The sequence below is a fragment of the Aphis gossypii genome, unplaced genomic scaffold (assembly GCF_020184175.1).
Source record: "Aphis gossypii isolate Hap1 unplaced genomic scaffold, ASM2018417v2 Contig00708, whole genome shotgun sequence".
Taxonomy (NCBI): Eukaryota; Metazoa; Arthropoda; class Insecta; order Hemiptera; family Aphididae; genus Aphis; species Aphis gossypii.
In genome coordinates this window covers 1-55,793 of record NW_026083240.1, presented here as the reverse complement: position 1 = coordinate 55,793, position 55,793 = coordinate 1, and the positions used below count along the sequence as shown (strand labels likewise).

General features: G+C 30.9%; 6 protein-coding genes and 2 long non-coding RNA genes across 9 annotated transcripts; 4 read left to right on the top strand and 4 right to left on the bottom strand.

Moving 5' to 3' along the window:
• Positions 1 to 2,697: 2,697 nt before the first annotated feature.
• Positions 2,698 to 3,263, bottom strand: LOC114133074 (uncharacterized). The gene is made up of 2 exons (XM_027998697.2): positions 3,119 to 3,263; positions 2,698 to 3,058 (listed from the first exon to the last, which is right to left on the bottom strand). Exons 1-2 carry the CDS (start codon positions 3,233 to 3,235, stop codon positions 2,711 to 2,713), a joined length of 465 nt encoding a protein of 154 aa, XP_027854498.2. The 5' UTR covers positions 3,236 to 3,263; the 3' UTR covers positions 2,698 to 2,710.
• A 336-nt stretch (positions 3,264 to 3,599) lies between these two features.
• On the bottom strand, positions 3,600 to 4,302 carry LOC114133075 (zinc finger protein 862-like). The gene is made up of 4 exons (XM_027998698.2): positions 4,168 to 4,302; positions 3,816 to 4,068; positions 3,666 to 3,720; positions 3,600 to 3,612 (listed from the first exon to the last, which is right to left on the bottom strand). Exons 1-4 carry the CDS (start codon positions 4,288 to 4,290, stop codon positions 3,600 to 3,602), a joined length of 444 nt encoding a protein of 147 aa, XP_027854499.2. The 5' UTR covers positions 4,291 to 4,302.
• A 59-nt stretch (positions 4,303 to 4,361) lies between these two features.
• On the bottom strand, positions 4,362 to 5,123 carry LOC126555097 (uncharacterized). The gene is made up of 3 exons (XR_007606766.1): positions 4,860 to 5,123; positions 4,576 to 4,773; positions 4,362 to 4,489 (listed from the first exon to the last, which is right to left on the bottom strand). It is a non-coding gene; the product is annotated as an uncharacterized LOC126555097 (long non-coding RNA).
• Positions 5,124 to 29,192: 24,069 nt separating this feature from the next.
• Positions 29,193 to 32,269, top strand: LOC126555092 (uncharacterized). Its single transcript, XR_007606765.1, has 4 exons — positions 29,193 to 29,288; positions 30,797 to 31,054; positions 31,231 to 31,929; positions 32,034 to 32,269. It is a non-coding gene; the product is annotated as an uncharacterized LOC126555092 (long non-coding RNA).
• Positions 32,270 to 38,343: 6,074 nt separating this feature from the next.
• On the top strand, positions 38,344 to 41,805 carry LOC126555096 (death-associated inhibitor of apoptosis 1-like). 2 transcript variants are annotated; one of them, XM_050210060.1, is made up of 3 exons: positions 38,344 to 38,861; positions 39,035 to 39,051; positions 41,424 to 41,805. In XM_050210060.1, exons 1-3 carry the CDS (start codon positions 38,474 to 38,476, stop codon positions 41,508 to 41,510), a joined length of 492 nt encoding a protein of 163 aa, XP_050066017.1. In that variant the 5' UTR covers positions 38,344 to 38,473; the 3' UTR covers positions 41,511 to 41,805. The 2 variants fall into 2 exon arrangements, with proteins under 2 accessions (XP_050066017.1, XP_050066018.1); XM_050210061.1 differs by lacking the exon at positions 41,424 to 41,805 and adding an exon at positions 40,184 to 40,362.
• Positions 39,297 to 53,996, bottom strand: LOC126555095 (uncharacterized). The gene is made up of 5 exons (XM_050210059.1): positions 53,898 to 53,996; positions 41,248 to 41,433; positions 40,919 to 41,041; positions 40,660 to 40,853; positions 39,297 to 40,323 (listed from the first exon to the last, which is right to left on the bottom strand). The coding sequence occupies exons 2-5, from the start codon at positions 41,302 to 41,304 to the stop codon at positions 40,164 to 40,166; spliced, it is 534 nt and encodes a 177-aa protein (XP_050066016.1). The 5' UTR covers positions 41,305 to 41,433; positions 53,898 to 53,996; the 3' UTR covers positions 39,297 to 40,163.
• LOC126555093 (uncharacterized) lies at positions 41,897 to 49,003 on the top strand. Its single transcript, XM_050210057.1, is given in 3 exon segments — positions 41,897 to 42,023; positions 43,999 to 44,922; positions 44,925 to 49,003. Coding segments are annotated over 2 exon segments (1,902 nt in total). The 5' UTR covers positions 41,897 to 42,023; positions 43,999 to 44,441; the 3' UTR covers positions 46,346 to 49,003.
• LOC126555094 (uncharacterized) lies at positions 51,970 to 52,935 on the top strand. The gene has a single exon (XM_050210058.1). It carries the CDS (start codon positions 52,074 to 52,076, stop codon positions 52,812 to 52,814), a length of 741 nt encoding a protein of 246 aa, XP_050066015.1. The 5' UTR covers positions 51,970 to 52,073; the 3' UTR covers positions 52,815 to 52,935.
• Positions 53,997 to 55,793: the final 1,797 nt, after the last annotated feature.

Sequence of the window (55,793 nt, the reverse complement as noted above, 5' to 3'; positions counted from 1 at the left end):
ATTTTGTGTATGGCCTCTAAATAAGTAGAATGCAAGTTTATTAGTTAAACTATATTTGAATTATTTCATGCATTAAATTCCTTGCCAAAAGTAAAACTTAAGTTCTTTTTTTTTTTTTTTTATCAATGGTTTAATGTTATATTACGTGAAATATATATTAAAATATGTACAGCTGTTATGGGTTCATTATTATATTAATTATATTGGCTTCAAACATTCTAAAGAACCTAACTCCAATGATATTATTATAATAATAATAATTATTATTTTATATAATTATATTTATATAATATGTGAGAAAAATGAGTTTATCATCTTTTTTATATAAACTAGCTGTTAGAAATAAAGTGTACAATAATACTTATTTCGTATGATAACTGTTGAATATAATATATACATTAATATGTGTGAACGGTAATATAGTACGTGTACGGTAACCTGGCGTATGTACAATAATATGATAACATGATAACCACGGCGGCTGGCGATGGATGTGGGGGTAGCGGGGTTACACGGTTACGTATCCGACGGCAGTGGCGGGGACGGGTGCGATGGTGGGATGTGGCTGTGGTGGCGGGTACGGCGGCGGCGGCGGGTCAGCGGGATAGGTTCCAGAAGCCCCATTTTAGACCTACTAATTTTATATCTTAATATCTTTAATTGTGGTAATAAGTAATAACTTTAGTATATGTATTGCCGAAGTGTGCTAATAACTAAAAATAACGCCTTAGTTTTTTTTTTTTATACCGTCTGTATAAAATAATTTTATACCGTGTGTATAATACCTTGTATAATACAGTTTTATACCACTCACATCTCTACGTATAAATGAAATACATGTAACAAATAAAATAAGTGACTGAGTGTCATGAAAGTGCTCAGGTGTTGATAGCTTTGGTACATCTGCCGTTGCTAGTCTTTGGACTTCTTTATATATTGTTTGCGTCGAATCGTAGTCTTCTGGATGGAAACAGGTGTCCTTGTAGTTGTTGTTGCAAATTTGGACAAGGATTTTATAATATGCAATAACATTTTAAATGCATCATTCGTGCACTATAATTATTGATGCGCTTACTATCCCGACACGTTTCATGGTCATAGTTTTTGTTGAACCAATATTTGATGCTTAGATTTTTTAAAGTGACATTTTGATTTTCTTGGAGTTAATTGATCCGGAGTTTTGATATCTCCATCAAAACACTTTATTTATCGCTAATGTTTAGGCGTTTCTAATACAAAATTGAAAATTCATGTGAATATGTTTTTAATCAATAATTGTGAGATAATTATTAAGACATACCATAAATCAATGGTTCAGTTTAAATTATTGTTTGAATATATGCTGAAGTAGATGGCATACACATAATTTGATTTTGATACAAATTCATGTTACTTGTAACTTAGAGAAGATAAATTAATGTAAAATCATTAATCAATCATGATGAAAGTTACTTGGTTGCATTTTACCTATTACAGACTGATTTTCGCATGAATCAGTTAAAATGCTCCAGCCATTAATTTTTTGAATACTGCCTACTGACATTAATGACCTAAATATGCCATAGAACAAAAACTATAAGAAATAGATTCATAACATTTAAGCAGTATACATAAGGTATTATTATATTATTATATTATCAAATTACTATTAAGTCCTTTTTAAAATAAAAAAAGGGTAATTAACTAAAAACATTTACTAACTTGTCAATGCATTTACCCAGATATGGGACAATAATAGCCCGTGCACCCGGTCGCCGTTACGTCGCGCGCAGTAATCACACACCGACCAACCTATATATTATTGCGTGTATAATATGTGTATAGCAACTCAAGAATAGTGGACGGGATCGCCGAGCAAATAGTCTGAGTGTTAGGTAGTGTGTGGTGAGTAGGTGTGTATGTGTATGTGGGTGTACTTATATTAAACTAATAATAAAAAAAATAATAACACGGTTCTTAATAACTGATAAGTAGTATTGCTATATTACTGGCAAAGGGCGATAAATTGATGATAATATTAAATGCACAGCAAAACCACACTATAAATATGATAATAATAATAAATACACAGACAGCTTTTAGTCAGACAAATAATATAATAATACGTACAAAAACTCACGGAGTTGTGGAGCGCAGACTGGCCAGCTGGTCCTATATAGCTATAATAATGAACAATACAATAATAAACAATAATACAATTTTTAAATACACTTCACAGTTCACAATTCAAATAATATTGTAAGGTATGTAAAATAACAGTTAGCACGTCCGGACACAATGTAGTACGACGGTGTACACAGCCGAGTACGATAGTACAATATCTACGCAATAATAATGATATTATATGAGTGGCGATTCACGCCCAATGAAACAGTAAAAATATTATAAAAAAGGACGATTCGCGTCCACGACACAGCAAAAAAATTATAGAGAGGACGATTCGCGCCCAATGACAATAATTTTGGAAAAACAACTTAATAATTAAAAATTGGCAATTCGCGCACGCAGTGGCGCAAATAGGAAAAATATTTAGGGGGGGCTCAAGCCCACATTTTTTTTAAAATTATAATTTATAACTACATACTTTTAAGAATGGTATCTGTATTTATTCATTTCTAAAAGTAGTTTAGTATCATACATAGTACATTTATATATATATATTATATAATATTATATAACATGAAATATTTACTCAAATAAATAGATATATTTAATGTAATTGTATACGCCTCTCGGTTTTTTCAAAAATATTTAGTAGGTCTTCATTATTGATAGGAATGTCTTTTTCTATATTCATAATACTTAAATTGCTGAACCTATCTTGATTCATACAAGTACGCAACCATGTTTTTATACGTCGCATAGTGGAAAATGATCTCTCACAGGTCGCTGTACTTACAGGAAAAGTAACAGCTACTTGAAAAATCTTACAAAAATTTATGCCATCATATAATGTTAAATGCTGTTTTATTTCCTCTAAACTAGAGTTTTCACCCAAAATGTTTCTTAAAACAGACATTTCAGACATCAGTGATTGATTACAAATTCCAAATAAATCCTGAACAAATATTAAACATTAGTTGAATGCTTGAAAAATAATAATGTATTTTACATGTACCGTGTAATGATCAATTAAAAATGAAGAACCTTCAAAATTCAATTTTAGTAAATTATCTACTGATGAGGCTACTTGAAAGCTTTCTTCAGAAAATCTTGTTTTTAAAACATTTATCATTGTATCTAATATACAATAATAAGCTTTCTTTTGCCAATAGTTTTTTTTTCGTTTCTACAATATCTACAGTATGATCATCACTAGCACTAGTTGTTGACAAACAAACAAAATCTTTGAGTTGAGATGGCTCTTTTCGTAATCTTTTCTTCGGTATAGCTATAACAAAATAAACAAATAATATAAAGTATAAAGTAAAATTAATTCAGTATTTTTATATTTTTTTTTACATTGCAAAGGAATTTCAAGAGAAATTTCATGTTTTGTGCTAAATTCAAGCATTTCATTCCAAAGTTTATCATAATGTTGTTCAAAATTACGATGTTGTTGTAAAGTTGTAATTACTCCATCTATTAAACATTTGGAATTACCGAGGGTTGCTGATTTTGATTGTAAATGGTTTGATAGTATATGAATAATTTTTAAGACTACCTCTAATATGAATAAATGTACTACAAAATAATCAGACTTAATTGTTGAAATAATACCTAAAATAATAAAAAAATAAGTTCAATATTTTTCACTAAATAATAAAATAAATTATGGTTACCATTAAATTATATAAATCTACATAAATCAATACCAATTGCTTCTGCGACATCTTTATTTTTTTGAGCATCAATTTCCTCTTTTAAAGACTGAATTAATACACCATAATTTTGTATGACTGAGCTGCAACTTTTAAAACGACAGGCCCATCTTGTTTCACTTAACTGAACTAATGATGTTTTTTTCAAACCAAGTTGGTTTTGAATTTCATTGAATTTTTTATTTTTTGAAGGGTATGAGAAATGTACGTATATGGCTTCTAGTCCATTAAATAATTTTCTAAGATCCTAAATAAACAAAATAAGGTTTTAATTATTATAAATTATTAATTGGTACTAAGTACCTAATAAAACATTTTTCAAACAAATAATAAATAATAGAATTACTTTCAAATATTTGCATGTGTCCACAATCACTAAATTTAATTTGTGAGCCATGCAATGGGTGTATTTAGCGTATGGATAAATTTGCTTAAGTTTAGTTTGGACACCTCCTTTCTGACCAGACATTACATTTGCTCCGTCAAAAGACTGGCCAACAATTGGAATATCAGATAAATTACAAAAATGTAAAAAGTCGATAATGGATGAATATAATGCATCAGCATTTTGACTATATGATACATCAACAAATCCTAAAAAACGTTCTTTCACCTCCAAATTGTTTGTATAACGGATACAGTTGGACATTTTCTCTTCCTTATGAGATCTGTATTCAAACACATTGGTATTTATTATTTTAAACTGTTACAAAATAACTAAGCATCATTCTTAAAAATATTTATTTTTATTTACCTGGCTTCATCACATGAAATGGAAAACATGCCACACTTTTTAACTTCAGAAACAATATTATCTCTCACATATGAAGCACAAATATTTATCAAATCATTTTGAATGGCCCAACTAGTATGATTAGTTGAGTTGAAATATATTTTTTTTCAAACTCAATATGATGTTTTGAAAACAACATGCACAGCTCTTTAAAATTACCTTAAATAAGAATTGAAATATTATACTTAATTTTTAAGGTAAACAAATCATAATAATCACAAAGAATATTATTTATTTATCCTTACCTTTATTTAAAGCATCATCATTTTCACGATGTCCCCTAAATGGAAGTCCCTGTCGTCCAAGAAATATAACAATATCAATTAAACATTTAATATACTGCCGATTTTTGTCAATGTGCTCCTTGTTGGCTGTTGATAATTTGGAGATGATACTACCTTGTTTTAAAGAATTTTTATATTCTAACCATCTGGACATACAATTAATGTGATTAATTGTTGAAGCGTGCAAATTTAGTTTTGATTTTTTGGTCTTTGAATCTCTTGACCCACAAATCTATAGACAATTAGATAAAATATTGTGTAAAATATATTGTAATTATTATAATTATGCCTATCATTTTACCTAATAGGTACATAATTTAGTCTTCATTTTATTTTAAGTTTAAAAAACATAGGTACCTACTTCAACTTTAAATTAATTATTAGAATTTTAATAAGAATAGTTGTGCAACTTACTTTTTTCCAGTTATTAAATCCTATAATAGTAAATGTATCTTCCATTTGACGAGCAGTTCCAAAAATACGACATGGAAAACAAAACAAGCTATCTTTTTTAATACTATATTCGAGCCAATTAAACTCACTAAAGTGAGAAGGTGTAAATCCTCGATTTTGACTTCCAAATTTTGTCTTAGGATACTCCTTTTTAAACATTTTTGAAAATCTTATTTATAATATTAATATACATAGAAGTTGTAATTGTTTGTCAAAAGGTGAACCCTGCAACCCTGAAAACAGTTTCTGAGTTACAATCTATTTCTGTCCCAACTTCAGTAATGAAACAAATTGGAGTAGATATAGCTTCATTACCAGAAGTTAATGGTAAAAAATATATAATTGTCGCTATAGATTACTTTAGCAAATGGTCTGAGATGGAAGCTATAGAAAATAAAACTGCAGATACAGTTGCTCGATTTTTATTTAAGCTTATCTGCAGACACTCTTGTATGTCTATTCAAATTAACGACCAGGGAAGGGAATTTGTTAATAGGGTTTCTAGTCATCTTCATGAGCTCACCGGCACAAAACAGCATGTAACATCTGCATATCATCCCCAGAAAAATGGACTAGTAGAAAGACAAAACAGAACAATTAAAAACATGCTTCTTAAAACATTATATAATGAGAATAATATTGACAAGTGGCCAGATGTCATTGATGGTGTTTTATTTGCACATCGATCTGTTCGTCATGAAACAACTAAGTATTCTCCTTTTTTTTTACTATATAACCGTGAACCTAAATTACCTGTGGATGTTGACGTTGAAGATTTTACTGATGAAATAGATGAAGAAGCACCAATCCACAAAGAGTATACTGAAATGCAATTGAAGATGTTTTGAATGTAACCACTTTTGAAAAAGATATCAACAAATTTTACATGTTCAAAGTTCTATCTTTAGCCAAGCTGCACAGAACATACTAAAAGGTCAGGAAAAACAAAGAAAATCGTTTAAAAAAAGACATTCAACAAAATCAACCCTTAAAGTAGGTATAATTAGTTCTTTTGAGAAATTGTGTGAGAGACGATCGGAAAGGAGGGTGGTCCAAAGCACCATATACTGGTCCATATACCATCTATAAAATACAAAAGAACAATAACTGTATTTTACAAAATATGCAGGGCAAATTATTTAAAAAAAACACATTCAATTTCTAACTTAAAATATATGTTGCCAAAAGTACAAAAAAAAATGTTAATAAGAAACACTACATAAAAAAAAAAATGAAATACAAATTGAAGATAATCAGTTGGATAATCCTAGCATTATATAGACACAAATAAAAAAGTATCTCCGACATAAACATAGAGTCACAACTGGAAGACAACTCCGATATAAATATTAAACACAATCAGAATCAACTCAAAAGGAATTTTCAACTGGGTAAGATATCCAAGTTCTTTAACCCAAAAGAAGAGCCAAATTATAATAAAATGGCATTATACCTCTATCATAAAAATTCAAACCATTTTGAAGTAGTAATAAAAGTAAAGAAACAGGGTCATTAAAATGAAGAATTGAATAATATTCAAAATAAAGTTAAAATTATAAACATTGTTAACTATTTAAGGTTTTTATTATTTATAAGTAGAATGAAAATTTTTATTAGACAGCTACATCTAAAAAGTTGATATTTTAGTTATTTTTTTGAAATTTTTTTTTATTGTATTAATTTATGAAAGTTGTTTTTTATTTTTTTTACTTGTATAAGGTATATTTATTTTATTTGTTAACTATCATGATTTATTAATTTAAAACAAAATAGAACCAAAGGGAGGTAACTTTAATAATAATTTGTAAAATATTCTAATATTTCATAACACATTAATTAAAAATTTAATGCATGAACTTATAAATCGTGAGTTTACATTTAATTTTAAAATATAATTTAATTTAATACTACCAAAAATAATAATATTATTTTTTTTTTTTTTACTTTTAATAAAAATATTTAGTATTACTTAATTTTTTAAAATTTGAATGATTATATCCTTTTCAATGTACAATATCAACAAACTGTTTCATCTCTCTTGATCTATCAATACAATAAGCTAAGTTTTCTTTTTCAAATAGTTGCAAATTGTCATTTGTATGAAATTTAACTCATTGAAAGTTTAGAAGTATTAAGCAATCTGAAATTGATTAAATTCAATTATTACATTTTTCACATTATTACAAAATTGGAAAAAGAGAGTATTTTTAATAACCAATCCTATATACCTACCACTTATGAAGTGGTAACAAGTAACTTTTTTATAATTAATCATTAATAGCTTAAATAGTTATGTGACATTTTTACTTGAGTGTTCTTCAATCCTATTCATGTAACATTTGTTTGTAGCTTATTTTTATATAATTCTGATAGCTTTAAGAGTACACTAATATTTGATTTATTTGACAATTGACAAATTAGCTGTTCCTGTTCTGTTTAATTTATTGCATCTACCTACAAAATGAAGTAATGTTAAATTATTGTTTACAGTCTACAGAATATTGATTAGGATGTTAAAATATAAAAATTATCATATTTAAGTACAAAGAAAAAAAAAGCAATGTCTATGTAGCACATTGACGATAACTGATAAGAATAATTACAGAATATCACCACTATATAGAATAAACATATCTGTGTAGAATATAGTTTAATTTAAATTTAATAAATGTAATACATGTATAGGTAAGTACTATCATATTAATCATTACTGCCTACTTTAGGAGTATTGGGATTTTCAGATTCAGAAGAAATGCAAGTATTACCTACAATAGGTCATTGAATTAATATGAAAATTATGTTTAAAGAGTAATAGGTACTGGTAATGCAAATTAAAAATGTTACAATGCAAACTTTAATTTAAATTTAAAGATTTAATAGATTTTTACTTACTGGTAGTGATAGGTTGATTTTTTGATTCTGCTTTACAGCTCACAATTCAACATTTATATTTATAAAATATTGAAAACATTTTGTAGACTAAAATTTATTTATTTAAGAAAAAAACTTCAATAGTTCATTCAAACAAAATTTCAAACTTGACGGAAATCAGCACTAAAAAATTTACGTATCAGACTTAATACCGCTTAATACCTATTATAATTGTTATATTTTACCCGTTGTCTCAAGGTTCACGAACTCATGTTCACATATTCTATTCGTGTAAGTTATACATTTATCTTATTTCTTCAATGAAAATTAGATTAGGACCTAACCTGTCCTGTCCGTAGTCACCCACACGTTTTAAAATAATTTAAGCAATGTGAGAATAAATAAATAACACTTAATAAACACTTATACACACGTAAATTATTACTGACAAGTTAACGAGTCGACTGACGAACACTGCATTCAAAATTCAAATATGTCTATTTGTTGTTGTGTTTCAGTGGTTATCAGTTTGATAATTTTAAAATCCAAAAATAGATCATATTGTATTTACCTCCATAACATAATAATAATATGGTATGATAATATTATGTAATCAATGAATAGTATTTTCTATGGATTATATCAAGATATCATATTATATAAGTTAATCTATACTTATTAAATAGCCATAATATTTAGAATGTGTTCATAGTGCAGAATGTTTTAGTGCAAGGGAATGAAATTTGGTCAGGTTAAAGTGGGGAAAAAAAGGTAAATAATAAGTATAAATACTAGTACCTACTGTTCAATATATAAAGCTGTATTAATATATGGTTTAAAAAGTATATAAATATTTTGAAAATTTCAATGACGTACCTATTAAGTTAATAGTAATACACATAATGGTGAAAAGCTTCAAGTCTATGAATAATATGTTTTGAATTAGGTACAACAATGAACAAAATTATTAAAATCGTAAATCTAAGTTTAAATATCAAATCACATCAAACTTCAAATGTCTATAAAAATATTTGTAAGTTATAATATTTACCAATAGAATCTAGAAAATATTATCTATATTTGGTAAAAATTCAATATTCAAGTATCTATAACACAATTTTTCAAAAAAACTAATACAAAAAATACTAAAATCGGTTTTGTCAAAAACTTTTTGTTTTTTAAAAATGCATTGAAATTGAAACCGAAGCTGCATTTTTTCTGATAGTTACAAAAAAGGCTTTGTAAACCAAATAATGAACCTATTGTAAACTCAAGACATTCATCTCTCCACTCGGAATCTAAAATGAAGACACCGACTAGATCCACTTATATTCTAAGTTAGACATAAAGGTTTATAAGTTGTCTTTTAAAAGTAATTTATAAATTATTACAATTTTAATTTATTGAGTTAAGTTAAAGTAAAAGATTTATGTATTGTCTACCTACATAAATTGTTAGTATAGTGTCAATCTTTATGAATGTAAGAATTCAAACACATTATAAATACCTAAACATATTGTTTCTAAATCGAATACCTAATTTTTTAAATCTAGTGGATTTTTACCCCGGGGTAAATATTCCCTTGTGAAAATATCACCTGTGAAATTTTACTGGGGTAAAATATGCCTAGCGAGATTTTACTTGGGGTAAATAATCGCTAGTGATATTTTAACTCAGTGGGGTAAAATATCACTGAGGTACATTTTCGCGGTTACACCGGTATACGTGTTAAGACATTCTGACCGTATTTAAGGAGTTTAGTATATGCAACCACATGTTCATGGTTATTAGGTCAACATAATAGGACACTCGATCTCCGATGGTACATCACAGATAGACAATAAATTGTTATAGCGATTTCGGTGTTCAAGTTTAAAATATAATAGTATTGATCCATTTTAGGTATTAATAAGCAGCAGTACCTGCAGCACCTTTAGTACCAACAATACCTGAAGCAATAAGTAAGAACTTTATATATATATATATATATATATGTTTATAATTGAGTATTATAATATTTAATGTTTTTTCAGATGGTAATATGTTTGAAGACAGTGACGATGAATTGTGTGTTCAATTGTTGGAAAAGGTCGGAAATAGTGAATTATGTAAAAGTATGATACACTTTATAAGCTATACATACCTACATAATATAACACTAATAAATGTTTTTTAGCTAATGCCAAACAACAGGACATGCTTGAAATAGACCCAACATTTTCGTGGAAAATAATCCAGTTGAAACGTCTAACAAAAGTATTTAATTAACATTTTTATGAAACACTTATATTATATATTATAAGTACATTTTTTAGGTAAGCGTATACACGTTGGCACCACGGTCGGAACAGAAGAAAAAAGAAAAAAAGCGAAACTAATAGAACCAGCAACTAAAACTTCACTTTTAGAATCAAATTTGTTCAGCATTTATAATAAGAAAAATAGATTTATAAAAAAATATAATGCTTTTATGATTGACTATAGTATAACATTAAAACCTGTGCCGGGGAATTTAGATATAGTTAGTTTAAACGCACTATTTGAGGATGGATTAGAAAATATGATAACAAATATTAAAACAATTACAAATTTTACTGATGGGGACATTGTTAATATGCACGCAGACAATCTGAAGTTTTTTTTCGCTAATATCCACAGGTAACATGACATCCAATATCTCAGGCAGAAAATTTTAAATAAAATTTGTAGTATATTAACATCGGATCAGTCTGTGAATATTAACGAAACGGTATTCAGTTTTCAAGTTAAAATAATGCCTAAAGGTCGTAAACCTTTTTTTTTTTTTTCCTGTTTTAACCGACGACGCCGCCATCGTTTATTGACGGTATCAAAAATTAATATATACATGGGAGGCAGACGGGACAGCTCCCCGACTTACCCCGTTCAAGCATTTTAAGTTTTGCATTATCAATTAGGACTTCTTTCTGACCTTCTCGGGCCGACCGGAGTCCGCCGCCCTTGAATTCGCGTGCCTGTCATACGATTGGCGAGCCGACCGGAGTCCACCGCTCTGGATGTTTCGTTCTCCATCAGGGCGGTCGCACGTTCCCCTGTGCCCTTCGCTGGGCCTGTTCCTCGCGTTCATCCTTTTCCTTGGTCGACAGAATCGTCTCGACCATGCGGATGAACTCCACGCGATTAGTTCCGAACTGTCTGATAATTCTCCTTCGGGCTTGGACGTCTTCCGGCAAGTCATGTGGCAGGGGACCACACAGGATTTCCTCAACGTCGCCCGCGTTCGGAGGTCGCCTCATAATCTCAGTCATTCGAACGCGGTCGTCAAGCCATCTCGGGCAGGTAAAAACCGTATGCTCAACAGTGTCGTCGAGGTCAACGCAGTATACGTAATAGCGGTCGTCCGCCCGATTTAACCTCTTCAGGTAGCTCCGGAAGCACCCGTGCCCCGAAAGCACCTGCGTCAGACGGAAAGTCAGGGTTAGCGGTGGCTTTATTAACCAGCGCCCAACGTCAGGGAGGAGCCGGTATGTCCATCTGCCTTTATTAGACCGGTCCCACCGAGCTTGCCAAGCTGCAATGCTGATTATTCTCTCTTGGTTTTTAACGGCGCTCGAGGCGACATCAGCCTGTTCGTCCAGGCGAATCCGAAATCTAGCCCTTTCTGTTGCTAGCAGGTCTACAGGTAGCATTGAGGCCAATACTGACGAAGCTTCGGCCGAGACTGTCCTATAGGCACGTGTTATGCGGAGTGCGACGGTCCTCTGCGCTCTTGCCAGTTCTGCGCGATTGTTAGCCGTTTTTGTCCCGCGGACGGCCCAGGTTGGCGAGGCGTACAGCATCTTACTGTTTGCCACAGTGCCAAGAGGCGCTCTTTTGCTTTGCGACGGTCCGCCGATGTTGGGCATCAGTCTGCCTATGGCTGTCGCTGAGTCGGTAGCCTTGCGGGAGGCCTGTGCTTGGTGAAAGAGAACCGAGTGTCGATCTCAACACCGAGGTATCGCATTGATTGTTTGATAGGAATTACGTGTCCTTCAACCAGAAGCTCCGGGTTGTTGTATTTGTTTTTCCTTGTCAGAACTACAGCCTCAGTTTTGGTGGGGGCTAGCTTCAGTCCGGTTTGTTCCATCCAAGCCGATACCTTACCTAACACAGGATTGAGCAGGGTAGCGGCTGCTTCGCCTGTGCGGGCGATGCCTATGACGCACACATCATCGGCAAATGCCACGATTTGGACACCCGAAGGGGTTTCCATGTCTAATAAATCGTCGTAAAAGACATTCCACAAGGCCGGTAGAAGACCGAGCCCTGGGGCACGCCGCACGTCGTACTTCGACGGTGGAATGTTTCGCCAACCAATATGGATCGATCCTGTAGGTAAGATCTTATCATTTTCACGAGGTACGAGGGTACATTCTTAACCCGGAGGGCATTATCCACCTTCTTCCAGGGAGCCGTGTTGAATGCATTCTTCACATCTAGAGACACAGCCACGCAAATATCCCTGTGCTATGCCGCGCCTAACGCTGCGCCGTGTGCGGCGTTCAGCAGTCGTTCCATTGCGTCAGAAGTCGAGCTGCCTTGGCGAAACCCGTATTGGTTTGGTGATCTATGACTGGTGCTATCGAGGTGCGTGTCGAGTCTTGCCAGAATTAGCCGCTCTAAGAGTTTCCCCGAGGAATCAAGCATATACAGAGGCCTCTAGCTGGACGGTTCGGTTGTCGGCTTGCCGGGGCCTTTGTGCAATATTACCAGTCTGGATTCCTTCCATCGGGAAGGGAAGGTGGTGTTGGCCAAGCAGTTGTTGTAGACGCTGAGTAGGATGTTAGGCTTCCGGAGGAACACCTTGGCTAGAACCTCGTTGGGGATACCATCGGGGCCGGTTGCCTTACCGGGAGGAATTCTTTTGCAGACTTGGGCCAGTTCGGTAAGGGGAAGTCTTCAACGGTTTCATCTTCTGCGGTTTCTAGTGGGTGGGGCTCGAGTGCCCGGTCCGTCGCTGGGGGGTTCGGTAAGAGGTGATCGGCGATCTCTGACTCCATTCCTGGACGTTGACGACCGATGCGTTTGGTGACGACTTTTTAAGGAAGACCCCGGAGTCAACGGATCTGCATAGGTCGGACCAGCATTTAGCCTGGGAGGATCTTATTGCCTGCCGCAATATCTTTCTCTTGACCTTATATGCGGTTCGGTGAACATCCAGTTGTTCGTGTGACTCTCGCCTTCTAGCTGTCCTGTGGTAGCTCCTACGCAGTCGACCGTATTCGTCGCATAGCGTGGCAATTTCTTGGTTCCACCAGTGGGCTTGCCTTCTGCCGTGAGACGGTGGTGCCCTGGGCGGCATGCATGCGTCGCAAGCAGATGTCAAGTATGAAATGAGCAGCTTGATCAGTGGGCGTGTTTTCATCAGTAGCGGGCAGAGGTGCTGTTGCCAGATGAGAAGTTAGTGCGTCTAAATTGATCTATCTGTAGGCCCATCCCCTGAGGCGTTCCGGGAGATCGTCCTGATCAGGAATCCGTTAAAATCGTTCTAACCGGAACTGGATGTATCTGTGGTCACTCGCCGATTCGACTTCGTCCATCACTCTCCAATGGGTGAGGGTGAGGCAAGGTTGGCAGCGGTGGAACGTGACGTCGATCACCCACTCAGCGTTTATTCTGTGGTACGTAGGCTTGGTACCAACGTTGCCGACCAACAGGTCCAAACTAGCAGCTAGGTCAGCTAATTGGTCGCCTCTAGCATCATTCCGCGCTGAGCCCCACTACTGCGACCAGGCATTAAAATCGCCTCCGATGATAACCGAGCAGTGCAAATCTACCGAGCGAACAGACTGCTCGACGTCTCCCAGGAAGTTGGCGAAGTTGGCATCCGTGTCGTTCCGGGAGATGTAGCAGCTGTATATCCTAATGCCCCGTGACTGAATCCAGGCGAAGCCGCGACCCGCCCGGATCGAGTCAGGTACAAAGTCAGCGGTGGCCATGAGAGCAACTGCACAAGTTCCGTCGGTGCTGGCTACCCATCGGTCGTCATGAGTCGAGTTCCAGTTCTGTTCAGATACTATGAGAATTTGAGCTCCAGTTGCAGCGGAAGTCTGTTGGAGCAAGCTATGTGGTATGGAACTCCGTTGAAGATTGACCTGTAGGCAGCGAATCATTGCAGCGTGCTTACTCCATCTCCGCTGCCTACCTGCCAAGACTGGGTTTGTGGATTGCGCCTTGTTGGCTTCTTGATTGCCTCCTTCTTAGCTTTGCACATACCTGAGCCTGGCTTATGCTCGTAACGGTCGAAGCCAGCTCTCTCACACTCTACGCATAAGTCTTTGTCTGCCGGGCATTGTTTTAGCTCGTGCCCTGGTTCTCCACAACGTTTGCAATTGAACGATAGGTCAGGCCCGGAGCAATTACCACTTTGGTGTCCAAATTCGTGGCATCGGAAGCACTTTTCTGGTTCAGGCCGCCTAGGGCGAACGCGGCACATTGTCCATCCAATTGGTACTCGGCTTATACTAGAGGCGGCGGCTCTAGTCATTCTGGCAGTAGCAATCTGCTGGCCGGACCTAGTGGGCCAGAGACCAGTGATCTGCATAGCCTGCCGTTCACGGATGGCTGCTTGGTCGTCATCAGATCCTGGTATTGCCGCCCGCAATGCTGACAGGACCTCATCCTCGGTTGCCACTGCATCGACGTCAACAATCTCGACTATAGCATACTGGCTAAGCTGCGATACTCTTCTGACAGCGTCAAACAGCCTGGTAGTAATGGCCGACGACAACTTCTGTGCTGCTACTGCAGATCCAGCACCTTTGTCTAGCTCGACTAGCAGATGACCATCCCTGGTTTTACGCATGCCGGTTACCTGAGCTCCCAGCTCCGTCAATTTTATCTCTTTGTTCTGCCTAATTGCGCAAACGGTGTCTGCGTATGACGAGCCAGCCGCCAGCTTGACTAAGACAGCCGGGGGCTTAGCTCTGTGCTAGGCCCCTGTTCTCAGAGGTATGTGTTGGCCCACCGTTCTACCATTGGGAGGTGCTGAGGTTGTTTTCCTACCACCGACTTCCTTCCACCCTTCGCCATCCGTCTCCATCGCCGATTCAGCTCCATCGTCGGTGTGAGTAGTTATCTCTGCCGGCCCACGAGCACCTGCCTTACTCGGTCGACGTCTTGTTGACTCCTTCTTCCGTCGCTCCTGTTCACTCTCCCACCAGTTAGGGGTCAATATGGTGTCCGTCCCAGCGTCAACCATAACCGGCCCGTCAATGCCCCTGACCACTGGGTCGGTCACCAAGTCGTCCCTCAGTTTCTTAGCTGGGGGAAGAAGTGGTGACCTCAGTTTCCCCTTTCTTGTTAACATCGGAGCCACGACGTCGAAAATATCTTCCAGTATCCTAATGAGACGGTTGGTTCCCGAGTTATCTCCCCTTGTCTCGCTTCGATCATTGCTGTTTTCAGCAAGGATTTGATGCACGCCAGTCCCGCCTCTACCTGATTCCCACTGTCCTCCGCCATGAAGGTAGGTATTGTTATGGCGACCTTTCGTTTAACACCCGTAAGTGGTGTAGTGTAGGTGTACGGTGCACAATCTGTTACCCATCGGACTGGAGTTGGGGTCACCAGATTCGGTTTCCATGGTGCCATCATCGTCACCATGGTTGCCACGATTCATGCTTCTGCGACGTAGTGGTTTATTAGCTATGCGTCACCCTGTATTTCATACAGTGTGTAGGTATGTTGTTGTTTGGATTCCGCCTCGACCGTACGCCGCCCGATCCGCGATACGGGTTCAGCGATAACGGCGGCGACGACAGCTCGCCGACTGACCTTTGGCCTGCCGCTCACCGATACGAAAGAGTAATAATGTGATAAACTGCCCTTATGGGGGAGATTTTTATAGGGCCGACTCGAAACCGACACTGGTCTCTTCGCGCACTTTTTTGGCACTTTTCAGTACAAATATCATAAAAAACTGTTAACAATTGCCAGCTGGAAGCGCCTTGATATCAGGACGGTGCTAATACGCATGCTACTGCTACGACAGCCACCGCTGAACTTAAAGGTGGTAAACCTAAACCATCTTGGGAATACTTGAATATTTTTACCAAAAACAAAAGATGTGTAACAGAAATTAATAATCAAGATGAATTATGTCGCCCCCGTGCTATTTTAGTTGGATTATCGTACAAGACTGCTGATATATTGGGACATAAATTAACCAATAGCCAAATAAAAGACCTACGGAATGGCAGAAATAATATACAAACACGTTTCACAAAGCAACTATGTCAAAAATTAAAAATATTTGATAACCGATCGTTTACCTACCACGATATAGAAAATGTCGAAAAATTGTTTAACATTCAATTGAAAGTAGTGAATGTGGATAATTTTTGTGAAATCGACTACTCGGGAAATGAAAATAGAATTAAGATTTATCTATTGAAAAAAAATTATCATTTTCATACTATTTATTCCATGCCTTCGTTTAAGGAACGTGTATACTACTGCGAATTATGTGATACGGGGTATAATAATAATAAAAATAAACACGTGTGTAAAAAAGGACCCGGGCTAAAGTGTAAGCTGTGTAACGAAAAATATATCCATGACTTCAGAAAAGAAAAACATTTTTGTTAAGAGTGCAACCGTTACTGTGTCGATGTCGAATGTTTAAGAAAGCATAGAAATGTTTGCGATAAGGAGTATAAATGCAGTGGATGTAAATTAATCGTACAAAGAAATGACCGCACACACAATAGCGTTTGCGGATATGGAAAATGCCATAATTGTAAACAAGAAAACATCAAATTGTGTCTACATGAATGTTTTATGCAACGAAAAATAGGAAAAGGAGGATATTGTGTGGAAGCCTGCGTTTGTAACAACAAATTATCAGAAAAACGGAAAGACTGTACGTTCACAACGAATTATATATTTTTCGATTACGAAGCCCAACAAAACACAGGAACACACATACCAAATATGGTAATTGTGCACAATTTTGAAGGTACAAATTATGTGTTTTCGACAAATGACGTGGCCACGGCTAATGATAAATTTTGCAAATGGGCACTAAGTAAAGATATGAAAGGAACAACATACATAGCACACAATTAAAAATCATATGATACATATTTTATAATACAATACATTTTAAAACACATGCCAACAGTTAAATACGATATAATTCGTAACGGGACAAAAGTTATGATGCTCGAAATAAAAGAAGGGGGCTTGAACATAAAATTCATCGATAGCCTTAATTTTATACAGTCTAAACTATCTGACTTCCCAAAAACGTTTGGACTTACAGAAGCGAAAAAAGGATACTTTCCACATTTTTTCAATACTCCAGAAAATCAACGTTATATAGGACCTTTACCAAACAAATCGTATTACGGTTATAATTCTATGACAACGAAACAAAGAACAGCTTTTATAAATTGCCATGATGAAATGACAAATAACAATATTATACATTTAATTTCAAAAAAGAGTTGGAAGAATATTGTAATTCGGACGTTGACATTTTACGAAGAGGATGTTTAGAACTCAGAAAACAATTTTTGGATGTGTGCAACATTGACACCTTTAAATACATAACCATTGCGAGTGTATGTATTGGCAATTTATCGGAAGAGTGTCTTGTCAAATTCCACTATAGCAGTCGTTCAAAATGTGAAAAAAGAGAAATTTTCAGACGAATCAATCAAGTGGTTGAAAAGCAAAATATTAAATGGAAATTAAAATTAAAAGCATGCATTAAACGGCGGAGAAGCTGTCATATGCGGTGCTAAGTCGACGGTTATGATGTGTCGGAAAAAAAAGTATATCAGTATCATGGATGTTTCTGGCATGGCTGTCCGGATTGATTCAACCCTAATGATACAAACCCCGTTAATAAACACTCCATGACCGATTTATACAACAACACAATTAGACGGACAACTCAATTGAAAGAAAATGGGTACCAGATTGAAGAAATATGGAGTTGTAAATGGAAAAAGCACGCCGATTATAAGCAAATGATGCAATATCCAGATGATGTGATTGAGCCACTAAACCCACGAGATGCATTTTTCGGAGGAAGAACTAACGCTACAAAATTAATGGTTAAAAATAAAAAAATTAAATACATCGATGTATGCAGTTTATACCCGACAGTAATGTATTATGATAATTACCCGTAGGCCATCCTAAAAAGATTTTTAATCCATCAATTAAAAAATATTCGGAATCAAATTGGTATGGTTTTATCAAATGCAAATTATTACCACCGACCAATTTATATCATCCCGTACTCCGATAAAATCTAAAAAATTAGTATTTACACTTTGTAATCAATGTCATCTTGATAAAAAAAGACAGTGTACACACAACGCTGATCAGAAGTCACTTACCGGAACTTGGACACAGACGAAGTGCAAAAAGCTATAGAGAAAGTTATAAAATACTAAAAATTTATGAAGTGCGACATTTTGAAAAAAAATCTAATACATTGTTTAAAGAATATATAAAACGATTTTTAAAAATTAAGCTAGAAACTAGCTCTTGGAAAAATGACTATCGAACAGTTAATGATTATATTTTAGCAGTAAAAAATGCAGTGGGAATCGATTTGATATAGAAAATATAAAAGAAAATCCTGGATTAAGAGCACTTGCTAAAATATACCTGAATTCGTTTTGGGGTAAGTTTGGACAATGACCTAATCAAACAAAAACCGAGATCATATCAAAACCGGACAGATGGTATCAAGTATTGTTGGACAGTAAACTAGAAATTGAAAACATAGTGTTTTTGACGGATGATTTAGTCGAAGTTTCTTATAAACAAATTAACGAATACGTCGGAAACGAACTTAATACCAACATTTACATAGCGGCTTTCACAACATCAAATGACAGATTAAGATCAGGACCTCCCGAAGGGGGGTTTTAGGGGGTGTCCCACCCCCCCCCCAAGTGTACAATATGTACATTTGAGTTGGCATATTGATACATTAAGTATTTGAGTTGGAATTCGACAAATTAAAATTTTTTGTATACAATTTATAAATAATTTTGTAAATACTACATAGTACAAAATAAATATGATGTCATAATAATTTATTAATATATCATAATTTATAATAATTATGAAGGTATATAAGTTAATTTTCCGATTACCAACTGGAACTGTCCAAGGTCCAACACAAATAATATAACACAATTTAAGTATCTCTTAATGTGACAATGTTAAATGTATTATACATAATATAAGATATAAGTATATAATTTTATAACATTATACAAATTTGTCTATGCATTTGTAGAATAATAATGAAGTGTTTTTAATAATACCATATTAAAAACTGATAAGGAACTGTTGTGCGCTGTCGACGAATGTAATTTCTATTTATAGAAGTAGGTATAAGTAATTTGAACAGAATATGATGTTGACTTATCTAAAATATAAAAATATAGACATCGAATGATCGATAAAATTCTAAAATTGTTTCATTTATATTATATAGTTAGTATTGACAATATTTAATTAATAATGTTATTGAGTATTTGGTTATTTTGTAATTTGTGATTTGTATCGTTAATCGTCATTCATTCCCGTTGGCCGTTTAGCCATCTGCGGTCGCTATTTTAGTTGTACGCGTCTCAAATTGAAAAGTTGTGTTGACAACACGTTAATATTTAAATTGAGTATTTTTAACGGCTATACATTAACAATAATTAAAATTGTATTAAACAATTTAAAAAATGAGCGATAACGGAAGTGTAAAACGTAAAATAAATCGATTTAAGGTCGTGTGTTCAAAATGTGGCAGTATATTTAATAACGATTTTAAAAAACAACATGAAGAAAAAGTACATAATGGAAAATCAGTTAATATTAGGCTCGTTGGTGCTCCCGATAATCCTTTTCAAAGTGCAGCTAAGACTTCAAAAATCATAGAAAAGCGAAATTTGGTAAGTACCTATAATAAATTATAATTTTTATTAAGTTCAACAATAGTTGTTATTAAAATATGATTAAATGTTAGAAGCTATACATATTACTAAATTATTATGTATTTATGTCTATAAATTTTAATCATATTATTATGTTACTATTTCTTTATTAAATAAACATTATTTCTATTAAGGACAAAAAAAAGTATTTGCTTGAATGTAAAAAGTTAAAGCGTGTTCATTAGTAGTTGTTTATTATGTTACCTATACACTTTTATGGCACAGTTTTAGTAATACAATTATACATTCTTATTTTAGAAAAATAATATTTCAAATTTAATTGTAAATAATGAGAAAAATAATATTGTTTGTGAAAAACTATTGGAAGATGAGTTTGCTCAAAATGATCAAAATATTCATGTTGCTCCTAATTCTGAGGTATCGTTGTGTATAATTTTCTTTATAAATTATTTTAAATAACTAATTTGCTACAATATGATTTTAGATCCATTTAACTTCTGTATCTCAATCAGTTCCAAAGGAGGTTTGTTTTAAGAAAGATGCTATTGATGCTGTAGAAAATCCTTTTCAAAGTGTTGCTAAAACTAAATTCATAGAAAAGATAGAATCGGTATGTAAGAATGTATGATATACCATGGTATATAATATTAAAATTCATTACTTCAAAAATTGTGTTTGTTGTTAAAATATAAAAGATAAAATGTAGGAATGCATTGAAAAATATTGTTTGTAAAATAATTTAAAATATTTGAATTTTGATTTTTCAAATAGAAAAATTAAATTTTTTAAGTAAGCTCAATTATTATTTTAATTAAATTTAACTTATGTTCAATTAGTTAAGTTTTAATTAAAACCAGTTACCTATTCTTCAAATTATTATTTTATATTTGTTAAAATATTGCTCCTAATTCTGAGGTTTTGTTGTGTATAATTTTCTTTATAAATTATTTTAAATAACTAATTTGCTGCAATATGATTTTAGATCCATGTAACTTCTGTATCTCAATCATTTCCAGCGGAGACCGATGATTTTAAAAATGATGAAGTAAATTGGTTATCGTGTGCTGGTAAATTAGAAAATATTGTTGCAGACTTAAGTGAGTGTGGTACCATTTTATCTAAATTAAAATCAGAATCATTACCCAATCCAGTTATATTCTTATTGGAAAGCATTCAAATTATCAGAAGAATAAAATCAAATTCTAAAGAATTCTTAAGAAATGCTTATATTTTGTCTGAACAATTTTCAAAAGCATCTGAAACTGAAAGTTCAAAGCAAGTAAATGTTATTGATAATATTATAAGTCATGATCCAGGTAGTCGTGGTTCTGTTGCTTCAACATCTCAACGTCAATATCTTATTGCTTTAGGACCTCATCAGCCAAAATTAACTAAGTACCCAATTAATACTGAAATAAACAACATTAAACAGCATAGTTTTAATCCCAAGTGGTATAATGAATATCCATTATTAGAATACAGTATTGTGACTGATTCTGTATATTGCTTTGTATGCTCTTTATTTTCAAATGGTCCAGGAAGAACTTATGAAGATTCAGCATGGGTGAAACATGGTGTTCGTCAGTGGCACAAGATGAAAAGCTGTGGGGTTACAAAGTTGGGTAAACTTCAACAACATTTTAATTGTATTTCTCATAAAGCAGCGTTAGATGATTATTATCAGTTTATGACTACTGAAAATCGCATTGATATAATATTAAACAAATCAAATAGAAGAAAAGCAATTAAGTTGGAACAAGAAAAAGATTTTAACAAACAAATTATAATTATATTATTTGATATTGCTCGAACATTATCACGACAAGGATTAGCATTTCGTGGTGATGGTGATGAAAGTGGAGGAAATTTAATGCAATTGGTTAAACTTCTGTCTAGGCATAATCCATTAATGAAACGCTGGATTGAAGAGTCTTCATCACGGTCATATAAAGTTACTTATTTAGGTCCAACATCTCAAAACGAATTTATTGAATTACTAGCTACAGAAACACGTAACATAATTGCAAAAGAGATAAAAAAAGCAAACATTTATTCAGTGTCTGCTGATACAACACCTGATTTATCACATCAAGACCGTTTATCAGTATGCGTGCGTTATGTAAATAGTCAAGGTAAAGCTGTTGAGCGACTTTTGGAGATGGAAAAAGGAACAGATAAAACTGGTTTGGGTACGGCATCACAAATAATCAACATTTTAGAAAATAATTTATTAAATCCTGGATTAATATCCTTTCAATCCTACGATTTTGCAAGTAATATGTCTGGAAAATACAATGAGGCCCATGTTAAACTTTCGGAACTAGTTGGCCACAAAATTACATTTATACCATGCCAAGCTCATAGGTTGAACACGTTTCTAGAACATAGTTGTGATGCTAGTAGTATAATTGGAAATACTATTGATACTTTGGAAAGTCTTTATGTCTTTTTTTCTTCAAGTAATAAAAGATATGGCTTACTTCATGAGAAAATTTCTAAAATTGAAAATTCATTACAATTAAGAAACTTGTCAAAAACTCGATGGACTGCTCGTGCTGAAAGCGTTAAGGCTGTATGGAATTCATTAGAAGCTGTGATTGAAAGCCTTGATGAAATTCATTCATTAAACAAAAGTTTTGATAAAGCAACAAGATCTAAAGCACTTGGTATTCGAAAACAAATACTCTCTTTTGATTTTATTGTTTCTTTATCATTTATGAAAAATATTATGTACAAATTGAAGTTTCTTACCGAAACTCTCGAAGCAAAAAAATTATGTATAATTGATGCAATAACTGTGATTGATAGCACAATGAAAATGTTGACAGAAATCAACTCTAATGATCACACAATGAACAATTTCATTGATAGTGCTAAAGAGTTTGCCAACTTACTTGGAACGAACCCAGAAGCTGATTTTAAAAACCACCATCGTAAAAGATTAGCTCCTAAACGATATGATTCTAATGCCACAACTCAAGTTGAATTCACAATGCATTTATTTTATAGAAAAGAATTTAAAATGGTTCTCGATACTCTGTTGAAACTAACAAATGACAATTTAAAATCATGTATTTCTTCTATTCAACCATTATTTACTTTATTTTCTCAGCCATTTAATAAAAGCAATATTTCCTTAGATAATGTAAAGAAATCTATTTCTTTATTCCCACCAAGCAGTGTAGGTGCAAGTCTTTTAGATTATGATTTAGTACAAACAGAACTAGAAATATTATTTAGTATGTTACAAGAAGATAAAACATCATTTAATTCTTTAATGGAAAAAGAAGAAGAAGTAAAGCATATTTTACCATGTGCCAACCAAATTTGTCGTTTGGCATTGGCTTCTCCTGTAACAGTTGCATCAAACGAAAGATCTTTTAGTAAACTAAAATTGATTAAAACACATCTTAGGTCAACAATTGCTGATGAGAGATTAAATTCTTTGGTTGTATTGGGAGTAGAAAAAGACATTGTTGATCAATTAGACATAAATAAAATAGCTCATCAGTGGTCAATTTTAAAAAACCGACGTATACAAATTTAGTGTTAAGTCTATTATAAATATAATAAATAAATATGTATTGTAAGATTTTTTTGTTTGTATAAAAATATTATTTGAATATTATATTATGTTAACAAGTTATGATAGTTTTGTAAATATACAAAAGTATTAATCATTTTGTTATTGAAAATATTTCATTATAGTATACTTGTGAAATTGTGAAGATATGATCAATATATATATATATATAAGAGATAATAAATAAAATATAAAAGAATATGTAATATTGTGTAAAATATGTTTACTGACTACTAATTACAGGTAGGTATGTAACCTGTAGGTAGCAGATAGTTGTCGAGCGAAGCGAGAAAATTTTTATTGAGTTGGCACATTAATGCATCTCACCCCCCCCCCCTTATTATTTTGTTCGGGACGGCCCTGATTAAGATTGTATAACATGTTGGACAATCTCGGTGAGAAAGTCGTGTATTACGACACAGATAGCGTATTTTATATTTTCGATGATGTCGAAGTAAAGACAGGGCGCATGCTAGGTGAATGGACGGATGAATTAGGTCCAGGTGTACTTATAACAGATTGGGTGTCGACTGGTCCTAAAAATATAGCACACACAGATTAATGAAAACCGGACAACAACAAAAATAAAAGGATTTACACTTAGTTATGAAAATGTTCAAAAATTAAATATGGACAGTATGAAAAAAATAATGAACGACGAAATAAGGGAGGTACAACTACAATTTCAACAAATAACCCGAAATTCTAAAACTAAGCAATTAGCAACAACATTTAGATCAAAAACTTTCAAAATGGAATACGGCAAACGGATGGCTATGTATTCGAAAGGTGACATAATAGAAACGTTACCATGGGGGTACTTGAACAACTAAATGTTAAAAATTATTATACTGTGTATATAATATATATATATATATGTCGCATCCATTTAGTGAAAACGACTTTTTACTACACTATATGGACATTTTTTTAACCTTTTCATGAATTGGATGAAATTCATTTTATCCACATTGTGAAAATTACTATTAATACATATAATAATATGGTATAATATAATATAGACTTTAAATATAATGAAATATGAAAATTAAATTATTCTTAAATTTTATTCTATATTTTATTATTTATTTTTACAGGGTTGAGAGTTATGACAACGATTATTGCACAACATTTTTTTTTTTTAAAACAGGCACATCTTGATAATTGACATGGGCTAGGTAATATTTTAGGTTTATTAGTATCATCAATATGTACATGTGTATAATATATTATGAAAACAAATAAAGACTTAAAATTAAAATTAAACAAAATATATTTTAGATTTATAAAAATATAAAATAAGCATATTATAAAAAATAACGAACCATTAATTTATACTTTTCTTTTTCTTGCTTGTTGATGGGCAAATGTGTTAATAGTAGGTATCATTAAAATCTAATTTTTCAACCAATTCTGCTTCAATGCTAAATATTGCTAATGCATTAAGCCTTTCCTCTTTCATGGTTGACCTCAAATAGGATTTTACTCTTTTAAGGACAGAAAAAGCCCTTTCACCTGAGCAGTTTGAAACTGCAGTACTAAGATACATACGCATAACTATTTCTAAATTTGGAAACACACTCTCTAATTCTTTGGTCTTGATGTACTTGTACATAGAGAGAACAGATTTTACACTTTTATCTGTGGAAATTAATTTTGAAAAAAGAATATACTCATCTATAAGTAAGTTTGAGTTTTCAACATCATCTACAAAATAGTTTGCCAATGTTTCACATGTGTTTCTTACAACAACAGAACTAGGTGTTTTATACAATGTGGGTATAATACACCCATATATCTGATATTTTTTCATAAGCTTGTCTTCTCGAATTAACTTGACATTTTAGAGTATCAATGATCACATAATATACATTTCTAATAAAATCTATTTTTTCTGTGATTTCTGTGAGAGGTTGAGATCTTGATTCATCAACCATAGCCTAAAAAAAAAAAAATAGTTTTAAATGTTGTAAATGTTTATGACTTTTTTCAAATTGTTTTATGTGTATTTTAAAATTATTAAGTTAAACACACCTTTCTCTTTTTTTTTCTCTTAGAATCTTTGGCGTACTCGGAACAACCAGTATTTTTTACAGCCTTATTTTAAAAAACATCAAAATCATCTCTGATCTTTTATAAGTAACTTTCAAGGCCATTATATAGGTTTAATACCGTATGAAGATTGAAGATCAATATCAGTTGATTGTAATTTTTTATTTGTAGCATTAAAACTAAAATCATATTAAACTTTATATTAATTACTTTAAATATTAAACTGATCCTATTAAAATAAAATAAATGGAAGCATAATTTATTGTTTAAAAATAATTAATTTATAGAATAAAAGATACCTGTTTAATATTGAATTCCATATGCATATCATTAAACCAGTTTCTAAAGTTTTTAATCTTGGAAGCAACTAATTAGCTTCTACTTTATATACAGCTTTTTTCTTTCTGATTATCAACTATACTATGCAAAGCTTCAATTATAAATGCATAAGAATTAAATAAAGCATGGCAAGCATCAAAACGTGCACTCCAGCGAGTTACTGATACATTTTTTACACTAAGATTTTTCTTCAAATATGTTTTTAAAATATCCCAACGTGCAGTAGAACTAGAAAAAAAATTGTATAGCTTCTGGAGAAGCATAAAAAATGAAGTAGCAGAACTACAACTTTCTGCTGCACACGTTCCGACCAAGTTTAGAGAATGTGCGGAACATGGTACATACTCTACAAATGAATTAAAACTTTTAGTTCTTGATTGCAACCCGGAATACTGACCTGACATATTCCTCACATTGTCGTAGCTCTGGCCACGACAATTTTCAATTGGTATGTTGTGAGAATTAAGAAAATCCATTACAACATGGCTCATTTCTTCAGATTTATGACCACTGTTTGGAATGAATATTAAAAATCTTTCTGCAGGTACAACACTAGGTAACACATATCTTAATGCAATAACAAGTTGATCGACGTTTGCTATATCAGGTGTAGAATCAACGATTAAAGAATAATACTTGGCTGCTTTTAATTCTTTTAATATAATTTTAATTATATCATTCTTCATCAAAAGTAAAAGTTCTTCATAGATTGTGGATGACAAATAAGATGGAGTTCCTTCCCTTTATTCCCATACTTTTCTATATGTTGAGCAATAAAAGGGTCAAATTTAGCAAGTAACTCTAGCGTTCCAAAAAAATCCCGTTGTTAATTTTGTTAAATTGTTCAATATCACCTCTGAATGATAAACCTTTTGCACCGAGAAATTTAATTACTTCAACTACTCGATGAAGAACAGCTTTCCAGTAATTCATTTCATCAGTGACTTGTGTTGCCAATTGAGTGTCGATTCTACCTACATCACTTTGCAATATAATAAAACTTAATATATTACTTTTATGTGCTAAAGAATTTTCGTGCCTGGAAATAACTAAATGTCCATTTTTCCAATCATTAAATCCAGCATCTCCCAGTTGAGTACTGCATCCAAATAATTTAGCAATATAATATAGATAAAAGTAATAATAATAATGATATTATTATTATATTACGCACTGTGAGTACATTAGTGTAGTAACAAAAAATGTATGATTTTGAGAAAATCAAATTTTTAAGTTTTTAATATCTTAAATCTCTAATAAAATAAAAAGTATTTTATTTAAATGTTTGAAACTTTGGTATATATTATATTATTAATTATATTAAGTGTTTTTAACAAATCTATCTGTGTTTCAATACCTACTATTAAACAATTATTTTATCAATTAAATAATATTTTGTTTAGTTACTACACTATTGCATTTTAATATTTACTTTAAAATCCTATTAAAATGCAGAATATAACATAATTTGTATGCTCACGCGTATATTTTAATAGGCAACTCCAACGACGGTTTAGTTTGAGATGATACACTAATGCACCCGTACTTTTAATTATACGTCTAGGTATGCATTATAGTAATAACTCAAAATAATACACTACTGCATGGATTGAATTTATTTGTTTCCTCTAATGTTATACTATATTATATTGTTTAACGCTCTCAATTTTGCCAGTACGATATAATACACTAGTGCATTGCACATTGTAGTAAACCGACGTTTTTAGTATAAAAACGTAGTTCTAAAGTCCAGTGGCCTATAACTATATCACGCCACCGAGTCGAACCACTGATGCCGTTTCCTGATTGGATTAAACACATCACGCCACTTCATAGACGTAGATCATCCTATTCTCCATCACGGCATGTTCCATATAAATATGAGTCCTCATCATAGATTTAATCAGAGTTAGTTAAGAGTCAGTTAGACTTGGTCAGTGTTGTCACTTGCTCTCCGGTAGTTAAGTACTTGTGCTTACGCTAACGAAAGTCTTTTCATTTATTGTTTTAACAAGTTAATAAACGTATCAATTATCTTATTAATCTATTGTTTAAACTTATATACCTCATCTCTCCAACCTACGACGGAACGTGCATTCGTCGTAAAAGAAGCGTGCAGCAACCATCACTGGTTACTACAACATGTATAACTTAAAATTGTCATTTTTTGAGTTACTACACTAATGTACTCACAGTGCATTATTATTTATTAATATTATATTAGCATTTTCCATAAATGGTAACGTTTTTGAAATATTTTGACTCATTTTAAGCTAGCTGTAAATTATAATAGGGCTGGCGATATTTTCGGTAGGTAGGTATACCAATAATTACCGGTGTTTAAAAAATATAAGTTCAAAAATATCAGAAATACATAGTTACAATTATTTTATTTCTTTGTAGTTTGTAATTCGTCAACGGGATCATACGCTATCTGTACATCTATATTACTATGTATCTGAACAATCATTTTATATCTTATCTTCTTGAAATTACCAGATAGACTGACGAATTAGTTTATACAATGTACGAGTTACAAATTATAACAAGCAACTTTTATATTTATTTTAAACACAATTACCTAGTGTAAATTGTACAATTACCCAATATCAAAAATACTCATGTCTAGTAGTAGTTTTCACTATGTGGATAAAATGAATTTCATCCAATTCATGAAAAGGTTAAAAAATTGTCTATATAGTGTAGTAAAATGTCGTTTTCACTAAATGGATACATTTCATGAAGTGGATGTCCACTTCACGAAATGAGCGATTTCACTAAACGGATGCGACATATATATTCTATAATTTATTGTTATTGTCATGTAAATATCTGTGTGATTTTGTTTTTAATAATATTATACCCATAGACATAATAATATATGGATTGCGCTCAGAGAGAGAAAACCGGGACCGATATAAATTGAGAGAGATAGCGATTGTTGGGGGCAAGCATGGAAGAAACTATTGAATATTTTTATTTACACCATGAAATAATCATTATCTAGTTTCTAGTATCACCAAAACAACAATATCTTATATCAATTAATAATAAAAAATTAAAAAGTAAGAACACCAAGAACATAATATTTTATTTTTAATGTTAAATTATATAATGTATGAAAATCAAGTAATAAAATTATTAAGCAATAAGTAGGTACGTATACTTTGTAAAATAATTTAACATAATATTTAAAAATTATACATACCTTGTTAACCAGATGATATAAATAAAGATATAAAAAAATACAAATTCATATACAATAAAAAATAATTGAAATATCATTAAAATAATAATAGGGTGTAATGCAATATGGGACATAGGTTACATTTTTAATAGTATTTTAACTGTTAGTAAATTATTTGATATCTTTATAATAATTTAAAAATAAATAACCATTTTTACTTTTGAAAATACAAGTATAATATATAAATAATAGTAGATAGTATATAATAATAATGTTTAAAATTACTGGTTTTTAAAATGTACAGTTTTTGTCAACAAAGACCTTATTCTTTCTTTGGGTTCACTTATAGTTTTATTAAAATGATGTAATCTCACTGTAAAATATGTTTTTAAAGTTAGGTGAATTATTTGCAGCAGGTGATTGTTGAGTGGTGATTGATTTAATATATGATTTGATAAACTTTTAAACATATTATAAAATTTGTATTCTTGATGTTGCTTTTATAATAAGATAATTAATTGGATTATTTTTAATGGTTGATAGTTGATGTTGATGGGCTTTAAAAACTTGTTCAGCTGCTTTGCATAAAACTATTCTGTCATACGACGGTTTAATTAATCCACCTCTATTCTTCACTTGTATTAATTCTAACCCAACTTCTACATGTTTTTCAATCATTGCCATCACACAAATTGAACAAGACATTTTCTTAATAATTTTCCTCACCACAAATCCAGAGATATATTCTATAACATAATTTTATCATTTTAATTTCATTAGGATTTAAAAAAAAACATTTCATCATCTGTAATTAGATTTTGTTCTGACACTTCTTCTTCTATATATAAAAGATCTAAGTAATTAGTTGCTTGATTTTTTTTTAGATGAAGTTACAAATAGTATTGAAGTTAAATCTTGAGGTTCACAGTTTGCAAAGGAAGATAATTTAATTTCATTATGTATAATAAGAGGCTTATATGCAGCTTCAAATTGTGATGTTGTGGGGTTGTTATTAAACCCACCCTTTGCCCTTATCGCAGAAAAAACATCTCAAGATGATCCTGTGAAATTTTATAAGATAAAAAAAAGTCAAGGATTCCATTTTTAACAACATCGTCAAATAAATTTTCAATACTTGTTAGACAAATAATTAAGCCAATAAACCCAGTTTTTCTATTGGAAGTAATTAATGACTGAAACGTATTTGGGGAATTTTTTTCAGGTACTTTTAAATTTTTTATATATGTAATTGACTTTTTAATAAAAAATGTTATATGATTTTCACTATTTGGCCACAAAGGTTTTTTGAATTCGGATTTACTTAAAAAATTTCAATCAACAAGCTTTACAAAATAATCCCACTTAATTGGATATTTATTTTCATCATAGAGTACCTTCTTATCACCTAAAGTATTCCGACATAGTTTAATCATATGAGCTGGGTCAATAAATATATAGACATTTTGTTTCGTTTCAGGATGTTTGAAATAAGGTTTAAGGTCAGGGAATGAAAGTTGGGCACCCAAGTTTGTGGCCATGGACATATTAGCTGCTGTACCATCAAAAGTCAGTGTTTTTACACAAGTTCCAGTATCATGAACAAATGATAAAACTGTACATAATAAATTTGCTTTCTCCTGTGAGTTTAAACCATTGACTAAAAAGTATGCTACTGGAATTTTCCAATTGGAATTTATAGCTACTAACATGAAAACTAACGTTTCTTTGGCCCTAGGTAATCCATCATAATCCAGTTTACCAGCTCCGTAATTAATAAACCCTTGTTGTCTTTCACCATTATAATGTATTTGATCGTTAATATAAACTTCATCCATTATAAAACCACATATTAATTTTTTGTTTTTGTTTCCATTTCCTTATATTTAATTTTTAAAACATTTAATGATTCAGATGTGAATCCAGGAGTGCCGTCTACAGTAGAGTACCAATTTCTTAAAGTGCTTGGATGAGGAAGGTTTTTATTAAAAGCACCATGTACATAATTATATGCAGCTTGGGAATAAAAATGTAAAGTGAGTGCAAATTTTCGAATTTCAGGAGTAATTATTTTACAAGTGGCAATTTTTAATTGTTTCATAATAATATCACTTTAAAAATTTGGCAAAGACTCCTGTAATTTAATAAATGAAACCACTATAAATATATTTAACAATAAAACACAACACATAAAATCTAGTACCTACAAACATGCACCACAAAAGAAATTAAGCAACTTTAAAACACTAATATTTATTTAACATAACTAAATCTATGTAAAATATATTTAGCATGGAGCCTGGTGTGGCAAAGTGGTTGACCGCAGCACTGATTATAAAAATCAATGAATATAAAAATGTATGTTTAATCAATGACCACAGTCACTGATATGTGTTGCAGTCAAACACCATCTTGTACTTCTGGCTCACGGATAAGTGACCAACTGGGTTCTTGGTTTACATAAACGCAGGTTGTTCCTCAACCAACCGAAAAAGAAATAAATATTATTTTTAACATGCACCACAAGACAGTATAGAAGATCATATTATAAAATAATCTAACCTTAAGTACAGAAAAACAATTATCTGAGATCAGTCTTTTTTCATCTTTTAAGTGAGTTATCAAGTTATTCATTGTTTTTATTTTATGTTCAAGTCTATAATTTTCTTTTCTTAATGATTTTATTTTTTTTATTTGTTTTTCATGCTCATTTTTAGTAGCAATCCAATATTTCAGCCTACTATTTGGACTATCTATCTTAGCAATGTCTTTGAAATCACCCAAAAAATATTTGCGTTTCCTAAAAACAAGTAAAGTATACATGTTTAAATCTTTAAATTCAATATTGTATAATATCATCATATTAGTACTTTTTTAATTAAATAATAAAAAATATTTAAAAAATACACATATACCTTTTTTTTTGTGGATATAGGTGTATTAATAATATTGGAGCTTATTTTTGTGCAGGTTGGTGTATTACTAGGATTAGGAAATGTTTCTGTTTGTTTTGATTTATTAAGACTGATTTTTACTGGTAAATTACCTTAAATTAATAAAATTTAATTAGTTGAAAATTTTGAAAAATAGCAATGAAAAATGTTTTTAAATAGATACTAACATTTAGCACTTAAATCATTGGAAGATAGTGAACTAACTTCTTCAGTACAGTTATCATCAAATACTTCAATAATATCCATATTTTCAACAGGAAACAGATTTTTATTAACACCTGTAAATAGATAATATTGATTTGATATTGATATTAGAAAATAAAGAAAAAATACTAACTATTCTTAAATAAACTTGGTATAGCAATTTTCTTCAATATTGGATTGCCATGTATTCCACGTATATAATATGCAGATTCAATAAAATGCTTGCTACAAATAACACTATACTTTGTTGGATAAAAATCAGGATTGTGCTGTTTGATCTGATGAATCCATTGCTCACCGAGACTTCCTTTAGGTATGCTAAATATTTAAGTATAATACAAGGGTAGGTTATTATCCAAAAGGAATAATGAATTTTAACTAGGTACTTATACCATAGACATAATAATATATTTTTATGTCTATGACTTATATTTACCTATGCATTTTAATGCCTAGTTCTTTTATTGTTGTTTTACAGTTTTTAACAGAACAAGTTTTCATTGTTATTTTTAAAATTGTTTAAAAAATAATAATTATTATTTTTTAAGTTAAATAACAGTAATAACACTATAATATAAATTATAATTTTATAATTACACAACAAGTCGCTTGTTCGCGTAGATATATGGATTATGGATATAGTCGTCAGTCGATGTAAAGACATAGGGTGACTATTATAATACCTATATATAATATTAATATAATATTTACTATTATACATCTATTAATATCATAGACATAATAATATTATTATGTCTATGATTAATATGCATTTATTAATAATAAATATATTCATGGTGTATAAAATATAGAAGTATTTCTTCCATGACTGCCCCCAACTATCGCTATCTCTCTCAAACAATTTCGACGACCAGACATGATAGACTGGAGGTGAGGAAAGCGCAGTCCATATATTATTATGTCTATGATTATACCATGTTATATAGTAAAAAATAATTCAACAATGCTAAAATATTATTATTATTATTGTTTATTTAATTAATAGAATACAATCTTAAACATTATAAACATACCATTTTTTAAATACTTTATACAATGTACAACTTGAACAACTAAGTGTTAAAAATTGTTATACAGTGTACATAATATATATATATATATATTCTATAATTTATTGTTAAGGTCATGTAAATATCTGTTTGATTTTGTTTTTATTAACATTATACCGTGTTATATAGTAAATAAAAAAAAAAAAAATCCAATAATGTTAAAATATTATTATTGTTTATTTAAATAATAGAATATTATCTTAAACATTATAAACATACCATTTTTTTAATGCAAATACTTTATACAATGTACATTGTTGAGGATTAAAATCCATATGAAAAATACAACATGGTAGTGTTTCTCCGTTCAATTGACTAAGCCGTGGACATTCTAAGTTTTCAATGTTGAAGACGATAGCGTGCGGCATAAACTCTTCGATAATTTTTTGTTTCTGCAAACCTTTGACGTAAATTCTATCACATGTTAATGTTTGAAATATTTTCTGTATTTCTCCATACTCGATATCGCCGTATTCCAATGATAAACCGTGTTGCAACCGTCCAAGCCAAATGTTTACGCTTCGACTTTTTGCGTCTTGTTTTAAAGATGTATGTTTAAATATAAAGTGGTGATGGGTCCATGTTTCAGTGTCTGCTATAGACATTTCTTTAATAAAATACTTGTTGTTGACTCGTCATATACTCGTCGTTGAATGTCCAAAATAGCCGAAGACATATTGTTAAGTTGACTCACCGTATGGAATATTGAAAAATAATTTCGTGGTACCAAGCACATTCACTTCTGAACACCGACTGAAATTATTTTTTAATTTCATTCTTATTAATTCATGAATTATGAGAATTGTTAAACCCTATCCATTTAACATATATCTGATTCCCCTTCTTTCGTATAATTTTTTCGATTAAATAATCATTAGGAAAATTTGTTTTAGATATTTCTTCGGTGTAAAAACAACCGGCTATTGGTTCATCATGATAATCGTGTAACTGATAAGTGGGTGGTTCTGATTTGTTTATTTTTACTATTGTGAATATTTCTGTTGACCAATTAGGTAAAAATCCTTTTGTAAAAACTCCTTTCTGAGTGTTTATTCGAACTTTATCTCCAACATGAAATTTTAATTTCCTATTAACGATTGTGCGTTGTTTCAAAGTCACTAGTGCAGGATTTTCTTCCGCCTGGACTGGTGTCATCCCGATCGTTTTATGTTTTGAATTGTTGTAATTATCTATCAGGATGGGTAAAATAGATAACCATTTATGTGAACCCTGAGCAGTAAACTCTCTATACATGTTTGTTTTTAAAGTTCGGTTAAACCTTTCTACAAAACAAGCTTTCGTCGTTGAATATGTGCTATACTTTTTTATATTATGCTTTGTCATTAACATGTCAAATTTTAAATTGTAAAATTCTTTTCCATTATCTACCTGCAGCAGTTTAGGCGATCTACTTATAAGTATTTTTGACATGGCACCGGTCACTTCACAAGCCGTTTTTGTTTTTAATGGAATAGCCCAGGCGAATTTCGTAAAGCAGTCAATCACACAGAGAATATACTTGTATCCATTGTTTTTCTTTGAAAGTGGTATCATCTCGACCAAGTCTGCCTGATATAAATCGTTTTTTCCGTACACATTTACTGTTCGTCTAGTATAATTTTTCCTAGCCGGTCTGTGAAGTTCGATTGCTATATCACGTTTAGACATTAGGTATTTTCTTTGTTATACCGGATTCATAGAGTTCTTCAAAAATAGATAATATTTCGTTTGAAACTCCGGTGTTTCCCGCAGATTGAGAGGCTAAAAGAAGTCTTAATCTATCAACCATCTCATTTGGATCATTCCAATATACTAAATTATGCGTTTGTAATAGCACACCGGTCCCCGAGGAAAATAGCTTACAAATAATGTTCGAACTTGCCCCTTCCAGCCGCTACTGTTACGCCGTGCGACAACCAGTCCGCGAGACAGCGCATCGCGCGGTCATTGACCTTGGCAAAGTCGTCGCCGTCCATAATTAGTCAGTCCTACGCTCGCCATCGTTCGGCCCGTGCGTCTCGTCCGATGTCCAGCCGTTAATTTTGTCGCCCTTTTTTCCGCGACCATATCAAAAAGTGACACTTGCAGATCGTACGGCGTGTTGGCATTTTGCCGTCTGTTATTTACCGACGTGCCGTGTTCCGCACCGCGACCGGCGAATTAAACGCGTCGTGTTTTAGTGCACAATACCGCCGTTCGATATCGTGATTACGTAAAGTCGCGCTTTACGTAATCCGATCGCCCGCCGTGTTCGCGTGCCGCCGAGTCCGTGATTATCAACATTGCCGTATCAGCTGCCGCCACCAACGCCGCCGATACTGACCGTCACGACCGTGGCGTATGTGCCGATCGGTATTTATCATATTGTTGTTTACATGATACTGGTATCAATATTATTATTATTATTTACTATTGTTATTATTCTGTGTGGCGCTGCTCCCGCGGAGACGTCCGCGTAAGCGTCATTGTTAGAGGCATTAATATATTATTATTTTTATCCTATACATTATGTCGTAATTATTATGAACGCATCCCAATTCCGTGAACATCACATTTTATTATTATAGTTGTCCGGCCAAATGCTCGATAATAGCCGAGATAACGCACAAATAATTTGTTTATACTTTGCACCACCTTGCTTAATTTTTGTACCGTCCAGCGTTAAATGTGCCGATGTTTGAATAAGTATTGATTTATATGTATTTAAATCACTATCAGTATATTGATATAGGATATCTAGAAAACAATAACTCAACAAGCTGATAAGATTAATCATTGATGATTATTTCATTGTTTTTAAATTTTACTTCTTCATGACCTAATTTAATAACACCATCAGATTTTTTTCTTGGACCATAAATTTTATCTTTCTCATATTCTTCTAATGACTGGAAAGTTCCCGTCCGATTATTGGTAGCTAATTCTTCAATTGCATTCAAAATGTCATTATCATTACCTGATTCGGAAGTTTGTGGTGTTGGCGATTGGTTATGTAATTTGTTCAGAGGTTCGATTATTGGTTTAAATGTTTGTGATACATAAGATTGAATATCGGCATCACCTCTTTTTAATGCTTCAAATTTACGTTTAATGTTTTCCTTAGCAATAACTAATTCGTTCAACACTCTACTATCGTCTTCCATGGTTAATATCGTACTATAGTGTTTTATATAACAACAAACGTGTCAAAACCGTGTCGATACCGTCCGTTGTCACGTTCACAGTCCTTACTTATTACGACGAAATTGAATCTCCCCTTACTCCAACACAAAGTACAAAACTCTTTAAATTCGGGATAATTCATATCACCAGAGCAGTGTTCCATGTAAACGTGTTTTAAATTAGTCTCATCTTGCTTATCATGTTGCTATTATCTCGAATAAGTTGTTTGGTATGCGTGCGAATGATTGCGCCAGATAGAATACATTAATGTTGTTATGTCTACAGCGCGTGTAGTAAGAACGTACAATATTCTGATTTTCACATGAAATATCGTCAAATATAAAAACAGAATCTGGTAATGCTTTTTCTGGAGGGATAACCTCATCGTTTTCACGAAAAGTGAATAACTGTACTCCGTCAATATCTTTTAAAATTTCACAAAGCATTTGATATTTAGGTTGATCGAGTGTTTTCGAGTTTATATAAACGTTATGAAATCGTATACCATTGATATTAGATAATAAGGCATAAATTAAAGGGTCTAGGACATTTCGCAGCGACCGATTCGCCGCAGCCATTTCGCCGCGACCGTTTCGCCGACGGACTATTAGCCGCAGCCGTTTCGCCGTGAAGAAAATCTCCCCACGATATATCTCATTAAATATTAATATACAACAACTCTAAGAACTTTGCAATAACTTTGATATGTTCCTCAATTGAAATCAAGTACATTTTATTACCCCCATGGTCTCACACTTGAATTTGCAGCTTTAATTTCCGTTTGTGCATAAGAGTAGTATAGAAATGCTTCAGTAGTCCAAGTTCAGCCTCTTTTAGTGTCATGAGACCTAGCACAAACAAAGTATTTGAATTTCACATTATTAATTATAATTATTTTTATTAATTTATTATTTAATTTTATTATTAATGTAGAAAAATGTACAAGCTTCTTATTTAGAAGCTAGTAAACCAGTGGAATCAGATACGCCAAATCGTTTGCAGTTAAAACGAAAATGGAATTACTGTTTTGTCAAGTGAACTGTTAGTTCAGTCAAACAAACTAAAAGTCTTAAGGCAAACTGTAGAAGACAACGATTAAAAATTGAATCAATGAAAGACATAATTCGAAACTCAGAAACAAATTTTTAAATGATGATGAATGTGACAATGTTACTTGACAGTTTGGTAAACACAAAACAACATTATACACTGGTCTAAAAAAAATTTAAGGTAAAGAAAGTTAGTAGTATATATTTGTATGTTCTGAGCACCTTTTTTACAGGGAGATTTCTTCATTTCAAGGGGGCATTTCTACATGCTCCACCGTGTAACAAAAATCTCAAAAAACCTTAATGTATGTTCTGAGCACTTTTTCCACGGGGGACATTTCTACATGCTCCACCGTGTAACAAAAATCTCAAAAAACCTTAATGTATGTTCTGAGCACTTTTTCACGGTAGTCAATTTTTTTTTTTAGATGGAATAATATCGCTAACTCAGATTTAATGTGTAACATAATACGGTGTTAACACAATACGGTACCTATAACAATCTGACTACTAAAAGTAACAATTTACAATTTATTTATTACTTTACATGTTGGCTACACTGAGCTGTAATTCTTTAGTAACAAAATATTTTTTTCTTTACATTTTAGTAACTAATTAACCATCGTTAAACCAAGTTGTGTTTTATGTTTATTTTTTCTATCTCTTAAGAATATATTTTTTATAGTAATACATTTTGATTTTCAATGCCATTAAAAAAATGAACTTACAAAAAACTAGCAATGACATTTCTTCATTAGTTTCTTTAGTACGAAACAAATCATTCCCAACATATCCGGAATACATTACATTTACATCCAGATTAAAAACGTATGATATATTACCATCAAAAATACCTCAAAATAAATATTTATTGGCTGATTGTGGTTTCATATACAGAGGAGTAAAAGACGTTGTAGAATGTTTTTCCTGCGGACTTGTCTTACACGATTGGAAAAAAGATGATATACCATGGATTGAACACTCGAGACATAATCCGGAATGTGTATATGTATTATTATCAAAAGGAAATCACTTTGTTGAATATGTAAAAACCAAATGCGGAAAAGCTAAATGTAATTGTGAAATTGAATCATATGATACCACTTGTTAGTATATTAAGATTTATAAAAAAAAAATGTTATATAATAGGTATCGAATAAATTATCGAATTCTATTAAACAACTTAAATGTGTTATTATTCAATCCTTTATCTTGTAAATACGTGACCTAATGGATAAGGCGTGAAGTTCTGTTTAAATAATATAAGGTTTAATTTCAGGTTTGATGCAAATTAATGTAAGTATATAATAACTAATAATTCTTCTCACCCACCCTCCACACTTATCAATTAGGTCACGTATTTACTTTTACATTTTTTTTTGTCATAGAGTATAATTTATAGGGGGGACGTCTCTATATACTCTATGATTTTAGTATAAAATGTTGTTATATTTAGCAATATTATCAGTATATGATAAACACTCTAACAATCATAGCACTACGTAATTCATTAGAATAAAAAAAAAAAAAAAATCTAAGAATTTAAAGACCGCTAGCTACAATATGATTTCACCAGTTGTTTCAAAGTCAGTATTCGAAATTCGACCGTATGGTAAAAAAAGTGTAACAGTTGGATTGCTTGTTAACAAAAAATTTCAATCGTTATATTATTAGAATGTAAAATAACTAAAAAGATTTTAAACCTTGATCTTGAACAATGGCTTACATTAATGTGTGAAAATAATTACAATACAATTATCGATAATCTGCAAACTCGATGTAAACGTGTAAGAATAACTGACAATTTAAGTTATTCTGTTAATGTGAAACAGTCTTCAATTATATTACATTCTAATGAAAATTATATTACTTTATCACATACCGATTTACACCGTTTGAAACAATTGCAACACTGTATTGATTATATATTATTGAAAAACAAAAAAAATTGTTAAGTTATCAAAAGACTTTTGACACGGCATATTCACTAATTATGGCAGATGTAAATGGGTTACCTTTTTCTTGTCGTCGGAATGAATTTACAAACCAATATATTCAGAATTATGACTTAAGTTATAGTAATATGGAGTCTAACGATATTTCTTTTATGTATGAATTATTACAGTATCATTATAACTCACTATCAGATATGATATTACAAGACTTAGTAGTCTAATTTTTTTTTTTTTCAATCAGCTGTTAACCAGTAATTTATATATAGTTTTTGTTTTATATACATAAATAAAATATAATATAATATAATATTTAATTGATATACAATGTGAGTGATGGTATAAAAAAAATAAAACAAGTATATTTAAACTGAAAATTTTTTTTTTTTTTATTTTACATAGTACCACCTATTATATATTCAAATTTTTTTTCTACTGTCATTAATAAATACATTATTATGTCTTTGATAATTTAGATCTTGTTATCTTCCTCTTTGGATCAGTCATAAAGCGCGTGAATATTTTTTGTACAACCTCTGTTAAATTATTCTTAAGTTCTTGATCTTTTGTTTGATCGGTTATCGTTACTTTAAGGCTACATTCAGCATGTTTCCATCTATAAAAAAAAAAATAAAAAAAAAAAAAAATAAAAAAATTTATTTTTTTTATTTTTTTAATCTTACTGTAATATGATTATTAAAAAAAAAATGTATTACAAGTATATTATATTAGACTCTGGGTAAAGCGGATAACTGCACATAGTGAATAATGTTAATACATTTTTGAATATTGGTGATTAAATAATAAAGAGCATATAAGTTGTCAGCAATGTGTACGTCTTTGTATGGATAATGATTTAATATCATTCACTAGTTTACATTCGTTATAAAAGCGTTTATCCGAAAATAGTCCTGGTCTCTCCGTATATAAATAATATAATATATTATATTACCTGTTCTTGCTATCAACATTCTTAATATTTTTGATCTTATAGTGACTGATGGTCCAGTACTCGGAACTTCTTTCATCAGTTGGAGATTTAACATTTATCAGATCATCATCTTGTTTTACCGTAATAGTATTTATGATATCAGTTTCAATCTTTTCATTTTGTAGTAATTTTTCAATATCCAAATATGAAATATTCTAAAAAAAAAAAAAAAAAAAAAAATGTAAAATTTACTTTACTGTAAATGTTTTGTTTTACTTACTTTTTTAGCCATTGTTTTATTCTTATTTGATTTGACTTGTTTTATATTTTTATTACGTATGTCTTTTTTCGTCGATTTAAATGATTTAACCTCATCATTTATACTCATATTGTTATAATCGTTCTGAAATAAAATAAAATTTGGTAACTAAAAATCTAATAAAAATATATACGCTACACCTATTTATTTATATCTTTAAGTACGAGTATAATACCTCGAACCAACATAGTTCAGTATTATACAAAATAAAAAAAAAAATGTACTTAGTCATCTTACAAATTTTACCAATAATTATAAATTATATAAAAAACATATTATTTTGTACTTACATCACTATCGTTCATCGATTCTTCGTTACTACTATTTACTGAGCTAACAAATGACATTTTTTTTTTTTATTTTTTTTTTATATTCAGTTATAACTTGTAGCTATTAAATGGACTTACGTACTTTCTCTAAAAGTGACTTGCTATTTGTATTTAGTGATATATTTTATACATTTCAGTTGAAGCATACTGAAACGGAAAGGGTAAAATTATATTGTTTGATAGAGATGGTAAATTATGTGCGACTATATTTTTTTATTATTTGACACCGAATATAATATTTTTATAAATATGCTAATTATTATAATGAGATCACACCGTTCTAAATCAAATCAAAATTATGATTATTATTTCATAAGACGGAAATAATATGTAGATTATTATAATGAGATCACACCACTCTAAATCAAACCTAAATTATAATAATTATTATTTCGAAAAGTACCGAGAGTAAATGTGCCGTATCATATCATTCACCTCACACTGCTCAGCACATAGACGACACACGGAAATTTTTTAATATTTCAACTTTTCAAAGAACATTGTAAGTATATATCATTAAACGTAAAATATAAAATAGGTAGTTATAAATCTAAGTTAACTTTTTTTTTTTTTTTTTTTTTTTTTTTACTTATATAATATCAACAGTTTTATCGTAAACATTGAACAACGGTCTCACAAACTTATAATATATCATACCACATCACGACGCTCAACACAAACACACACGGAAAAAGTTCATTTTTTTTTCAAATATTTCAACTTCACAAAATATCAATGTAAGTATATATCATTAGTATAGATATTATTTTAAAAAAAAAAAATATAGACAGATAGGTGTACGTTACATATAGAATGATTCAAACGAATACATGCACATTATTATTGTAGGTATACGTGTACAATATTCAATTAAAAACTGTTTTTTAAAAATATAAATTACAGTATGTCTTCAATCGTTTCAAACAATACACGGGATAGAAAAATCAACAATATTCTAGAATCTTTAGAATATTATCGTACTAACCCAGAAATCACCTTTAGATATGTAGGAGATTATTACCCATTTATGGTAAAGGATCATATATTAAATATTTTAACCGATCCACTTCGAAATTATACATTAGTTGAACTGTGTATACAAAATGTAGGAACCCAAAAGTGGTGTAGCAGTGCATGTTATCATGATGAAAGATCTGGCGGTTTTCAAACTTATTACAATTCTATATACCAGTTTGTTCGATTTAAAGATATAGAAGCGTTTAAAGATTATTGTTATTATACAAAATGTATATTATGTGGTCGGTTTTTAACAAAAGGAGTTTGTTTAGAAAGTAACCCATTCCCTGCTAGTATTGACGTCGTACCTGTACCCGTAACATATTCAAGTTTTTTTGTTTTAGATATGATGAGAAATATATCTCATCATTAAAATTTTAACTAACGATAAAACAATTTTTTCTAAGATGTATACATTTTAAAACGTTAATTATATTGTTATTTAGTTTATTGTAAAAACGCTGTTGAATAATGATAGTAAAATAAATATTAAAATCGCTACTATTCTTTTAACGATAAACAATTATACACAGTTTAAAATAACATTTATTATTATTATTATTATTATTTTTTTTTTTTTCCTTAATCGAAACCATATTTATCTACCCCTATTATATTTAAACACTTTTAAGGTTATTATTATTATTATAATTATACGCTTTATATATACGAACATTGTTAATATAATTCTTACAAGATATTATATTTTAATTACTACCTACAAAATGTTGTATAAATTTCAAATAATGTATTATATTTCGTAAAAAAAGAATGAAATGACAACTATTAAAACTTATTATGTTTACAAAAACCATGAATTCATATGATTATATTATTAACGTTGAAATCTATAATGTGAAAGATACAATTAATGTTGAACGTGATTATACATTTAATCACATAAGTTTGAAAAAATACTATGTAGGTACTTGTATCTATGTTTACGTTCAACATTCTTTATTAATATTTTAACTGTGCTGTAAAAATTTATCGCATAATACGAGTTGAATATAACATATAAAGGAAGAAATAATATCGTATCGTTTACCATTATTATCGTTCAACAAGCGTTCGTATAAACCAAATCCGATCACGTTTGATGACTGTGATTTATCGTTGAATTACAAAAGTACAGTAGAAGCCGCTTATTTTAAATAAATAAAAATAAATATTAGAAAGAAACACTTTGGGACCAAAGTGAAATGTGTCAATTAACCGATTGTTTCTAATAAGCGATTTGTTAGATTTGTAGTAAACCCCCAATGCACCTGCATTATATTTTATTACATTATATTATTAAATCAGGTAGAAAATGTGTATTAATTTAAGTAATACACCTGCATTGTAAGCAATAGACCAGAGATCAGAAAAACATGTTCTTTCCGCCAAATGTTAGCTTTGACTCAGCGGAAACACCTGGTTATATTTACATAGTTCAAAGATCACCAGAGATACATGTTTTCCGCATGTTTTAGCCACACGCAGCGGAAACAACAGGTTAACTAACCTTCGTCTAATTGATTCAAATAACCGATGTACTGTTTCAATAATTCGATTTATTTTAAATGTTCTAATATACGGATGATCCGTCCCGGTATATTTTGTTTCAATAACGTGATTGTATCAATAATCCGTGTTTCTAATAATAGGCTTCTACTGTATATTAATTATTGAATAAAATATTACCATTTACAGTTTCAAAAATAAAAATAATAAAATGGAATCATCTACGTTCATCAAACTACGAATTGAAGAAATGTATGAACGGCGTGAAACAAATTTTACCGATGCAGACGAAGAAGAAAAGATACACAAAGAAAAAATAAGAATAATAAACCAAATTATTAAAAAATTAAAAGATGAAAAAAAACAACTTAAACTTAACTATGAAAAATCACAATATGCATTATTTAAATCTGAATTAAATATACGCAATTGTTTAAATTCGCTGCACAAACAATTAGAATCTTTGAATCTAGACTAAAACTATTCTAAAACTTTGCTATATTTATCATATAATAATATACATTAAATAATATAATGAAATGAATATGAATATGAATATGAATATGAACAATTAATGTATTATTATTATTATTTTTTTTTTTTTTTAATATAAATTTATTTACAGTTACATAATGAAAAGAAATACAATTACTAAACGTAGACGGATGGAATCAGCTGTTAAGGGTGAACTTGTTGAAATTGAACGATTTAAAAACTGTTCGAGAACGTTTATTGTTAAAAACAAGGAAGAAATAATAGACTACTATGTATTTTTTAGTTATGTTTCTGAAATGTTAATTTCTAGGTTAACACAATCAAGCCAGCAGTCAACAATTAAATTTAATTTACATGTTGATAGCATGTATGAACAACTATTAACGAATGAAGTACAAGATATGTCATTTAAAACAACAAACGTATTAGCATGCAAATCATCCAATTTTAATAGCTTATTAAACAAAATGTTTAACAAACTATTATCTGAGGAAGAACAGTTTATATCAAAAAAATCAGGCTGGTCACTTAAATCTATAGATTGTATACAATTACGAATTAATACAGTTAATCCTCTTAAAGGAGGAAAAACATATTTAGATTTACCTAGTCATATTAAAAAAAAAAAGCAGTTATTAATGTAAAAAATAACGATAACGAATGTTTCAAGTATTCAATACTAAGTAAGTACGATAATCGTTTGAATAAATCTCGGTTTAACAAAAAATATTTTGGTATGTTAGAAAAAAAAAGTGGGTTTAATTTTAAATGCATCGATTTTCCAACACCTATAACTCAGTTAAAAAAATTTGAAAAAATAAACAATGTATCAATAAATATTTACAGCTTAGATGATAATAATGTAATTTACCCATTACGTATAACTAATATTGAAAAAAAAAAAAATCATTTTGATCTTTTTCTATTTGGTGATAATAATACAGCTCATTATTGTTATATTAACAACTTCTCGAGGTTTATTAGAAGCCAAAGAACTAAAAATTGTTCAAAATTGATTATATGTAAGAGATGTTTTACAAGTTTTGGAAATAAACCGTGTAAAAGCAAACTTTGGGGTGAAACAGGATTAATTAGACATAAAGAAATGTGTATTAAAAATAAATTAGGAAGACCTATAATGTTTGAAAAAGGAGATGACGATTTCATATATTTCAAAAACTATAAAAATACTCAACGAATCCCAATTGTTATATACGCTGACTTCGAATGTATTTTAAACCCTAAACAACCTGATAAATTCTTTCAAAATGGTAAAAAAAAAAAAACTCATATCACACATTTACATAAACTTATGAGTTACGGGTTTTATGTAAAAGTTGACTATAATATTATTTCGAAAAAATTAATAAAAAAGTTTGAAATTCCTAGAAAAGTAGTAATATACAGAGGTAAAAATGCTGCAAAAAAATTTATGAATAGTATGATAATTATAGGAAATAAAATTAATGATATTTATAAAACTAATTTACCAATTAACGAATTGACTTTAAAAGAAGAAAAAAATTTTCAAAAAGCTAAGGTTTGTGAAAAATGTTTATTAACTTTTAAAGATAATAATTTGTTAAAAGTTCGAGATCACTGTCATATAACTGGAAATTATAGACGATGTATTTGTGTAAAATGTAATTTTCAGCTAACTAATCCATCATTTGTACCAATCTTCTTTCATAATCTAGCATATGACAGTCACTTTATAATTCGAGAACTTGGATGTAACGATAAAGATATTCATGTTATACCTAATTCATCTGAAAAATATATATCATTTAGTAAAGCAATCGCACCAAAATTTAACATAAAGTTTGTTGATACATACCGTTTTATGGCTGAAAAATTAAGTAAACTAGCAAAAAATTTATCGGAAGATAAGTCGAGGTTTAGAGAAACTATTAAAATATTTTCTATTGAAGTGTTAGATTTAGTTACACGAAAAGGAGTCTTCCCTTATGAATATGTTGATAGTTGGAGTAAACTTAATGATTCTTTTTTACCTTCAAAGCTTAATTTTATAGCACTCTAACCGATGAAAATATTACTGATGACGATTATATACATGCGAAAAATGTATGGAACGTGTTTAATATAAAGACATTAGGTGAATACAGTGATCATTATTTAAAAACTGATGTTGCTATACTAGCTGATGTGTTTGAAAATTTCAGAGACTTATGTTTATCTACTCTTGAGCTAGATCCTGCTTATTATATGACTGCTCCAGGATTTGCGTATGACTGTATGCTTAAATATACTAAGATCGAATTAGAAAGGTTAAAATGTCCTAACATGCTTTTGTTTATCGAGAACTCAATTCGTGGGGGAATAACTCAATCAACTAAAAGGTATGCTAAAGCAAATATACCAAATATTGAAGGATTGAATTATAATTCTAACGAACCGATTACATGGTTAACATATCTTGATTGTGTAAATTTATATGGAAAGTCTATGTTAACAGAATTACCTTTTAAAGATTTTGAATGGGTTGATGACTTAAATATAGACGTAACTAAAATTGCTGATGATTCTGAAGTTGGATATATATTAGAAGTTGATGTCGACTACCCTAAAAATTTGCATAAAACTCATAATGATTTCCCGTTTTTACCGTTAAACGAATGTCCACCAAATTCTAATGTTAAGAAATTGTTAACTACACTATTACCGAAAAAAAACTATATTGTTCATTACAAAAATTTAAAACAAGCGATTTCTCACGGTCTTAAACTTGTAAAAATTCATCGAGCTATCCGATTTTCTCAAAAGAAATGGATGGCATCGTACATTGAATTATGTACTAAAATGAGAACAGAAGCTAAAAACGAGTTTGAAAAAGAATTCTGGAAGCTTTTAATTAATAGTGTTTTTGGAAAATGTATGGAGAATGTTCGAACAAGAATTTCTATAAAACTGATTTCGTCAGAAAAAAAAGCTAATAAATTAATGGCAAAAACTAATTTTAAAGATAGAACTATATACTCTAGGAATCTTATGGCTATTCATCAACATAAGGAAACTATTAAATTCGATAAGGCGATTTATGTAGGATCTGCAATTTTAGACGTTTCAAAAACTTTTATGTATGATTTTCATTATAATGTAATGAAAAAGAAATATGGTAGAAAAATTAGTTCTTTATATTCGGATACAGATTCCTTGGTATATAGCATTCAAACGAAAAATTTTTTCGATGATTTAAAAAATGATTTATTGCCATATTTTGACACATCTAATTATCCTAAAGACCATTATTGCTTTAGTGAAATTCATAAAAGCCAACCAGGATTCTTCAAAGACGAACTTAAATCAATAATTCTTAAAGAATTCATTTCATTGAGACCGAAATTATACGCTTATAAAACCATAGATGATACTGTAGAAAAAAAAGCAAAAGGTGTAAAAAAATATGTAATAAAAAATCATATGAAATTTATTGATTACATAGAGATATTAAATGCTTTTATCAACCATAGACCTGTTGAGAAAAAACAATCTCACAGAAACATGAATTTCATTCAATCGAATAAACATGTTGTTCATTCAAAAACAATGAACAAGCTTGTTCTCAGTGCTAATGACGATAAAAGATATATAATGAATGATGGGATAAATACATTGGCGTATGGTCATTACAAACTCACAAGATAATTTAATTAAAAACTTAATGATTCAACAATCAGTAGGTATATACAGCGTTATTTAGCGAAATATTATACAAAATTCAACAGCTTTATTATTTTTTATTGAATAAATTTAGCACTAGGAGCGGTATTACACAACAGCTTTATTATTTTTTCATTGAATAAATTATTACTATATAGCGCTTTCTGTTTATATCAATTGTGGATATATTAAGTTTTTTAAAAATAGACTACGGAGTACTAGGAGAGCATGTGAAATAATTAATTTTACTTGATAAAAAAATTTGTATAATATAATATTTTTTATTATAAAAATGTGTCATACATTAAAAAAAAAAAAAAAAAAATCTTTATTTTAAAATATCTGATGATGTTATCCATGAATTTTGACTCGAATCGAAACCTAGCCATTTAACAAACATTTTATTACCAACTTTTTTTATAATACGTTCAACGAGGAAAGTGTCTGGAAAATCAGTTAATTTAATTTCCTGCTCGTAAAAACCACCTAAGATTATATTGTCTGATCCATCTTTTAGTTGATAAGTTACTGGATTTGTCTGTAAAACTTTTGAAACTGTAAATATTTCCGTTGTCCAATTTGGTGTATATCCTTTACTAAATATATGTTTATACTTAGATATTCTTACTTTGTCATTAACTTTTAATTTTGGTTTGTATAATGTATCATTAAATTGTGTATTAAATTTAATTTTGTTTGTATCCGCTCGAGCTTCATTCGGTGTACATTTGATTGTTCTATGTTTTGTGTTATTATAGTTATACATAATTTTCGATATTGTATTATACCAATTCCATGTACCTGTTGCAGTAAAATGTTTATATATATTATTTTTAAGAGTTTGTATGACACGTTCAGCCATCGAACACTTAATAACACTGTATGAACTGTAATGTTTAATTTTATATTTTTTCATTAAATTTTGAAATTGAATATTATAAAATTCTGTACCATTATCTGTTTGTAACAATTTTGGATGAGCTTTTTTCAATATATTAAACATACCATTTGTACATTCCTTTGATGTTTTATTTTTCAACGCTTCCACCCAAACGTACTTACTATATGTGTCTATGACAACTAAAATATATTTAAAACCATAATTCTGTCTAGAATGAGATTGCATATCCATTAAATCAGCTTGCCAGAGGTCGTCAATAAACCGCGTTACTACACTACGTCTAGGAAATATTTTTCTCGCTGGTCGATGAAGCTCATTAGCTATACTCTCTAAGGTTGTCATTAAACTATAATATTTCTTTCGCGTAATTCTTCTAAAATAGATATTATTTCATTATTAACACCAGTATTACCAACACTTTGTGATGATGTTAAAAGATTTAATCTAGTTACTAGTTCATTTGGGTCGTCATAATAAACTAATTGTGTTTGCGGTATTACATCTTTATATAAACCTGAACCTTTCTTAGGCTGCGGTGTTAAAGTAAAATTAAACATATTTTCAACTGCGGGATCTGTAACCATAGAACTGTTTGCTTCTGGATTAAAATAAAATGGTTCGTTTTTCATAGTCGTATCATCATTAACATTACTACGTTTAGCGTTCGAACTAGATAAATGATCCTTAATTGGTGTTAAGTTAATTTGAGGAGATCTAAGGTTATTAATTTTAGCTATATGTTCGTTTAACTGTTTTTCTTCATGTTTCATTCGATCATACAGAGGTTTTACAACGACTGACCATTTATGATACCTTGAGGTTTTAGGTTTCCCATCTTCTTTAAATGAACTCCAGTAGTTTTCAAAATGTTGTAATAGTTTTCTATATCTTCTATAGTTGTTTTTTTCGGTTTCTTCTCACATAATAAAGACCATAGTCCTATAGTCCAAGGATAGTATTTATCGAGCAGCTGTAAGTTACCATGACTAAAAGTTATAGTATGTTTTCCAATTTTATATGAATCACTGACTTTATCATAATACATACCGTAGGATTTATCGTATCGTTTTATTGTAGAACTTTGTTATTGAAAAAATGTTCAAATGATGAATTTAATTCATCGTCATCATCTTCGTTACTAGAGCATATGGTTTCTATTTTTTTTAATTTAGTTGGTTGTGAGTTACATAAAGTATTTTTTTCTGTCCGTGTACTTAATGGTTCGATTATTGGCTTAAATACATCACGGTAATAGTTGTCAGAATCTATAACACCACGTTTCATTTCCATTATTTTCCGTTTTTTTTTTTTTTTTGATGCTATTAAATTTTCTAACAAAGCTTTTTCTTTGTTCATTGTAAATTATAAACCCAATACAACTGTATCGGATGACTATTGATAGCACTATGTACGGAATAACAGTACTACACTGTATATATATATATATATATAAAAATTATTTTATTTTAATAAACGTATGGAAACCGCATCTATATCTTCCTTCATTCATTTCCCGAGTTTTATCGATAACCAAAAACCCATAATCACTGTGATTCCAACAGAAATGAGACATTTTCCGAAATTCTGAGAAATCCATATCTGCAGACGAATGATCGTTAAATATATGTCGTAAATTTGTATCATCTTGTTTCAGTATTATTAAAAAGTTTGAGTTATCTCTTACTAACTGTTTTGGTATTTTAGAATACGTTTGCGCCAAATAAAATACAGAGCTAGCACCTGAATGTCTGCAAATGCTGAAGTATTCTCTGATTACAGATTGTGGACCACATATAACATCATCAAAAATTATAATAGAATTTTTCTTAGTTAAGTTCGGTTTTATAACCTTATCAACGCTTGTAAATATGAAAAAATTAGCACCTTCTACATCGTCTATTATTTTTTTAATAAAACATATTTTTCCTGATTCGAGGTTTTAGAGTATAAATAAATATTTTCAAATCTTAACCCATTTGCATGAGTGATCAGATTATACATTATATTTGTTTTTCCTGAACCACTGGGACCGACTAGTATAGCACGTATAGTATCAGGTAATAACGAGCCGTGTCTTGATGGTTTTTTTACCATCTGAACATCTACATTTATAACCTCTAATTTATCTTTTTGATCGATCAAATCCATTTTTTTTCTTATATATACTCTAGAATTTTCAATTGTTAATCAGTTATTGATGACGCGTTCAACTCGTAAGTTAAAATCAAACGAGACTGACAAAAGATTTGTAAACTCTCTTATAAATAGTCTCTCAGTTGAAGCATGTTTCAAGCTATCAGTATTGTGGTCCTGGCACGAAATTAAAAAAAAGACAAGATCGCGGTGATAAAGGAATAAACCCATTGGATGCTGCTTATCGTGATCACGATATTGTGTATGAAAGGAGTAAAAAATTAGACAATAGACATAAAGCTGATAAAGTGTTAGAAAATCGTGCTTGAGAAAAATTTAAAGCAAAAGACACTCCTAGAAAGAGAAATTGGTTGCGTACGCGGTAACAAACGTAATGAAAGCTAAAAGAAAAATAGGTATGGGTTGTAAAGGTAAACGGAAAGGAAAGTGTTACAAAAAACAATAGTATGCTAGCTGCGAAGAAAAAAAGAACCTCGAAGAAAAAGAATAGTGGTAAAAGGTTGATTCCCATCCCAGGACAGTCAGGAGGTGTAGTTCCCTTAATACCTATATTTGCAGGATTGTCAGCACTTGGTAGCTTAATGTCTGGAGGCGCTAGTGTGTACAACGCAATTCAAAATTCAAAAAGTAAAAAAGGCAATGGTTTATATTTAAACAATAATGGGTTGAGAAAAAAAAAATAATAATGATTACGCTACCTGACAGACCGCTTTCGACCCAAGATATTATAAAATACGTAAGAAAGTTGAAAATCAATCATTTCCGTGGAGTCTTTTCACGTGATAGCTTACCTAAAAAACCGCACGTCATTGAATGTGGCATATTAAACTTAGACATATCTTCAGGCGACGGGAGCCATTGGGTAGCGTTTCATAAAAATAAAGATAAAGTCATATTTCGATAGTTTTGGCGATTTACCTCCACCAATTGAATTACAACGTTATTTTAAAAAGTTTAAAATAGTATATAACTATTCTAACTATCAAGACTTTAATACATTCAACTGTGGACATTTATGTCTTGAATTTTTACAATGCATGAATCTCTTACACTAAGTTTAACTGGAAATTCGACTGTATTGACTGCAAATTATTTTCCATCTCTAAATGTTTACGAGGATTCAGAAATAGCTTTGTTATGTTTACAGTCATTTAATTCATTTCCAAATATTAATGAAAATAATAATAAATTTTCTATACAAATAGTTGACGATGAAAACAATAATACTCCTATGATGTGTTATATTAAATTGGAAGAGGGATGTTATGAAATTGAAGATATTAATCAACGAGTTAAGAAGCAAATAGATGACTATAATAGTGAAAACTTAACCAAATTAACATTCGATATTTCGGTTGATCCTAATGATTTCAGATCATATATAAAATGTAATGGGATACTACACTTTGAGATTCCATTTAGTATGGCATCTGTATTTGGTTTTGAAAAAAGACGATATAAACCAGAGTATGCAATTCATCGATCGGAAAAAGCAGTAAATTTAAACACAATTAATTCTATAAAAGTAATGTGTAATATAGCTCAAGGATCATTCAACAACCATCTACAAAGTCATTCGATTTACGAGTTTTTCCCGAGTGAGAGGACAGGATCTAAAGTAATTCAGACACCGCCAAATTTAATATATTACAAATTGAATAAAACAAATATTGATTCGATAACCGTTCAGCTAGTTGATCAAGATCATAATCCGATTGATAATTTTGGTGAGGCATTGACAATCGTGTTACATATTAAACGTTACGGATCTTAATATGGGATTAAAATTCAATATAAATCCGCTACTTCGGATCAGTTCAACTAGTCATAAGACTAAAGTGGTACCGGTAACATCAAATAAAGTAAAAAAATTGACGTTGACAAATAAAAAATTTTACAAGCTCTAGGTTATCAATTAAAGCAAAATGCCTGAAAGTGATATTTTAGATATAAGTTCACGGTATGAAACGGATTCTAAAATAACAAAAATTGAATATCATTCATACACACCGTATACTACATCATTTAATAATAACGACGAAATACGTATATCAATTCAGCAAACAGATGTTTATCCGTATCTACACGAAAGCTTTATTTTTCTGGAAGGAATGTTTTCGGAACCTGACAAAGTTAAACTATCTAATAACGGTTACTCTTATCTCTTTGAACAAATACGGTTGGAAATGAATGGTATAGAAATTGATAGCACGCGTGTTCTTGGAATCACTAGCTCGTTGAAAGGATACTTATCCGGTACACCAGACAACTATAATTGTTATGAAAATTCTGGCTGGAATTTTAAAAACGCAACACAATCAGCAAATGATAAAGGTGAATTTAGTGCTTGCATTCCATTGAAATATTGGCTAGGTTTTTTTGAAGACTATAGAAAAATATTAGTTAATTCTAGATTGGAATTAATATTAACTCGAAGCCATAGTGATTTAAATGCATTAAGGTTGAAAAGTGGTATAAATACTACTACAGCCAAAGTTACTTTAAACAAAATAGTATGGAAGGTTCCGCATATTACTGTTGACGATGGAGAAAGGTTGAAATTATTGAAACTTGTAGAAAAAGAAAAAAGTTTGTTTATTCCTTTCAGATCTTTTGAAACTTTTGAATATCCTGAACTAGGAACCGCTAAAAAAGTTGTATGGAATTTGAAAACTGCATCGAAATTAGAAAAACCACGATTTATAATAATCGGATTGCAAAAAGGGCGTAAAAATACGTTAGAAAAAGACTGTAGTATTTTTGATCATTGTAATCTAACAAACGTTAGAGTATTTCTGAACTCAATAGCTTATCCGTACGATAATTTGAATTTAGATTTTACAAAAAATAATTTTACCTTATTATATGATATGTATACATCATTTCAAGAATCGTACTATGAAAAAAGTATACGAAATCCAATATTGAGTCCTTCTACTTTTCTTTCAAACGCTCCAATTATAGTCATTGATACTTCGAAACAGAACGATTCAGCCACAGCCTCAGCAGTGGATGTACAATTAGAAATTGAAGCTTCAGAATCGCTTACAGGTGTAACTGCTTATTGTTTATTGATTCATGATCGTATTGTAGAATATGTACCTTTTACTAGAGAAGTAAGAAAACTTGTGTAAATACAATTTATAATAATAAAAAAGTTTATTTAATAATTTTGCGTTCTTTTCTTGAAATAATTATTTCAGTAGGTGAACAATATATATATGTTAACACCGTATTGTGTTACACGGTAAATCTGAGTTAGCGTAACATTTAAACAAAAAAAATTTGAGATTTTTTTTTTTTGTTACACAGTGAACGTGTGTAGAAATCTCATTGTAAAAAAAAGGTGCTCAGAACATACATTAAGGTTTTTTGAGATTTTTGTTACACGGTGGAGCATGTAGAAATGTCCCCTTGAAATGAAGAAATCTCCCTGTAAAAAAAGTGCTCAGAACATACATTAAGGTTTTTTGAGATTTTTGTTACACGGTGGAGCATGTAGAAATGCCCCCTTGAAATGAAGAAATCTCCCTGTAAAAAAGGTGCTCAGAACATACAAATATATACTACTAAAGTTACTAAAAAGTATACTCCAGAAGTACGCCAGTTTGCTCTGTCGCTGAATTTCTTCTCGTCTAAGGCTATGAGTATGTTGTAAAAGAATTTAATACAATATTACGCAGGCACGTACATGAGTAAGTGGTATTCGCATGTAAATGCTGATCCAGGTTTTCACTTGATGAGGCTCTAAAAACTTTAGCGATTAAAACTAAAAAACACCAACATTCAATATATTGTGCCCTTGTGATGGATGAAATTGGCTATACGCACAACATCGAGTATGATGGCACACAGTGGCGTATTTGAGGGGGAGGGCGATAGGGGCGATCGCCCCCCCAAGAGATCTTTGAAAATATATTTTATGATTGTTGAATTATAAGTGTTCCAATATTTTTAATTTATAAATAAATAATTTTTTTTGGATGAGAAATTTGTGATAAATGTCAACTGATAATTACATATATATCGGATAAATCGGATTACTGATTAGTGATTGCTCTATGGTACGCAAAGATGGAACATGGGGCCCGAGGATTGGGTGACGTAGTCGTGCCAAACGAATGATGGAACGGAACGTCACCTGTCGAAATGGTTACCTAAATGGTCACTATAGGTCATTTCAGTACACAGTACATCACAGTACAGTTTTGACTCTCATTACGGTCGGACGTGTTTGCGGTTCTTCAATATCGCTGCCTTATCTTTGTGCGTCTTGCTTGTTGTGTCGTTTTGTTCGTCGTGCTATTAACGTGCTATCGCATCATTTCAAGTTTATCTTCATCCGACTAGTCATTTCTGTCTTATCTGTACCCGCTGTGCTAACGACCTTGCCGAACGGTTATTTGTCTCTTATACACCGTGTTCCTAGTGAGTATATACACCGTGTCTCAAGTGATTTTCTTTCGAATTCGCAATGAATGGTAATTTTGACGTCTTAGCTGCTGAATTGTCCAAATGGACAAAGACAATGTTGGTTGACTTCATACTCAAGAAGTCGCTTCCAGTCACTTGTAAGATTAGTAATGATCTCCATTCTGTCTTACTGGTACTTCTGACAACGTTTCTCTCTCTGGTGATGATTCAGTCAATGTAGCCCATATACTAAAATCCGTCGTATCTGAGCTTAAAGTGATTTCTTCCAGCAATTTAAAAATGCATGATATGATTAGCCGTCTCTCGGCTGGTTCACCTA

Bases quoted from the DNA above. Each gene is read 5' to 3' on its own strand.
- LOC114133074 (XM_027998697.2), bottom strand. From the start codon at position 3,235: ATGATAAATGTTTTAAAAACAAGATTTTCTGAAGAAAGCTTTCAAGTA. The intron at 3,059-3,118 runs GTACATGTAAAA...ATATTTGTTCAG, and splicing joins TTTTAATTGATCATTACACG to GATTTATTTGGAATTTGTAA.
- LOC114133075 (XM_027998698.2), bottom strand. From the start codon at position 4,290: ATGTCTGGTCAGAAAGGAGGTGTCCAAACTAAACTTAAGCAAATTTAT. The intron at 4,069-4,167 runs GTAATTCTATTA...TTGTTTATTTAG, and splicing joins ACACATGCAAATATTTGAAA to GATCTTAGAAAATTATTTAA. The intron at 3,721-3,815 runs GTATTGATTTAT...TTATTATTTTAG, and splicing joins AGATGTCGCAGAAGCAATTG to GTATTATTTCAACAATTAAG.
- LOC126555096 (XM_050210060.1), top strand. From the start codon at position 38,474: ATGAACTTACAAAAAACTAGCAATGACATTTCTTCATTAGTTTCTTTA.
- LOC126555095 (XM_050210059.1), bottom strand. From the start codon at position 41,304: ATGTCATTTGTTAGCTCAGTAAATAGTAGTAACGAAGAATCGATGAAC. The intron at 41,042-41,247 runs GTAAGTACAAAA...ATTTTATTTCAG, and splicing joins AATCGATGAACGATAGTGAT to AACGATTATAACAATATGAG. The intron at 40,324-40,659 runs GTAATATAATAT...TTTTTTTTATAG, and splicing joins AATGTTGATAGCAAGAACAG to ATGGAAACATGCTGAATGTA.
- LOC126555094 (XM_050210058.1), top strand. From the start codon at position 52,074: ATGCATGAATCTCTTACACTAAGTTTAACTGGAAATTCGACTGTATTG.